The sequence below is a fragment of the Zootoca vivipara genome, chromosome 2, assembly GCF_963506605.1.
Source record: "Zootoca vivipara chromosome 2, rZooViv1.1, whole genome shotgun sequence".
Taxonomy (NCBI): Eukaryota; Metazoa; Chordata; class Lepidosauria; order Squamata; family Lacertidae; genus Zootoca; species Zootoca vivipara.
In genome coordinates this window covers 35,907,397-35,968,344 of record NC_083277.1, presented here as the reverse complement: position 1 = coordinate 35,968,344, position 60,948 = coordinate 35,907,397, and the positions used below count along the sequence as shown (strand labels likewise).

General features: G+C 43.9%; 1 protein-coding gene and 1 long non-coding RNA gene across 3 annotated transcripts; both read left to right on the top strand.

The window, feature by feature from the left end:
• The first annotated feature begins 10,176 nt into the window (after window positions 1-10,176).
• On the top strand, window positions 10,177-13,625 carry LOC132591624 (uncharacterized). The gene is made up of 3 exons (XR_009557061.1): window positions 10,177-10,524; window positions 10,988-11,110; window positions 13,254-13,625. It is a non-coding gene; the product is annotated as an uncharacterized LOC132591624 (long non-coding RNA).
• A 3,654-nt stretch (window positions 13,626-17,279) lies between these two features.
• Window positions 17,280-36,071, top strand: OXTR (oxytocin receptor). Of its 2 annotated transcripts, XM_035106578.2 has the most exons (3): window positions 17,280-17,636; window positions 18,002-19,290; window positions 31,609-36,071. In XM_035106578.2, the coding sequence occupies exons 2-3, from the start codon at window positions 18,372-18,374 to the stop codon at window positions 31,854-31,856; spliced, it is 1,167 nt and encodes a 388-aa protein (XP_034962469.1). In that variant the 5' UTR covers window positions 17,280-17,636; window positions 18,002-18,371; the 3' UTR covers window positions 31,857-36,071. The 2 variants fall into 2 exon arrangements, with proteins under 2 accessions (XP_034962469.1, XP_060127356.1); XM_060271373.1 differs by lacking the exon at window positions 17,280-17,636 and having other exon boundaries at window positions 17,851-19,290.
• Window positions 36,072-60,948: the final 24,877 nt, after the last annotated feature.

The following is a 60,948-nucleotide window of genomic DNA, read 5'->3' as shown; positions in this document are numbered from 1 at the left end:
TGGATTTGTGGCACTGCAGAGGGGTTATTTCGTACTTGTTGGTGCAGCATTTTGGTTTTTTGGATGTTGAGTGATAGGCCAAGCTTTTTGTAAGCTTCTGCAAAGATATTTAGGATGGTTTGGAGGTCATCCTCTGAGCGTGCACACACTACATTGTCATCAGCATACTGAAGCTCTATGATGGAAGTTACGGTAACCTTACTCTTTGCTTTCAGCCTGCTCAGATTGAAGAGCTTTCCATCTGTTTGATATATGATTTCTACTCCAGTGGGGAGTTTCCCTTCAACAAAGTGTAGGATCATGGCAATGAAAATAATGAACAGAGTTGGGGCAATAACACAATCCTGTTTAACACCTGATCCCACTGTGAATGGTTCACTTTGAGAGCCATTGTTATCTGCGATTGTTGCTATCATATTATCATGGAGGAGCTGAGTGATGTTTACAAATTTATCTGGGCAGCCAATTTTCAGAGGGATAGTCCACGGGGCATTACCATTTACAGTGTTGAAAGCCTTAGTCAGGTCAATAAACACGATATACAGGGGTTTGTTTTGCTCTCTGCATTTTTCTTGAAGCTGTCGAGCGATGAAAATCATGTCCACTGTCCCCCTAGATGGCCGAAAACCATTTTGGGATTCAGGAAGGGTCACCTCGAATATTGTTATGAGACGGTTTGCTAAGATCCTTGCAAGAATTTTGCCAGCCGCACCTAATAAAGAGATGCCTTGATAGTTTCCACAATCAGTTCTGTCACCTTTTTTTAAAGAGATTGAAAATTTTGGCATCCCTAAAGTCTGCTGGGATTTCTTCTCTTTCCAAGATTTTTTCAATGAGGTTGTGAAGTTGTTGTGTAAGTTCAATTCCGCCCACCTTGAAGATTTCGGCAGGTATCCCATCAGGTTCACTGGCTTTGTTGTTTTTCATTTGGTTAATAGCTGTACACAACTCTCCCAGATTTGGAGATACTGCAAGCTCATCTCTAACTTGTTTTTGCAGAATTTGTGGGAGAACCTCAGCAGCTACAGGGAAGTTGCGGTTAAGGAGATGTTGGTAATGTTCTTTCCAGTGCAGTGCAATAGCTTCTTTATCTTTTAGAAGTGTGATGCCGTCTGCTGAGCATAGGGGGCATACAGGTGAAACTTGAAAAATTAGAATATTGTTACATTTATTTCAGTAATACAACTTAAAAGATGAAACCAATATATGAGATAGATGCATGACATGCAAAGCAAGATATGTCAAGCCTTTATTTGTTGTAATTTTAATTATTTGTTGTTAGGCGGGTCAATTATAAATGGAATGTAATTAATGAAATGTAATAGCGATGTTTATTTTTGTATTATTGTAACTATTTGTTTTATTACTGTGGAATTTCCAAAAGAAAGCATTTGTAAAAATTAAAAGAAAAATATAATATAATAAGTTGCATTACTGAAATAAATGCACTTTTCGGCGATATTCTAATTTTCCGAGTTTCACCTGTATTTATTGGCCAATAGATGGTCTTTGTGGCTTAAAAAAACCCTCTGTGCATCATGAGTGTCGGCTAAGTGCTAGATCGCTTTAGCTTTTTTTAATCCACCAGGTGTTTTTTAGTTCTCTGGTTCTTCTTTGAACCTCAGCCTTAGTGTTGGCATAGGTTTTTTTCTTAGTGGCACAATTTCAATCTCTTTGCCAGATATGAAAGGCCTTCCTCACTGTCATTCTCATCAAACCAGTCCTGCTGTTTCTTGGTTTGGTATCCAACAGTTTGTTCACAGGCTGCAATAATGGATGTTTTTAGCTTGGTCCAGTGTTCCTCGATGTTATCAGGGAATTCTGAAAGCAGATGGTCCTTAATAGTTGTTTGGAAGCAATCCCGCTTAATGGGATCTTGAAGGGCGTGAGTGTTCATTTTGCCCCTTGGTTTCCTTCCTTGAAGCCTACATTGAGTATAGTGTGATAGTTAGAATGTTGAACTAGGACCTGGGAGTCCAACGTTCAAATCCCCACTTAGTCATGAAGCTCACTGGGTGATCTTGGGACAGACATCATCTATCAGGCTAACCTACGTCATAAGATTGTCGTGAAGAGAATATCAGTGCCTGAGTTTACTTGCTTTCTTCCCTCCTTGTCCCTTTTACTTTTGGATTGTGTCTTTTAGATTTTAAGCCTGTAGGAAGGGAATGGCTTCTTTTTATTGATCTTATATGAGCTGCTCTGGGAGCCCTTTGAGCTGAAAAGCAGGGCAAGAGTGAAATAACAAGCAAGTAAATAAAATAGCTTTGATCTCGTTCACATGCACACACTTAAATCATTTGATTTTTCTATTGTACACCTCTTGACTTACATGTGCAAATGTATGCATATCGAATAAGAAATACCAGGAGATTTTAGGTTCTTCCTTTCTGTTACACTCATTGCTAAGAGGCAGCAGAGCTGGCCATTAGAATAAGATATTCCATACATAATTTCTGTGTGAATGACTGCACTCTGTTCTTAATACAGGAACACTGCGAACCCAGGGAATAGGGGAAAAAAAATCAAACTGAATTTTCGTCTTTCATATTAAAAGTAACTGATAATGAGGCTTTGAAGTGTGGAATGGTACTTTAAAAAAAACCAACTCCACCCCCCCCCCAAACCAGCAAGCCAGAAGACCCAAAACTTTTCAAAACTTTGAGGTTCTGATGAGCTTTAAAGTTTTGGGTGTTCATGGACACGCGACTGCTGAGTTTAAGATACGCTGTGGGAAAATGTTTCTCACTGTAATTCAGGATTCCTACTTTTGATGATTAAATCAGAATGACTGATGACGTGGTAGGAGTTTGGTGGTGGGGTGTTCAGCAATGCAAAGGCTGCTTTCATGTTACATTTTCCTCGTGGTAAAGCAAGTGGTACTCTTCCTTTTTATCAGTGCTTGCTCTTCAGTTATTATTTTAATCCGGTGACAATACCACGGTCAGGATGTGTTCCTTGTAGGTCTGGAGATCTGAGTGTGTAGCAAAATGTAGCATTGCCAACATCTGCGGTGCATATGCCGTACTGTAGAAAGTTCATTGAGTAGCCTAGGATATACCCATTTCTGGAATATATCTCAGAGTTATAGTGTGCTGGTCAGTTTCAGATGATAAAAAAAGCATTTTTAACCAGGCCTGGCTGATTTGGCAGCTGCACAAGCAAGTAAGATCACAAGCAAGTGAGATTTCTCTCCAGGGCATCTGGGAAGCCCCATTCTCTGCCCAATAAGCACTGGACACCTTTACCCAGCGGTGCTGTGGCCCATAGATTGCAGCAAAATACTGGGCAAGGTTTTGCCCAGGATCTTCTTTGTGTGATGGACTCATGGGGGAAAAGCTGCCCCATGAGCCCTTGGTGATGAACGGAGGGGAAAACTTATATAAGGTTGATTCCCCTGGAGCTCACATTCATTTTGCTTTGAGAGCTTCCTGCCTGCCCACGCTCAGGTTAGAACATTCACTGAGCAATTTAGGGTCGCTGGTTGACAGGGCTGGGAAGGAATGTTTCTCTCTCAACCTGACTGGCACTTGGTTGGGTCCCCCCCCCCCCACGCTGCCTTTCCCTCAGTGAAATTGTGGCCTTTGTTAGGTGGAAGAATATTGTTTGGAAATAGCATTGGTCAGGATCAACATAGTAGAGTGGGGGCCCCATAAGGGGCCTGGGGGGGAAGGATTGACCACAGCAAACCCAAGCATGGGTTTGGTATTTGCCTGGTTGGAATCTGCACCCTGGTCCCCCAGTGAGAGCTTGCTTGCTTGGCTTTCATTATGGTAAGATTCAACATTGGCCGACTCCCGTCGTACAGGCTTTGAGGGATCCAAACCCAGCAGATCCATTACATCAAAATGGGGCTTGTGGGATGATGAACTGACCCTAGGACCCAATGCCATGCCAACCCTGGCCCTGCCTTCTGCTGTCAAGAAGAAGAAGAAGAAGAATTTGGATTTGATATCCCGCTTTATCACTACCCGAAGGAGTCTCAAAGCGGCTAACAACCTCCTTTCCCTTCCTCCCCCACAACAAACCCTCTGTGAGGTGGGTGGGGCTGAGAGACTTCAAAGAAGTGTAACTAGCCCAAGGTCACCCAGCAGCTGCATGTGGAGGAGCGAAGACGCAAACCCGGTTCCCCAGATTATGAGTCTACCACTGTTAACCACTACACCACACTGGCTCTCCAAATAAAGATTTGGCCTGATTTTATCCCAACATTGTTGTACAGTCTGGTTATTTTGCTGCTCTCACGAGTCACGTAATGCACCTGCCTGGGCAAATGACAGATAGTTTTATAGTACCTTGTTGTTGTTGTTTAGTCGTTTAGTCGTGTCCGACTCTTCGTGAGCTCATGGACCATAGCACACCAGGCACTCCTGTCTTCCACTGCCTTCCGCAGTTCGGTCAAACTCATGTTCGTAGCTTCGAGAACACTGTCCAACCATCTCGTCCTCTGTCGTCCCCTTCTTCTAGTGCCCTCAATCTTTCCCAATATCAGGGTCTTTTCCAGGGAGTCTTCTCTTCTCATGAGGTGGCCAAAGTATTGGAGCCTCAGCTTCACGATCTGTCCTTCCAGTGAGCGCTCAGGGCTGATTTCCTTCAGAATGGATAGGTTTGATCTTCTTGCAGTCCATGGGACTCTCAAGTGTCTCCTCCAGCACCATAATTCAAAAGCATCAATTCTTCGGCGTCAATTTATAGTACCTTAAAGACTAACAAATATAACAAAGTATTCAGTAAAGTGGGTGATAGGCTATGAAAGCTCATGCCATTGTAACTGGGGAATGTTTGTGATCTACCTTCTAGAGCTGATGCAAGGGTGATGGAAAAGCCATTTAAAAAGTGCTCCGTAAATCTGATAATTTCTCTTTGCACAAATTTCAATACTAATGACAGGAGCTTATTCTTTGCCTGGGGTTGGAATGCCCTTCCCAGATTTTGGAGTAGGAAAACTCCTTTGCTGTGAGGGACCTCTGCCTGCGGTGGCTTCTGCAGAGACATTATCTTTTTCTCCTTGGGGGTATCTGAAATGCAGAACATGCTGTCTTCTGCAACCACTTATGTTGCAGCTCCCTACAGTCAGTAATTAACTGGAAACCTTTTAGAAATCTTGAAATTAATATAACTGCCCAGTTACTGACATGCCTGGGGTGTGTATGAATGTCTTGCTGAGGTGTAGCTTGGCAGGCCTAACATGCAAGCCTCTTTGAGCCACACAGGAACATGTACGTGGGCAGACAAAATAGCATGTCTTTTGGGGGAGCGGGGGCTGTTAATGTGTGTGTGTGTGTGTGTGTGTGTGTGTGTGTGTGCACTTATCTGCAAGGCAGTTTAATGAATTAATCACAGAGAACAATCAATTAAAGCTTTAAGCCCCACAGCGTGTAGGCTTGAGAGGATGTTCTTTCCAAATAGCTTTTTACATGGCCACATTGTTTTGCAAAATTATCTACTGTGGAGATGGGCACTGTGGCTTTAAGTCTTCCAAGTGTTTGGCCCAGATTCAAACAAGGCCGGCTGAAAGAATTAGAGCCACTGGAGAACTTTCCACATTTCATTGTTTGTAGTACTGAGTAGTTTGTCAAATAGAAATACTGGTATTCTTCTCTCTTCAGTTTGCAAGCTGTGTCTAAAGAAAAGAAATAAAAAAGAAATCAGGCAATGCTCAGGAACATGTCTTGACAGGAACATCTTAGTAAAATCACAGTATTCGTAGCAGTGCTAAAGACTTGGCTCAGAAATCTGGACACAGGAAGCATGGCACATGGATTCACGAAATGAAGATAAAGGGTTTGTGATGGGCTGTGCTTGTGGATTAGGCCAAAGGCCCTACCAGATCAGCATCCTGTTCTCAAAGTGGCCAACCACATGCATATGGGAAGCTTGCAAGCAGGACCTGAGTGTGACAGCACCCTCCCCCTTTATGACCCCCAGCATCGAGTGGAGAAGACAACCCTTTCAGAATCTGTGAACCAGTTTTTGTGAAACTGGGCAGAACTTCAGGCAAATTCTGGAGAAAGAACACTGGGTCTTTTGAAAAATTGCATCAAAAAATGAATTGGCCCTGCGCATAGGTAAACAAATACTTGCACACGGGCCCACAATGGACCCGTAGTTTCTAGAACTTAGGGAGGGCGGGGAAGTAAAAACTGAGGGGAGGGAGACAACAATACACAGTGCCAATACATCCCATCAAACACGGCTCACTAATGAGGCCAGAAGTATTGAGAGAAGTGTTCAGTTGAAAGCAGTGCTTTTTTCTGGGGGGGACTCAGGGGTATGCATATCCTTAAACATTTTGTGAATCTAAGTTTAGCCTCATTGAGGGGCAGTATTTCAATATGAGTAGGAAAGTGAGAGTACCCCAAAATATTTTTAAAGGAAAAAAGCACTGGTTGAAAGCACCCATGTGACCAAATGTGCAGATCAGTGCAAGTCACGTGTGCATTGACAACCTGGTGCATATTCAGCCTTAGACTTGATCCAGACCAATGACTTTTAGCACTTACTAAGACTGGCTTTATGCAAGGATGGGACAATGTTGTGAAGGATAGGTCTGTCTATGGCTATTAGCAACGACTAAGGGAGCTGGTGGCGCTGTGGGCTAAACCACTGAGCCTCTTGGGCTTGCTGATCAGAAGGTTGGCAGTTCGAGTCTGCGCGACGTGGCGAGCTCCCGTTGCTCTGTCCCAGCTTCTGCCAACCTAGCAGTTTGAAAGCATATCAGTGCAAGTAGATAAATAGGTACCACTGCGGCAGGAAGGTACTGTAAATGGTGTTTCCGTGCGCCAGTAGTGGTTTAGTTATGTTGGCCACATGACCTGTAAAGCTGTCTGTGGACAAACACCAGCTCCTTTGGCCTGAAAGCGAGATGAGCTCCACAACCCCATAGTTGCCTTTGACTGGACTTAACCATTCAGGGGTCCTTTACCTTTTACCTTTATTAGCAACGGCAATTCCATTTTCAGTCCCCATATTCTTCTGAATGCCAGATGCTGAGGGCCAAACAACAGAAATCAGCTATGGCTTTCATGTCCAGCTTATAAACTTCCCGGAGGCATCTAGTTGGCCACAACTGGAAGCAGAATGCTGCACCAGATGGAACTTGAGTTTGATCCAGCAAGACAACTCTCATGTTCTTAACTTGAGACTACATGAGTCACAGAAGGCTGTGGGCTGAAGCCAAAAAATGCTGCCCCCCACATCCCTCCCCACTTTTGCATTTACGTTTACCCTTTGAGGAATCTTTTATAAAGCATTTATTGAGGACATTCACCATCTGGTTCTCTTTATATGTTTCCCAGGTTTTTGTTTTGTTTTTTAGTTTCATCAAATTCCAGCTAGTCAACTGATTGTGGTTTAGATTTTATATAACATGTTTTCATATTTTGCCTGCACTGCGAGGACTTGGCTATACTGTCCTGGCAAGCAGCATTGTAAGCTTTCATCTATCTGCAGGTAACAACAGCCATTTGTCTAGTTTAATGGCTTTTAAATCTTCTTCTTCTTCCTCTCTTTGAGATGTTTCGTCAATTAAAACCAACATTTATTGTGCCTACAGTGAAGTTAAGTGGATCCTAAGTGGAACATTGGCATGACTCTTAAGCAAGCCATTTGTTTATGTTTTCACAGGTGTACTAGCAGTTGGACTCTGAACTCATTGCTGGACTCTGAAGGCATCCTGAAATTTGGGTTAAATATTCTGATCCAGATTCTGATCCCAGAAACTCTGCTGGCCAAATCACCATACTTTTGACAAATTTGTGTGTGGCATGCATATCAGAACAGGGAGAGAATATACATGAGGCACATGCATTCTTCCAATGTTTAACTCCTTTCTGCCATCTCTGGGAAGTCTCATTAGAAAAGAGCAATCAACAAACTATTAGTAGTGCTAGAAAAATTCAACATAATGTAAAATGTATTTCAGTATACAATATTCTCCATGCATTACTCCATGCATTGCTATTAAAATGACCGTGATCAAAATGTTCCAATTTTTTGGGAAGTGTTTCTTACATATTGCCCTCCAGCATAGCTGAGTCAGTAGAGCATGAGACTCTTGATCTCAGGGTTGTGGTTTCAAGTTGCACACTGGGCAAAAGTTTCCTGCATTGCAGATGGTTGGACTAGATGGTTCTCATGGTGCCTCTGAACTCTGCAGTTTTGAGATTCTATAATTCTATGATCATGATTGGTGGATAGCTGTACAGTCAGATGGAGACATCAAATCCTGACATCTATTTGGGTTCCTGTACACTATTTGTTCTCCTTTCATCATCAGCATCTGGACATTTATGAATCATCATTCTGGCCATCACAATGCTACGCTTCCTGTATTTATGCATACTGTTGATCTTTAGAGTAGAGGCATCTTTCACCTCCTCTGAAGTGAGGTGTGCCAGTTCTCATCAAGGGGGATGCATGAGCTACCACTTCAAATATTATTTGCAACTACCAGAAGTCCGGCTCTCTTTCTTTTCCTGCATTCATTCATATAATTATATTGTAAGAATATTCATTCAGATAATTATATTGTAATGTAAGCATTCTATCTATTGTCCACAGGCATCCATGTACCAGGAGGAAGCTATCAAGGAAGAGCACAGCAGAAACATCCATTCCCATTGCTAATCCCTAGGCTGAATCATAAATAAACTGCTCCTGAAGCCACCCTGAAATTGACCTTAGTTTAGCCCAGGGGTCAGCAAACTTTTTCAGCAGGGGGCCAGTCCCTCAGACCTTGTGGAGGGGCTGGGCTATTTTTTGGGGGGGGGGGTATGTGTGGACAAATTCCTATGCCCCACAAATAACCCAGAGATGCATTTTAAATAAAAGGACACATTCTACTCATGTAAAAACACACTGATTCCCGGACTGCCCACGGGCCAGATTTAGAAGGCGATTGGGCTGGATCCGGCCCTTGGGCCTTAGCTTGCATACGCATGGTTTAGCCCATGATCTTCAACTTAAGCACAATTTATCAGCCTTTATAGAATTTGCTCCCACTAGTGTTGGCCACCAGCTTGGAAAACTTTGAAAGAGGGTTTGGCAAATTTGTGGAAGAGAAGGCTTTCTTCTTCTTCTTCTTCTCGTGGCTCCTGAGCCTGATGGCTAACCCTGTATTTGTTCTTATTTGCCTTGTGATTACACTCCCAATGTTTTTGGGACCCGGGTGGTGCTGTGGGTTAAGCCACAGAGCCTAGGGCTTGCCTATCAGAAAGTCGGCGGTTCAAATCCCTGTGACGGGGTGAGCTCCCGTTGCTCAGTCCCAGCTCCTGCCAACCTAGCAGTTCGAAAGCATGTCAAGGTGCAAATAGATAAAGCGGCTTTGTCATGCTGGCCACATGATCTGGAAGCTGTACGTTGGCTCCCTCGGCAAATAATGCAAGATGAGCACCACAACCCCAGAGTCGGTCACGACTGGACCTAATCGTCAGGGGTCCCTTTACCTTTACCCTCCTTTTCTTTCATGTTTCTCCCTTCTCCCAACTATCCAATCCACCTGGAGGCACTGTGCTGAGCTAAAGCTTTGGTGTCCTCTGTTCAGTGCCTGGATGAGGGACCACCTGAGAAACCAACGCATGCAATCTTATAAATAAATACTAAAATTAAATTTGCATGCCTATTTTTGCTTGTGGTGCTTTGGGCAGCACCATATCCACTGATGCTGCTTGTAAGGGATTAATAGTATTAGTAAAAATGAAGGTCACATTTTTTCCTATCTATCCGAGTTTAGAAGCCTTTGAAGGACCTACCAATTAAAAGTCTCACATTTTTTAAATTAGTTGTCTAAATGCCTGCTCTTTATAAATTGAGCCATACACACACACACACACCTAAATAAATCAGCAGGCAGCACTATGTCCTACAGGAGCAAAAGGCAGCTGTTTTCCTTTTTTGAAAGCAGAGCACTCGCTAGAAATCTCCTGCAAAGCAGTGCTACTGTGCCCTGCATGCGTAATTGAGTCTGCACTGAGGCTCCACTGCTTCATCTTGTGGGTGGCAAGCTATAAAGCTGGCAATGTTACATCTTTTGCTCCCTGAAGCCTTTCCTTCTAACAAAGGGGAGGGGAAGAGAGCTTTTTTTTTTACTTAGGTAGGTAGAAAGCAAATTAAAAGGGGTGGGAGTTTCCAGCAAAGCCAAGTTGGGGGGGGGGGGGGTAAAGTAGACCCATTTGCCATCAGACTGAACAGTGTAACTCCATGCATGACAACCTAAAGAGAGTCAGGCAGGTCATTCACTTCACACAAGAATGTGATGCTATAAGCAGGAAGGTGAGTGTTGCTAAACATAGAATTACGGGGCTAGAGTGATCTCGAGCCGTCTCATCCAGTCTCCTGCTCTAAATGTGCACTGCAGTGTAATGTACCTTGGGAGTGGAGAAAATAATACAAAATCTGTAGCAGAGGGCAGTCAGGCAAGGTCGAGAGCAGCTGGTTGGCTTCTAACTTTTACCTTTGGAAACAAGGAACTGTTTGGTAATTTGCAGGTTGCCTGTGGAAGCAATGGATCATGTGATGCCAAAGGTAAGATATGCAAATGAAATGCAAATGTCTGTGTTGGTACAGTTAGGGTTATTTGTATCAGTCTGTATGCAGATCAATGCCAATCGGTAGAAACTGACTCAAATTGCACACTTTATTCTGAACCTGTTGTTTGCCTCTTTTTTCTTTCCTTTTCTTTTTTGCATGATGGATGGGTTTTTATTCTACTAAGGAGTAGCATGGCAGAAGGAGTAGAGAAGTAAGTAAGTAAATAAAAAGGTAAAGGGACCCCTGACCATTAGGTCCAGTCGTGACCGACTCTGGGGTTGCGCGCTCATCTCACATTATTGGCCGAGGGAGCCGGCGTATAGCTTCCAGGTCATGTGGCCAGCATGACAAAGCCGCTTCTGGCAAACCAGAGCAGCACACAGAAACGTCGTTTACCTTCCCGCTGTAGCGGTTCCTATTTATCTACTTGCATTTTGACATGCTTTCGAACTGCTAGGTTGGCAGGAGCTGGGACCAAGCAACAGGAGCTCACCCCGTCACAGGGATTCGAACCGCCGACGTTCTGATCAGCAAGCCCTAGGCTCAGTGGTTTAACCACAGCGCCACCTGGGTCCCCCAGGTAAGTAAATAGAAGTAAGTAAATAGAAGTAAGTAAATAAGTTTTGCTGCTGGTGCACTGAATGGAGTATGTCGAGCATGGGCTGAATATGGGGAACATGCAGAGAGCCCCATCACAACTATGTTCGAAAGCACAAGTAACTTCATCTAGCAGATAGCTGTGAGCAGGGTTGCCATATGCCCGGAATTCCCAAGACATAGCCTGGGTTTGGCTGCCGGAAACTGTGTCTGCATGGAAATCGCTGAAATGCCCAGGAAAATCCAGACATATGGCAACCCATTTGGTAGTGTAGATTTTGACGTATTTCTTTAAAAATAGCTCAAAAACTTCTCTTTTTTTAGCAATTAATGGCCCTAGCTTGCTCATTAAGCTCAGTAGGTCTACTCTGCATAAAACATAGTTGAGTACCTGAGGAACCTCTTCATGCATTTCAGTAGAGAGAGAAAATTTGCAAAGATAAAACAACATGTTCAAAATAAGAAAATGTTGTGGGGCTCTTTGGGGACTATACCACTTGTTCAAACTGAGATCCTACCACTTCAGACTGCAGCTGTAGGACCATGTTTAAATTCTCTGCCATTGCCTCTTAAACTGCTTAAATACCTAAGCTCCACTTGAACTTAACAGGGTTTACTTTTGAGAGAGAGAGAAAAAACATGTACAGGATTGCACTCTTAGGAAACTAGCCTGTTATTGGAAAAATCTTTATCCTGTTTCCCAGAGCTAGCCCTGCTATTAGGCAGGGTGAAACCTCTGCTTCAGGCAGCAGAAGCCCCCAAGGAGGCATACCCTTAGGTACCCTGCCTGACCTGTCACCTCCGCTAGTGGTGGAGAAGTACCACCTCAACCAGTGCTGATTTGGTGCAAGATAGCATCCATTTGGGGAAGATCTCACCAAAAACCAGCACAATCTCTCCCAAAATTGGCATTAATGGTGGTGTCAGGGTGCTGTCAGCAGCTCCTGGCTGGTTGCCCAGAAAAATATAAAGACAAGAAAAAGTTTCTTATTTCAAACAGAGAGAGGCTATAGAACACTGCCTGTTGGATAATGGCATTGTCCCAAGTGAATCTCCACACACACCCGTCTCCCACTTCCTTATTGATCATTCTCATCATCTCCTCTACGGGTGCTGCTAAGTGCCCTCTGTCTTCGAGCTCTTTGCTCTCCTACTTTAAAGGCTTGCCGGGTTCTGGGAGATGGAGGGTCTGGAATGCTTTCTAGTGACAACATGCCAGCCAGCTGTTGCTCTGGCTCTCCCATGATTTCCCAACTTTCCCCCTCATCTGCCTCTGAGTTGCAACCTCCCTCAAACCCCTGTTGTAACTCTATACTGTCTTCCTCTTCCTCCTCCCTGGAAGGGTCAGGATGGGGAGGCAGTCTCCACCATTCCTCCTCTGCCCAGTCCCTGACAGCATGTGGGCAGACAGCATGTGTGTGAGTACACACACGCACGCACGCACACACACACACCCACACCCTCCAACATTCCTCAGATGAAAATAGGGACATTTTCACCTGAGGAATGTTGCCCCTTCAGCGCCTGTGTTTCTGTCACCCCTGCAGGAATTCTCACTCCCCACAGCTGACCCTCATTGACACCCCTTTTTGGGTCCCCCAGCCCCCCCCCAGAGCATTTCCTACCAGAGGTAGGGCGAGTGCCACTACCACTACAGCAACAAGACACAAAAACACACACCCTCCACTGTCCTGGGAAAAACCCTTAATCCTGATTTTATTTTATTTTGTTCTTTGTAAATTTTAGAAAGGGGCATAATTAGACAGGGACGCACACAGTTTTTTTTTGTTTTTGTTTTAAATCAAGACTTCTTGCTCTCTACTCCCCCTTTCTTCCCACCCATGGCAGCCCTGCCCTCTGCCTGCCCCTCAGAGCCAACACGTCACACAGGGCTGGGCCTCAGTGTGGGCAGCCTCTTTTCCTCCTCGCCCACTTTCCCAGCAGCCACTACAAGCTACTCAAGGGAAGAGGCCGGCAGCGGCAATGGGATGCTCTGTTACAGCGGCCACTGCCACTGTCATCGCTTGGGGCAAACGCTGGCTCATCCACCTAGAACGATATATTCTGATAATGCAGCATTGCTGTAGTTATGTAATTTACAGACCTTTTTTTTTTTTTTTTTAAAGCAAAGCTACCGGAGGAGGACCGGAGTGGAGAAATGGCAGCTGTGGTGATTTGGGTTCACCTTTAACCAAAACACAAAAGGTTTCATGGGAGGAGGCCTAATCTCTAGCCTTGTGTCTAGCTGACAGCTGGCAATGTTTCTTTGCTGTGCATGCTACCCACAGGTTTTGGGGTGACAATATCAAAGACATAGCTTTCTTCCCAAAGCCACATCTTGCTTCAGTCCCCTTCCTTGAAAAGAACCGTCTCAAACTGCTTATTTAAGACCCACTGGAGAAAAAGCTTTTTGTTGTACGTACGTTTAATCGGAGTAGGCAGTCCATGGAATGTGTGTGAGGCGTGATGAACAACATTTGGAGCAACAAATAAATGAACAGCAGAAATAATAAATGAATAAATGAAGTGACGTCTTGCATCCACTGTTGATTTAAATCAAGAAAATGAGTGCTAGTTGATTGTTGGTCAGTGTTTCATTAATATTCTGGTGAAGGAATTCTATTCTCTGAGGGAAAAAAGTGCTTATGCTACCGCTGTCCAAATGTAGAAGTATCATGGCCAGCATACAAATAGTTTGTGAAAGGTTTTGTGACACAAAAATGCCTTCACAATAGGGAAGATCAGGTGAAGCCTGTCCCTCATGAACAGAAACAGCCCATGAGGCAAGTTGCACGGCCATTTTGTCTAGGAGCCTCACTCCCTGAGGCTACTGCACACATTTGCAGCAAGGGATAGAGATGGTTCACAGGACTCCATACCTCCTTCAGTGCATGCATTGTGTGTGTGTGTAAAAGTGCACCTGAAGGCCCTAAATAATAGGGGATTTGAACAACAGAATCTGGTTGCTCACAGGAAACTGTGAGGATGCTTACAGAGCTCTTATACATTTCAAAAGCCCTTAAGATTGTTCCAAAAGTTTAAATGGATTCTGCTGAATCCATTTGGTCCAGCTTCCAAGTTAGTAAACAAATAAGTGTCTGCAAATACAAACTTTAAAAACTAGTAAGAACCTGGAGGGGAATTTCAGTGGGAACTCCTGCTTCACTTATCATGGGTACCAGCCTGAAGTCTCTACAAATCTCTACAAATATCACTCTGGACTGATTTCTTTGTCCTACCACCTCTTCCCCAATACATCACATAAAACCAGAGATGAAAATAAGAAGTGAAAGAGCAGGCATATGCAAAATTGCTTGCATAATTTATTCAGAGAGAAAAAATTAGGGGTTGGGGATTTTGCAGGGAAGTGAATATGTTTAGAATTCAAATTTCCTTTGAAGTTGTCGGTTTCCCCCCATCCCTCAACTGTCACAAAACACATGAGGGCATTTGGACTCTTCTAAACAGCCTTTAAACCCCTAAGAGGTAGATCCTGTCCCTTGTCTCTCTCTTGTCAGTAAATGCTGTAAATAGGAAAGCCATTTTTCATTAGCGCCTGACATTCTTTTATGTAGTCTGATTGTCAACACAAAAGGAGAATAATTAAACTGCAGCTCCAATCCAGCCTAACAGATGGGGCTCTCCCCCAAAGCTTTTACCACACAACTAAATTGTTACTTCAAGAAATCAACATCTAATCTATTCACTTCAAAGAGCACCCATATCCCCCACCCCCACTTTTCAAGCTCCTGGGATGAAACTATCTCCTTGTTAACAAAGAAATAGGGAAAAGGCAGGAGGTGCAGCTGAACCAAAACATGCATGCTTTTCAGTTAAATTGGAGGGGGGAGGATTCCTACCTAAATTTAACAATTACAGTGGTACTTCGGGTTACAGACGCTTCAGGTTACAGGCTCCGCTAACCCAGAAATAGTACCTCAGGTTAAGAACTTTGCTTCAGGATGAGAACAGAAATCGCTCAGCAGCGACGTGGCGGCAGCGGGAGAACTCAGGTTAAGAACAGTTCCAGGTTAAGAACGGACCTCTAGAACAAATTAAGTTCTTAACCTGAGGTACCACTGTACGGGTGGGAGAAGAGATACCCAGGGAAACTCAGGTGCATTTAGTGCAGAACAATACTGGGAAGATCCAGAGAGGTAAATTGGGAAATGGCTGTTGTGACTCAGAGGAATTCACACAGTGTACCCAAACATGCACCCGAGATTCCTCTCACAGCACAGCTGTACCTCTCGCCCCCCCCCCCCCGCAAAAAGCTAAAAAAGCAGGCTTCTTAAACTCCATGGAGTTTAAAAAAACCTTTAGGGGATTTAGTGTGACAGCTGTTTAAGCAAACACTGTCACCAGGACTAGATTGGAGCAAAGGTTGTGAGGCAGATCACTCAATTTTGTGAGCTTTCTGACAAAGCCAGAAAAGTGTCACTCAGAGACATCGATTCGTTCAGGCATCCTTCAAGGCCTGTCCTCATACCTCTCACAGTTCAAATAATTGTATCTTGCCTCTGAGGAGATAATGTGTGAAGTGCCACACCTCTTTATCCTGGCTCTTGACACTTGATATGTATATTTGTGTTGTTGTTTAGTCGTGTCCGACTCTTCGTGACCCCATGGACCAGAGCACGCCAGGCACTCCTGTCTTCATGTATATTTGTAGGTTCCACCTTTTTCTGTGAATGTAAGGTTTTTTTTGGTTTTTTTTAAAAAAAACTTTTAAAACTGTGTTTTATTTGCTCTAAACTGCCCTTTGACCATAGCTGCCAAGTTTTCCCTTTTCTCGCGAGGAAGCCTATTCAGCATAAGGGAAAATCCCTGTAAAAAAGGGATAACTTAGCAGCTATGCCTTTGACCAGTGCTATTTTTCTAGGAAAAGAGGTGCCAGAACTCACTCACCTCCCATGTTCTCTTATAGTGGCAATGGTGTCTACCTAAGATGTGTCAGAACTGAGTTCCGGTGAGTTCCGGCTGAAAAAAAGCCCTGGCTGGGACCTTAGGGTTAAAGACAGGTAATTAATAATAATAACAATAGTAAAAGGTAAAGTTAAAGTGACCCCTGACTGTTAGGTCCAGTCGTGACTGACTCTGGGGTTGCGCGCTCATCTCGCATTATTGGCCGAGGGAGCCGGCGTATAGCTTCCAGGTCATGTGGCCAGCATGACAAAGCCGCTTCTGGCGAACCAGAGCAGCACACAGAAACGCCGTTTACCTTCCCACTGGAGCGGTACCTATTTATCTACTTGCATTTTGGCGTGCTTTCGAACTGCTAGGTTGGCAGGAGCTGGGACCGAGCAACCGAGCAACGGGAGCTCACCCCGTCGCAGGGATTCGAACCGCTTACCTTCTGATCAGCAAGCCCTAGGCATGGTGGTTTAACCCACAGCGCCACCTGGGTCCCCAATAACAATAGTAGTAGTACCATAATCACTTCCAGGTCTTTGGAAATGTAAAGTGTGGCTTTTGTTTATGTGATGAAGTTGATCTTCACCTGGAAGCTGCAGTCACTTATCTTCTCCTCAGATCTTTGCTCACTGTTTTCACACAGTGGTCCAGGGAAGTGCAAGAGCTTTGCCTCAGGCCAATGGAATTTTTAACTCCTCCATTTTGGGTGGGTGAGCAGCATGTCACCTCACTATCATCTTTTAAAAACACCCTTCAGTTTTGACAGCAATTTGTCCTTTGCCAGTAGGCAGAGTACAGTAGTCACTTCCAACAGCTGAGCAGATGAGCTTCATGAAAGGGCAGGAAATGGTCAATTATTATTGTGGTTTGTTTGCTTGTTATTGCTCTCAGGGAGAGGTGCTTATGACTATTTCTGCCTCAAGCACCAAAACAGCCCAGCGAGTCTTGGATATTATAGGTGTCAATTGGTGGTGTACCCATTTGCTGTTCTGCCTCAGGCAGCAAAACATCTTGGGCTGGTCTTGCATGCAGCAAGGGCACAGTAGGGATTTGTGTGGAGGGGTGTTAGCAAAAGGTAGTTGTCCCCCCCCAAAAAAAAATCTGGACTCATAGAACAGACTTTGCTGTTCTTTGGGTTCTGGCTTTGCATTTTTTCCCATGCCTTAAGACACAGCTGTGTGTAACTGTGCACATCTAAAACTAATTTGGAAAGCGGTCCTTGCTGAGCGAAATCTCAATCCTGTCTCTCCTGAGCTTTTTACTCCTTCACTGCAAACGAGAGCGAAGCGGTGGCCTATTCCGCCACCTAATGGAAAAACAGAACTCCGCAGTGTTTAGACAGTAGCAGTATATTTTGCCCATGAATGACTCTGAAGGGCTGACTGCAGCCTCCGCTCCTCCTCCCTCCACTCTGTCCTCCTGGATTCATTTGAGAGCAAACTTGTGGAGCAGCTGGATGTGTCACAGGGATTAAACACTCACCTGAAATCCTTGGATCATCTCATCTGGAGAAGGGTACCTGGAAATAATACATTTTAAATGGAGAAAAGAACTCTACAGCCAATGAGTTTCTAAAAGAAAGGAATGAGTTAAAGGTAAGAAACAGGATTTCTTTGCAAATGGGAAAGTCATGTTTAGCAAGAACAGATAATATCTGCAAGTGTCTAGTTTTTATTTATTTAGTCGCTCCCTTGATCTGCATGTGCTGTTATGTTGGAATAAACACTGCAGCTCTGTGGGACTCTGTGAACCAATGAGCCAATGGCTCATTGTTGCGTTAAAGTAAACTGGAGCAATCCATTGAAACAAACTGAAACGGTCCTGAGACTGAATGAGTGCCTTAGTAATACAGCAGCATTCTGGGAAGGGTCCAGCACTGAGAGGATGGCAGGGATGCAGGGTGGTGGTTCTGATTTCTAGTAAAAATACATTTCCTTGCTTTTTTCTGTGACTGCTGTAGGAGCCCAGGAGGAAGAGGGTCGAGTAATTTTGAAGGTAGCAGGAAGACAGAGCTGGCTGCGTGGACCTTTTCAGCCCCGGACTTCCCCCAGGGCAGGTAAGCCTGCAGAGAGGGGAAAGCCACTCACAACTCCTCTTCATGTGCAAACACTAGCGAATGACCCAAAGGGAGCGAAGTGGAGATATATCTATATCTATGAAAGAAAAGACCAAATGGGAGCAAAGGGGCGTTGCAGAAAAAGGAAAGCTCAACTGAAAGGCCTGGTCCCAAGGAAGGGAGAGCTGTGAAGGGGACACTGCAGCTCACAGAGAGAGGCTCCCACACCCTCAGCTCAATCTAGCAAAAGGCACTGGATGGGAAGCAGCCAGCCATGGATACTCTCTGCTTGTTCGCAAGTGACCCGTGGATGTACAACTGCTCCTTGAGCAATTCCAGCGTGGAGAACCAGACGTCCCAAAGCAACAGAACTCACGTGAAGCGGAATGAGAACGTTGCCAAGGTGGAGGTGGCCGTGCTCTGCCTCATCTTCTTCCTTGCCCTGACTGGAAACCTGTGCGTGCTGGCGGCTATCCACACGACCCGCCACAAGCACTCCCGCATGTACTTCTTCATGAAGCACCTGAGCATCGCTGACCTGGTGGTGGCCGTCTTCCAGGTTTTGCCTCAGCTCATCTGGGACATCACCTTCAGGTTCATTGGGCCAGATTACCTCTGCAAGTTGATCAAATACCTGCAGGTGGTGGGGATGTTTGCATCCACTTACATGCTCTTGCTGATGTCCCTGGATCGGTGCTTGGCCATCTGCCAGCCTTTGAGGTCCTTACGTAGGAGGTCGGACCGAATGTCTGTCCTCCTCACTTGGATGGTGTGCCTTCTGTTTAGCATCCCGCAACTCCAAATATTTTCCATGCAGGATGTGGATAATGGGGTGTTCGATTGCTGGGCAAATTTCATCCAACCCTGGGGACCTAAAGCTTACATCACCTGGATAACCTTGACTGTGTACGTTATCCCTGTGGTCATGCTGACCATCTGCTATGGGCTGATCAGCTTCAAGATTTGGCAGAATGTGAAGCTAAAGACCCTTCACGAGACCAATGTGAACTTGACCTCTAGGAATCCCCATGGAGGCACCCTCTCCAGGGTCAGCAGTGTCAAACTCATTTCCAAAGCCAAGATCCGGACTGTCAAAATGACCTTCATTATAGTCTTAGCTTTCATTATGTGCTGGACTCCTTTTTTCATTGTGCAGATGTGGATTGCGTGGGACGAACATGCTCCAAAAGAAGGTACAGTCTGCTCTCCTCCTTTCCCTGTCTATACAAGCTGTGTGCAATGAGTGTAGAGAATTGCCACCCAATAATTTCTTTTTAAAAAATACAGAGGTCTCTCAATTGAGCTCAAACCGGCTGATCTGCAGCGCAATGTGAAATAAGATATGCAAGAGGTATTTCAGCAACAATAAATCAATAAAATAAATCGAGACATTGTTAAGATGGCATGGCAAGAAGACCAGCTTGCTTACTTGCCAGAGTGGTGATGGGGTGGAGAAGGTTGAGATGTAACCCTGGGAGACCTTGGCTATTATTTATGTGACCTTGGGTATGTTATATGGTATCTCTCTCTCTCACTGCCTTGCCTGCCCAAATGGGGGACTTCGATGTTTTGAAAATGGGGAGCAGGATAGTAAGGCAAGTGAAGAAAGAATGAGCAGCAGGAAGGAGAAGAATGCATTTATAGATCTCTAATATATTATGGGCTTCTTTATTTGTTTGCTATTTATTTAACAAGGGTAAATGGTTTCCATAAAACAATATGAAATGTTCATAAGAAAATACTGTTATTCATAAGAAAATACTGATGAATTCACAAACTCTGGGTTCACCCTGAAGTGAGACCAAATGATAAAAAGAATTTTGTGAATTGTCAGTGTTGTCAGTGAATTGGCCAGGTTGTCAGTGACCGGCGAGTTTAAAGCTGAATGGAGGGCTGACAATGAGGTGTCTCCCACGCTGTGAACTGAGATGACCAGGTGTGTCTTCTTGAGCAATGACAAAATTACAGCAATTGGGTTCCTTTACTGAAACTAGTGGTTGCTCCAGTTTCCTTTTGCTTGTAAAAGCTACCTCTCACCTGCCCACAAAGGTTGGCGTAAGTGATCTCTTAGCATATAGATAGGATGTCAGTTACTGAATGTCTGTGACCCTTCCTCTCCAAATCTTAATTTGCCCCTCTGTGTCGGGGAGGAACTTTATGTACACAAAGCCTGGAGGTTCCAGGTTGTTCTCTGAAAACCACTGCCAAAAGCCAATGAGCACATTAGTGAGGGGGTCAGTGGACCTCACCCCGGGGGCTTGGTTCAGGATTAGAGCTATGAGGGGAGTCTCTCATTGCAATAGGAAACACTCACCTCTCTCTAAATGGGTTAAAGCTACCTTTCAGAATTCTTAGCCATGATTTATCCACCAGCAGCACACAGAAATACAACAACAACACTCTGTAGTAAAGCTACTGAAGGGTATCAACTACCACACATGGGTGCTCAATGTTTGATCAAGTGGCAACTTGTGTGTGTGAATGATTAAACCCCACAGACAAAACTCACATGTTGCCTCACATCACTTCAAATGCTGATGCTCCCATGTAAAGGCATGGGTTCAAGAGTCCCAGTGATCATACAGTGGGTCGAAAGCATATTCTGCTGCACAACCCGAACCCCTTAATGTGACATCAAGAACTGCTCCAAAGTCAAATAAAAAGTCAATGTCAGTTAGGAATGAAGGGTTTGGAGTTACCTAGAGCACGTAGTCGGACATTTCCAACTACGTGCTCTAGGTAACTCCAAACCCTTCATTCCTAACTCCAAGGCATTATATGCACCACCACCTTAAAAAAAAACACCCACCTATTAAAACTCAGGGTGGGGAACAATTTCCTTGCAAGTGAATATAGGCAAATGATTTAACACTAAGATTTGCTGGGGATGATGAGAGCTAGGTAAGACTGGATGCTAGTTAGCTGTCCCTCTCTGTACTAAGAGACCTGTAAGGTATCTTCCAGTTCTGTTATTTTAAGTTTTCATAACTGATGTCACTTGGACAGCCGAAATATCCTGTACACCTAGCTCCTGTGGTCTAAACTTGGTTTCTTAAGCCCAGAATCCCTTCTGTGTCTAGTCCATTCCTCTCCCCCCCCCCATTTTCTTCTTTTTCTTTTCAACAACAAGCATCACCAGGATACCGCAAGTGAACGGAGGAGTCTTGCTTAACACTTTCTCCTCTAATCATTTCCCCATTCAAATCTTTTCCCCAGTTGATTTTTCCTCCCTTGCGGGGGAGAAGATACTTTTGCTACTTCTTATTTGAACTGAGAGCCAGTGCGCGGCGGGTGACTAGAATGCTGGGTTTGGGTGTGAAAAACCCAGATTCATCCCTTAGCCCATGAAGCTTACTGAGAAAGGGACACTTTTGCCAAGAGACTTTCTCTTCGCCCAAAGCCTATTTAGGAGAAGAGCGTGATATGAATGCAATGAAATAAATATCAGTGCCTATGTCTGAGTACCAAGTATTGAAGCAAGATATTCTCTAGCCTTTCTTTCCTGCTACATACTTCTAGAACTAGAATTCAGGAAACAAGCACCTTCTGCTTGTTGTTATGCTGGAAGCCAAAACCCAATTTTGGGGCAAGTACCCTTTGGTGAAAGAACCCCAGCAGCAGGGCTTTAACATTGCAAAAGATGCAGTGAAGAAAAGTTTGGAAACATAGTCTGTAAAACATTTTCACAGGGTCCTGAATCACTACCAAAAGACACTGCTTTCTCCAACTGGCACAAGCCACTGCCCAGCCAAGACACAGACAGTCCTGGAGCAGTTGTTCAACCCAAGTACTTGCATAATGCAGACTATGTTTGTTGGGTGGGGCTTCTGTGACAATTATAGCTCCTTCAGATCAGCAAGGTCTATCCCCACAGCATGCCTTGTCATGATTGGGGAGATCCGAGTCCTTACCTGTATGCCTGAGGAAACGAGCACCAGATTGCTACAACCTGTTAATACCTGTTAATACTTTCAGGGAACCAAATGCTTCTTGTAAATAGCAAGAAATGTTTCCAATATCTGGTCTGTTTCTTTCCAGCATCACAGGAAGACTGAAAGGTTTTTGTCAGGCTGTCTGAAATGATTATCATTAATTGTGCATACCCTGCTAAGTGAACCAGAGGGACCGTTGTCTTATTCTTTACCAAGAGCATTGTTTGAAAACTTTTTTCACTAGCAAAAGCAGAAATTGACAACCACAACTTTATCTGCAAAAGGTGACAGAGCATAAAAAGCATGGACTAGAGAGGAAACAGTAGGTGGCAACGAGGAGTGAGAATTGAGGAGTGCGGAGAAACCACTTATCTCTCACCAGAGATAACAGTAAAAAGAAAAGTGTGGAACAAATTCAATTGGGAAAAGGAGTGATAAAAGGAATTAAACACCCCCTGGTATTATATGTCACCTTTTGAGCAATGTTGCTTCCCCCACCCCCATGAAGTTTCCTTATCTCTGATAAGGTGTTTTGTTAGCCAAGAATTCTAACAGAGTCCTAAGCTAAACGTTTCCTTGAAATGCTTTACCAATTATTCCAAAAGTTAACAAGGGTCCAGGGCAAGGAAAATGGGGTCTCTTCATCTTGTGGTTGGCCTCATACAGGGAACAAATCAAGGGCAATGAACTGCTCACTTTTGTCATCCTTAAGGTCCATGAAGGACCAATGCCACTTTCAGAAGAGTTATTTCAAAACAATGAGCCGAGGCATCACTGTGTGCTTGCACAAAATATATTGGAATGAGCGGATGGCAACCTAGATACTTCGTTTGGTCCTGAGTGGCAGCCTGCTGTTCTAGCTGGTTCCCTCTAGAACTGAAAGAGGGGATAGGTTCATAAATCTGGGGCTGGTTCACGCATGCGCCAACTTGTTTACTCACCATCTGATGACTCGCAGCTGTAGGTCAAGGCAAGAGTTTGCTCCCGTGACAGTTTTATGAAGGATACTAGTGTTCAATCCTGATCTTTCCTAATCTGGTAACCATGCTTGTCTCCATTACACAGTTTAGTGAGAGCCAAGACACCCATGGAGAATTTTGCTGCTTAGAACCAGATGCTGACAGACACTTTATGATCTGTCATTTCATCTATAACCTAAAAGGAGAGAGACGTTAACAATATGTACTGCACTCGGGAGCCTTTGGAACTTTCACAAAACTTAATTGCTCATTAGGCTTTCCTGATGAGTATTCTTTAGCAGTTCCTATTCTGTTGAAAACTGATGATGAGTAAAAGCCACATTTGTGGCTTATTTTTAGGTGCTTTCCTAGAATCTGGACCACAAAAAATATAGATGGCTTGGTTGCATAGCTGCCAAGTTTTCACTTTTCTCGCGAGGAAGCCTATTCAGCATAAGGGAAAATCCCTGTAAAAAAGGGATAACTTGGCAGCTATGCTTGGTTGGTGCACTGGGGGGGGGACCCAAAAACTGAAGCAATGTAACAATAACAATAACAATAAAATACTTACATACAATTTCTAGGATCAACTGATACTACCTACAACTTTTGTGTGTTTTAGAGGATATAGAATTTACTCATTCAGGAAAAGTATCCAAGAAGATGATCACCTAAAGAATAACTTAGCTTTTAGGGGCTACATGCCCTGGACCAAACACTGGATACATAATACTACCAAATTCTATTGGCAATTTACCTAGTGAAACTGCCTAAAATTAGCTTTGGGGGACTATCTGCTCTTTACTTCGCTAAAGACACGTGTGCTTTGTTTAGTGTCGATCCAAGTGACTGCTGGCATTTGCATTTTCAAGGGGAAATGATTTAAAGTAGGGAAACAACCACTATTGTTTCTTTGTCCTGGTAGTCGTAGTTGCATCTTGAAATCTGTTTTGTGCCTAGCACGATCTAATATAATTAAGACACACAGAGTTATTTTTTTTTACAGACTACGGAGTCTGGGGATTTTACATCATGCCCAGCTTTCTCCCCCGTGCCCCCCACCCTCCCCATCTCTGCTTGCTTGCAGTTTTCTTAACTGTTAGTCTTCCATCCTGAAAAAGAGTTCCAGAAAACTTGAAAGCTTGCACACTGCTTTGTGACATTTGACTTGGTCCTGATAAAGGTATTACTCTACTATGGCTTTCGAATGTTCATCTAGAGATGTGTTGTGCTGTGATATTATGTGGTGGTGGTGGTTTGTTCCTTCAGTGCATCCAAACGACCCACCCACGTTGTGTGCAGAGTAAGCTGAGGTGACATGTTGTTGATGCTGTATTTTCCCTGTACTTGCAAATATCGTTCAAGCCATTAACTGGAATTCCAAAGGCTGTGTTTCTATTTATTTTTTTGCAAGAGGGGAGGATATTTCGACAGGCAATGGTTATAAGAATGTGTTTATTTGTGAATGGGTGGCATGGACAACCCCACTGCCCACTGTGTTCCTCTCCAGCGTGGATGCTGGATCGGGGCCCTGGTCAGCGGGGCTTGCTGTTGGAAAATGGCTGAGAGGTAAATCTATAGCCAGGGAAGACATGCCTCTTTCTCCTCCCAGATAGGACAGATAAATAACAACTGGGGAGAGATACAACTATTGCCGGTGAGGCTTTAGAGTTCCTTACAGCTGAGGAGAGGGCAGGGGAGAGGAACATCAATGAGCCTGACTAGAGTTCCAGGGAAGCAAAAAAACCCAGTAGAGTGAATGTGATCAATTCTGGCCATTGCCATTATATGAGAATAAGGGAGGTTTTCATGAGAAGTTCTGGCACCTCTTTTTCTAGAAAAATAGTACTGTGAACAACCCAGGGGTTGTGGCTATTTGTGCTCTGGAAGAGAGGGGTTGGGGGCATGGACCCTGCCATATGGAAGCCCAACACAGTCGATAGCTATTGTTTTGCTTTCTATTGCAAGTTTGCAAGCTGATCCGTTATAATTACCAGTACTTAATCCATATTACAAGAACATGAATGATTCAAGGGATTAGCCCAGAGAGGCAAAACGGTCAAGAAAAAAGATCCCCAAAATTGCCATCTGAACTGTGAAGTAAATCCCACAGATTTTCCAGTAAGTCACATGGCACACAGTGACATTTTCAACAGAGACAACAAGATTAGGATCACACAATAACTTTCATTACAGCGCTTGTCAGAGGCTAATATGCATTCAGTTGGAAAGGTGTATGCAAAGTGCAAAAGCTAACAATCCACCAAGCGAAGCACTCTGATTAACAGAGGCATGGCTGGGTCAGGTGTTTGGAATACAAAAACCCATTTGAGAGAGCAGCACGATGAAAAGTTTCCTAATGAGCAAAATGTTTATCTTCCAGTCTCCATATGTAGAGCTGTAAAGAGCTTTTCTGGGCAGAGTTGTTGTGCCCCTATATTAACAAATGTGCGTCAGAAGTCTTGATACCTTTTCACCCTGTGCTCTTTCAAACATAATAGCTTTTTGTCTAAACATTTTTAGATTGCCTTTTTTGTTTGTTTTTCACCATGTACAGTAATCTAAAAGACGCTGTAGCCTGCAATAACCTTTGACCCAACCTCACACATACATGTGGGTATCTGTATACATCACAGACACAATGTGGATAGCCAAGCTCATCCTGCTATCCAGAGAATGATTAGGACATGGTTAGACCCCAAGCTATGTCAAATTTTTAAAAAACAAATAAATAAATAAAAATGTAGTATCCCAACAGAAAGAACAATGAAAATAGAACCCTCAGGGTCCCTTCCAACTCTACAATTCTATGATTCTATGACATACCGTAATAAACATTTATATTTACATATGTACTGGTTCACATGCAAGGATGTAATTAAAAGCTAACAATCTAACTAAAACATGTATCTTTCAATAAGTCTATTTGCACATGAAGTACCTTTAAATGAAAAAAGCTTGTGGATATCTTAGCCTATATGAAAACTTAATGTACAGCCACACAGAAAAAATTGCACACACAGTTTAAAGGTAAAGGTAAAGGGACCCCTGACCATTAGGTCCAGTCACGGATGACTCTGGGGTTGCGGCGCTCATCTCGCTTTACTGGCCGAGGGAGCTTCCGGGTCATGTGGCAGCATGACCAAGCCGCTTCTGGTGAACCAGAACAGCACACAGAACACTGTTTACCTTCCCGCTGGAGCGGTACCTATTTATCTACTTGCACTTTGATGTGCTTTCGAACTGCTAGGTGGGCAGGAGCAGGGACCAAGCAACAGGAGCTCACCCCGTCACTGATCGGCAAGCCCAAGGCTCTGTGGTTTAACCCACAGCGCCACCCGCATCCACGCGCACACAGTTTATCAGTTACTTAATAGAAGAGACAACACAACTGTGTGTGGCCTGCTTTAGTCAAACCTTTGTTGTTACTAAAAACCACAGTTTTCCTCTGTATTCCTCCACCCCCACTTTGCTCAAACTTCTGCTGCTGTTAAAACAGCCACTCCCCCCCTTTCATTGTATTTCCTTTCTCACTGTACTGAAACTTTTCTGTTTTCCATTCGTCAGCTACCTCATGTGAGAGAGATAAAGAATGCAGAAGCCTCAAATATTACATAGTACTATACTCAAACCTCTGCCATTGTTTAAAACCCCCATTTTCCTCTCAGTTCATTCCTTCCCCTGCTTTATTGAAACATCAGCTGTTGTTTTAAACCACCACTTTCCCCCTCTCAGTGCTCATCCCTTCTTGCTCTAATGCCATGGCCACTGCTGTTGCGCAAGCTGCCTCCTCTTTTGCTCCCCCCCTCCTGCCCTGACTTCATGCAAATCCAGGATTGTGATGCAGCACAACAAATCTTTTAATTGGGGCTGCATAATGACAGTCTTGCACTTTATTTATATATAAAGACACCTAACCTACTACATTTACTATAAAACCTATGTAAACCTTTGTAAAAGGAGCTTGCCGGATATGAATCTTGCCTTGGACCCATAACATTGTGTTTGTCAGGATATTGTGCTATTTTTCTTAGTTACACAACTCATATTGGATAAATTAGATATTATTGCAAGTCTAATGAAAATGCATGAGCAGTCTCTGACCATTTGTAGTGGACCAAGCAACAAGGGGAATGAAAACCCTTCCTCTTATGGGTCACTGTTATATTAATATGCATCTATCTAAGTTAATTCCAGAATTGGGATGTTCCAATGTCAGACTCTTGCCATAGCCAGGCGTGCTCTGGTCCATGGGGTCACGAAGAGTCGGACACGACTAAACGACTAAGCAACAACAATGTCAGACTCATGTGACTAAGAAGAGGCAGGACTACCGGTATATATATGACTTTTAGTGAATGGAGTTGCCAGGGGCAGAAGAAATAAGCCTGTTTCTTTTCTCCCATGTGAAAGTAGAGATTGCATTCACACTCATTGGCAAAGATAAAGGACAGCACCTGAAGAAACCTGCCTTTCATCCATGCTGCTAGGTGACTCAATCTTCACTTAAAGGGGTTTTGTGTGTGTGTGTGTGTGTGTGTGTGTGTGTGTGTGTGTGTGTGAGAGAGAGAGAGAGAGAGAGAGAGAGAGAGAGAGAGAGAGAGAGAGAGGTGTACATGTGAATTGCATTGCACAGGCCCAGATACTCAGAGATCCCTGTAATATGCAAGTCCTCTGTTCACACGAACATATACTACCCATTGCATTTTGCTAGCAATAGCTAAAACCATTGTTTGCTTTATGATTTATTACACTTCAAAGGCAAGACCCCACATGAGCTCAACATACTGCTTTCTTGGCAGATACAGGGCAGCTGAATATGAATATGGGTCACTTTTAAAAACAAAACATTTTAAAGCAAGCAGGACCATGGCCCTGGCATGCCTAGCTGTTGTAAGGGTATGCCTGAGGCAATCAGTTAGGATATAAAACGGCAGCACTAGAAGGGTAAGCAAACACAACCCATCTGGCTTAGCCTCCTGTCCAAACAAGATGGCCATTTGCTTGGCAGCCTCTCACAGATCACCCTGCAGAATCCAAAGCACAGTGCTGCTACTGACAAAGATTCAGTTGGGGCAAATGAATGGGCAGCCTCCACTCCAGGGCATTGTGCCTGGAGTCAAAAGTGAGCAGAGTGCTTGCAGGCTTCCCGTAGGCATCTGCAGAGCTGGCCCAAGACATTTTGGCACCTGAGGTGAACCGCAAAATGGTGTCGCCTGCTACCCAGGAAGAGTGGGTGACTGAAGATCTACATTGGGAGCAAAGGAGGGAATCAAATCAACCTTACCTGACAGTTGAAGTGGGAATCAAAGGCCATCGCAGGGGGGGGAAAGGACCCACTCTGAATCAAGCCAGGCATGTGCAGACCCCAGGAGACCCCAGAGGCAGCCCTCACCATTTCCTCCCTGGCGGTGGGAGAAGAACAGCAGTGCCTCCTATTCACCAAGAGGCTACTGTAGAGGCAGCATTGGCAGGTCTGGCCTCTAGGGTCACACTGCAGCCATTGCTGCCACCATGGCACTTCCTTGGAAGCTGGATCCTGCTGCCAAATATAGTCATTATTACCCACACTTTAACCAAGCGTATGCATTTTAGTAAACAACATTTGGTTGGAGAACTGTATTGCAAAATTCAGATAAGTGCAAATTTTGACAGAAAGCTGCGCCTCGGTTTGCATATTGTTTCAGAAAGTGCAAATTGGGTTGACTTGTCTCACCTTGCTTCATGGGTTGGCTGGTCCTGGGCATCTGGTTGACCACCGTGAGAACAGGATGATGGACTAGATTGGTCATTGGACTGATCCAGCTGTTCAGTGTTGCAACTTATGCTGCCTTTTGATGTGTGTGTGTATTATATAAACAACATTCCCTGTGATTTTTAAATACTTTGTCATGTTGGGAATAGGTGGCTGTGGTGCACGATGGGCCTTCGTGTAATTATCTTGTGGTTCACAAGATAAAATTGCAATATAAAAAACACAAAATACAGAATCAAAATATAAACAGAAACAGCCAAACAACCTCCCCCAAACCCATAAAAACAGGTAAAAAGAGTTTTAATTTTGTAAAAAAGATTAAAAACACAATTTAAAAGCAGTTTAAAAGAACGTTGGGCAGCAGCAGCCCTAGGCCTGGTGAAGAGAGGTAGGAGCAGGGCCCTCAGACTCTCAGCAGTCTGAGAATTGACATTGATCTCAATGTCCCCAGTTATGCTTTTTGAGTAAGACTGGACTCTGCCAAATTAGACCTCACAGAAAGTGCAACTTATTCATGAGCTGCCAAAATGTCTGGTAATTTTAAAGAGTAGTTAACGAATGCGAAAGTTCCTCCAGCCTTTTCCATTTTTCCATCTAGCATGCAAAGGGAGTGATTCTAACAGGCCTTATTTCCTTGAACATTAAACCGTTGAAAGCAATCATATTGTAATTACTTTTCAGCAACACTTTTACAGCAGCACAAACAAAATAATAGGCCACAAATCCTATGAGACAGTACAAACACAGTTTGGGCTTTGTAGTAAAAGTTTATTATGATTAGTGCAGTCTCAAAACCTGACCTCCAATTTCCTGAAAGCAAAGAATAGGGCAATGATGGGGAGGCTTCATTTTACTTTGCACAGAATGCTCTCTTGGTGGCTCCTCAGTTATTAACAGTTATTTTCACTACTATAACTCACATTTTACCCTAGTATATGCATTTTTGTAAACATTATTTGGTTGGAGAACCGTATCACAAAATCCAGGTAACTGCGAATTTTGAAAGAAAGTTGTGCTTTTGTTCTCACATCATTTCAGGGAGTGCAAATTGGATTGACTTGCCTTAAATGCAAACTGAATTGAATTCCACCCCTCCACCCCACCCCTAGTTCAAAGCAAATCAGATTTTGGAGTTGCTTTTATAGTCCAACTGTTAGCATCTGAAAAAGATTTGAGCTTTCTGCTGAGTGAAACGGAGAAATCCATGCCTAAAAATTGTTAGGTTTCTATTCCTCTCACTGTGCAGGTCACATGCCCGTGCAAAGATTGTTGGAATCACAGGAGCGGATGTTTGCTGTATTCTGTTTTCGTTTGTATTTCTTCCTTCTTTGGGGTTCTCTCAGCCAGAGGAGACATGTTTTCTTTTGTTCTGCCTTACGCTTAATAAAGTAGCTTTTAGTACACAACCTCAGCCTGGCTCCGTCTGAGTTTTATCTCTGCTGGACTCTGAATATGTGCTCAGTGTCTCCAAGACATGAGTCGTAATAAATCGTTGGGAAGGGCTGTCAAAACTCCCTGTATGCTGCACGCTGATGGGAGAGGAGAGACGGGCCGGATTAATTCCCGCATTATGCCTGTGGATCGTTCCTGCCCCCGGCTGACCCTACAAAAATGACATGGTAACTGGCTGCTTTTTCTCTCAGTAGTAGCAATGGATTTTTCTACTTTCTAATTTTTGGAATCAGGCAGCATCTTTAGTGAGGGGGACTTAATAATAATAATAATAATAATAATAATAATAATAATAATAATAATAAATTTTTATTTATACCCCGCCCTCCCCAGTCAAAAACCGGGCTCAGGGCGGCTGAGACCAACAGAATTACAATAAAACATAAAAACAATTAATTAAAATACAGATTAAAATACAGTATTAAAATTTAAAGTGCAGCCTCATTTCAAGTAGGCCTCCACGCGACCTGGAACCACCTGCAATCAGGTCTCATGAAAACTTTGGTGTTCACAGCTTTAGGCATAGATGACATCTCCTTGAATCCCTTTGCCCTGTATGTGGAGATGCAGTGGGAGGGAGGACTCAGTGCACACAATGTAGGGGTTGGGGTGCAGCCTCACTTCCCCTTTGTGTGTTGATTTAACATGGAGCACCTGGGCAGGATTTTAGTGAGTGATAGTTTCTTGCTCTTTCAATGTATGTATGTATGTATGTATGTATGTATGTATGTATGTATGTATGTATGTATGTACAGTCATACCTCGGTTTAAGTACACTTCGGTTTGAGTACTTTCAGTTTAAGTACTCCGCGGACCTGTCTGGAACGGATTAATCCACTTTCCATTACTTTCAATGGGAAAGTTAGCTTCAGGTTAAGTACGGACTTCCAGAACCAATTACACTCATACTTCGGGTTAAGTTTGCTTCAGGTTGAGTACTCCACAGACCCGTATGGAACAGATTAATCCACTTTCCATTACTTTCAATGGGAAAGTTCACTTCAGGTTAAGTATGCTTCAGGTTAAGTACAGACTTCCGGAACCAATTGTGTACTTAAACCGAGGTACCACTGTATGTCAAAAAATTGCCATCTGAGTTGCATCTGCTGGTACTGCCAAATGGTAAGGTCGGTTTACCTCTTATCAATTTCTACACAGTTCTGGTCACTCACCCAGGATCATGTCATATTTTCTTGCTTTCCACCTCTGTTAATGTCATTGAAAGTACTGTAGGACATGCTGGGCTGAAGGAGGGCCAAAGCTGGGCATTTATAACACTTTCAAATTTGTTTCTGACCCTCCTGGCATGGTGGTGGGAATATGTGCCCTTCCCCCCCAGCAAATCGTGCTGTAGCTAAAACTTTACAGAATTGCCCACTGTTTGTTTACCTGTGGTGCCTTTCTCCCCTACAGAAGTGGCGTTCATCATCACCACCCTCCTAGCAAGTCTGAACAGCTGCTGTAACCCCTGGATCTACATGCTTTTCACAGGCCATCTTTTCCATGACCTCTTGCATCGCTTCCTCTGCTGCTCCTCTCGGTACTTAAAATCTCGGCAAGGATGTGACCTGAGCGTTAGCAAGAAAAGCAACTCCTCCACCTTCGTCCTGAGCCTCAAAAGCTCCAGTCAGAGGAGCTTCACTCAGCCGTCCACAGCGTGAGGAGGAGAACTGTGCCTCCAAGAACTGTGCCACAACGAGATGGGCAGACTGGCCTTAGCGTGTACATACTTAAAAATATGAAATAGAGGTATACAGGAGTGTTTGGATGTAAATACATATATACATATATATAATATATTACATAAAATATATTAAAATGTGTGTATGATGTGCAGGGTACTCATTATTTAAGGAGCAGGATAGCAGAAAGACAGCTATAGTCTAAGTAGTAGTTCACAGAACGGATAACTCAAGGTTCCAGTGCTGTGTTTTTAAAAGACACAATGGACTCCACAAGTCATTGAAGCCATAAGGCAACATCTGCCCACAGGTACAAAGTGGAGGACAGCTCCTATTTGAACACTATTAGAGCATGGATCAGATAGAAGTGGAGGCGTTTTAGGAGACAAACTACACTTGCAATAGAATAACTATCTCCCTGCCCCATATTAACTTTTCAGGCCAGGGAGTGAGATCAAATGTGGAAATGCCCACCACAAAATGAACTTTCAGATAGAGATGGGTTGAAATGCTCCATGCCATTTATTCATGCCCCCAAAGAGCAGTTTGGCCCATTGCATTTCAATGTTAATGTGCATCTTTTTTATTTATTTTTAAAAATTATCCATGCAGAATTAAGACCTTTTTTGATTTGGTGGTCTGAGCAAGCTCACCTTTATTATTATTATTATTATTATTATTATTATTATTATTATTATTTTAAAAAAATTAAAGACAAATAATTGCCACTTGGAGAAGCTTGAAACCAAATGACTACTGGAAGTGATAGGGGCATGATAACATCCCATTGCTCACAGAGACTTCTAAAAAAATAATAACTGCAGCAAAATAAAAACAAAATGACTATCCCCAGGATTTGTAGTGGAGACACATTTCACCAGCTGCCGGCACTGTCTCATAACTAAATGCCATTGGCATGCCGACAATCACAGACTGCAAGATATTGACTACCAAGATATCGAATATTATTTATTTTGCATTTATATATATATACCACTTAATGCCAAAAAGGGAGGGGGGAGCTTCTAAGCAGTTCACACAGTTTAAAAGCAAGTTATACAAACTGTTAAAATATAAATATTCATAATTAAAATACACAGTTAAGAACAGGACACTCAGGTTAAGAAATCAACATAAACTGATGCATCTTCAAAAGCTGTTAGAATGCCAATGCAGACGGGGCCTCTTACATTTAAGCAGAGAATTAATTCTTCAACACCAGTGCTACTAGTGAAAAAGCTTACCACCGCAATCCCACAAACTGATGGTCATCAGACTGTGACCAGGCTAACCAGGTTCCATTTTTTAAAAAAATCTTAATGCCCTTGCCAGGCAGTGGAAGGGAAATCTGGGTAAATCTGTTCCCGAGTTGTTGGGGATTTTATATGTAAATAGCCCTGGCTTGGTGGCTAACAGGCAGCCAGTGCAGGTTCTACAGTACAGGTATGATATGTATCTGGTGAGGGCCACCACTCACTGTGTGGATCATGGCCTTCTGCAGTAGCCACAGACTCCATACCAGCCATAAGAGAAGCCCTACACTGTGTACATTGCAATAGTCTAAACATGAGGTTTCCAATGCATGAATCACATTAGCCAAAGTATCTTTGCCCACCCAAGAAAAGATAACCAACACTGATTGGTAGGTGGTTTTTGCCCCCTGGGATTCCATGGACAACAATGGTTCCAAGAACTGTTTACCAGTTCTTTCAGAGTGAGTACAGCCTCATCTAGAACAGTCAAAGTCCTCAATTCTAGGAGCTGGGAGCTACACACCTGCAGTGTGATATAGTGGTTAAGAGCGGTAGACTTATAATCTGGGGAACCGGGTTCGCGTCCCTGCTCCTCCACATGCAGCTGCTGGGTGACCTTGGGCTAGTCACACTTCTCTGAAGTCTCTCAGCCCCACTCACCTCACAGAGTGTTTGTTGTGGGGGAGGAAGGAAAAGGAGAATGTTAGCCGCTTTGAGACTTTGAGACTCCTTTGGGTAGTGATAAAGTGGGATATCAAATCCAAGCTCTTCTTGTTCTTCTTCTTAACAGAGCTCAGGTTCAGTTTATTCACCCTCATCCAGCCCACCACTGCATACAGGCACTGGTTCAGCTGCTCCACTGCCTCTCCCGACTCAGATTTAATTGAACAATAGAGTTGGCCGGCACACTGATGGCACTGAGCCCAGTTCTCCTTATGACTGTTCCAAGCAGCTTCCTATAGATGTTAAATAGCTTTTTGGGATAACATAGTGCCTTGCAGCACCCCACAAATGAATTGCCAGGGTGATAGGCACATAGTGCCCCAATGCAATTCTTTGAGACCAGCCCTGTAAGTAGAAGCAAAACCACTACAGAACAGAGCCTCCAATCACAAACTCGCAGAGAAAGTTCATGAGGATACCATGGTCAGTGTGGTATCAAAAGCCACTGAGAGATCCTACAGAAGCCACAAACATGGTTGCACTTCCTCTGTCCCTCCCCCAGAGAAGGTAAAATATAACTGGATGCCCAAAACAGCATTCAGAGAATATTCAAAGAATATTTGAGCATCCATCAAAACTGCAAAGGAGGATTTTCCACCCAAACTGGATTCACTTCTAGAGATTCTCCACTTGCAGTCCTGTAGTATCCATATCACATGTTTCCACTGCTTGCATCCATTTAGTTCTGCCACTTTAAGGCAAAGAGTATTTTACATTATAATTCTAAGCCATCTACTCAGATATAAATCCCACTGTGTTTAATGGGGCTTGCTCCCTAGTTTTAGGATTGCATCTTTAGTGGCTGGGGATAAATCTGAGGATATCTTAATTGTTGTTTTTAATCTGCATTTCAGCAGCTTTTCATTTTTGCATTGTAAATGAGCCTAAAGGATGGGATAGGATAGACATTTTAAAATTAAATCATGTTAATAGCAACAAGCCTAATTATCTTGTCTGAAAGGAGAACCCCAGCAATGCTTCAAAACAGATGTGAACACTGGCGGGCTGGCTGGCTGGCTGGCTCCAAAGTACTGCAGCTTTGGGTTATCAAATCAGTAGGATTGATTCAGACATTTTTCTTTTAACCTTTTAACCTTTCTCTTGGTGAATGGAAATCTGTATGAATATTGCATAAGGTCTGAGCCTATAAGTGCTCATTCGCTTAACGAAATGCATTGGATAGATTGGCAAGAAATTCCCTGTCTTTTTCAGAGCTGCATCAATGTGAGAATACTACTACAATCAGTCAGGAAAATCATCGGTGTCATTCAGGAGTAATTCCACTGAATACCATTAATAGCAGTAACCATTTGCAGGCCTAGTCTTACATACTGATGCTTTTTTAAAAAAAATTATAAGTATCTTGAGAATCCTTATTAAATGTGGAAGTTGGTCCATGGATTTCAGTGGGAGATCTTAAAGCAATTCAAGATCTTAAACATTTGCAAAATTAAAGCTATGGGCTGGATACTGACAACCATGAGCAGCAAGCCACAGAAAGAAGCTAGCAGAAGGGGTCTTTTTCATTCATTCATTCATTCATTCATTCATTCATTCATTCATTCCTCTCTTCTGCTGCTGGCCTGAAAAGTGACTCCTGACATCTGGGGAACCTTTCTGAATGGCATGGGATGGAGCAAGAAAGAGGACTGGCCAAAATCAGGCATAGGCACCTGGAGTGGAGCTCCGCCCCATTCCATGCTGTTCAGGAAGGTCCTCCTACTGCTCCCTATAAGGGGGGGGGTGAGAAAGAAAAGGGGCAGTTTGTGGAGTTCCTTCCTGACAGCAGTTCTCAGGATCCATCTCAGGATCCATCCAACACATTGTTCTAAAAAGCTTTACTTAAGGTCGATGCTTGTTTCATTGTAGATAAATTTGATAAATATCATGTGGCTATAACTTCATTGCTGTGTAACTCATGCAAGTACTTTAAAGAGAAATAGATTTTATGTAAATATCTGGTTGTGTTCTTTAATTTGAAACATGGCAAATAAAAGAAATGGATGGAAACCCAAGAAAAAAACAAACTGCAAAGCATATGTAAATATAAAACCATAATGCACCAAGCATACATTATGCCATGCCTTATTAAACAAGCACTCATTTTTGTATTTATTGAAACAGTCATATGCTTATGGTCTTTTTATTTTCCCACGAAGATTTCCAAGGTAAAATGATAGTCCTTTGACTATGGTAGGGGCAGGGGAGAGCAGTGAAGAAATGGGATGGCGGGCAAATGGGGCAGGAGTTATTGGCTCAGTTGTTTTAGACTTTTTTAAAACGATAGGATCTCAATGTATTTAGTTCTGTTTTACAGAGCCTGGAAATCACCGTGGAAGCCAAGTTACAACCAACATTGAAAAATGTTGCTCATTTGACTTGAGATTGAGGCTGGACCAAATAACAAGAACCAAGTGACAGCAGTGACTCCTAACTCTGTGGCCTAAGGGTTGGTTGTAGGATTAAAGGCCCCCATTCCATAGTTCTACAAATGCTGCTGTTGCTGTGCACTCCTCTGTCATAGTTCCTCATAAAAGTCAATGGACACCAGAGAGGTTAAAACAATAAAGCTACTTACTGGACAGAGCTCAGAGGGTTAGAGCTTGAAAAAAGTGGAATTTGCTACCAAGGAGTGTGGCGGAGTCTCCTTCTTTGGAGGTCTTTAAGCAGAGGCTTGACAGGCATATGTCAAGAATGCTTTTCCTGCTTGACAGGGAGTTGGACTGGATGGCCCTTGTGGTCTCTTCCAACTCTATGATTCTAAAAGTAATGACAATGTAGTCCAGCACTGTCAGAGAAGGAAAGGAGATGGAGATGAATAGGAAGGATAACATAGGGAAGTTCTGACAGCCAGAGGAATACTCCATTTGCCTCCGTAAACTACCAGAATGCCTGGACCTTTCACCTGCTGTCATATATACTGTTACTGCTACTACAACTGTCATCAGTTTTAACAGCCACTTGGTTTAGATGCCAGGTTGCTGTCACAACCATAACTGCTCTTCATAACTTGTTCTCCTGGAAACACAGTGGTTTATGAGCTCCATTTTCAGGCCAACGGGCCTATTTTGCTTCCTCCAAGCAACCAGTCTCCTCACCGAATGGCTACTACCAATTAACTTAAGGGGGGGGGACAGGATTCCCACCCCCACCCCTACACCATTGTTCCTCCTTCCATGCCACAAACACAATCTCCAAACTAAACAAGAAGGCCCTTTATCAATGAATCTCCACAACTGGAAACACACTGAACAAAAAATATGGGCAAGCATAATTTAGGCCTGTGTAAGATGCGAAGAAGTTTTATGTGTGTGTTGAGGTTGGTGGTGTATGGTGTGTGTGAGGGGAGTATAAAGAGAAACATTTAGTCATGTGAGCCCTCAACTCCAGTGTATTGTCTATGTTTATCACCTCTGGAAAGACTAAGCATAGTCTAAAACTGGAAAATGTTCTCTCTCTTTTTTGCAAATGGGTCAAGTACTACAGGGCACAACTGAGTGTGTGTGTGATGAAGTTACTTTGCATTTAATTTTCATCTGCTTACCCTGTTGCCTCTCGGCATTTTTATCCCACAGCACCAGGTGTCTCCCGAAAAGTGTGCGTCGGCATCAAGCATAACCACAAATAGTAAACAGGGCCTCTGAAATTCAAAGTGTGCTCTCTCCACCCCCTGCTTATCTGAGGATGGAGTCCCAGATGTTGTTTATGCTCATTTTTCAGGATTCATGTTAATGAGCATGAAGATAGTTAGATGCATTTCCTTGCCAGTTGGTCGGAGCAGAATGATCACAGATTAATTAGCATTTAGCATGCTGCAACCATGGTTTATTCAGTGTTTAGTTACATTCTCAATACCTTCACTCCCAAGGCAGTTGTGTTGCCGTCCTCCTAGGTGAGGGGAAGGTGAGTGGAGTGGTTTTTAACAAACCTGCAGAGACCAGGTAAGCATACTTCCTACGTCATCTGACAAAGAGTTTGGGTTCTGCATTATTGGTCAGGTATCCGGAACAGTACGTTGCTTCCCATAGGGTAGCAATGGAGGGATAGAATGGGCAGATTTGTGACAGGTATAAGCCCTTTTCAGGTATTATTGCTCTAAAAGGAGAACATAACTGCAGGGATGCACATTCAGTCCTGCACAAATTCTCCAACCTCTGGAGCAATTAAATTAAACTTTGGCTGTGGTGAGCCTTGTGTATCAGTGGAAGCTCCATGTGCTATTTATTGAGAGCCCAGACTTCTCAAATTGCACACAGAGTCTCCACAATATTCCACACTAACATTTCCTCAATGTTGTAACTGTACCATTGGCAAGTAATGGCATAAAAATATACCGTCCTAAGATGCATTGGGCTCCTGTCCCATGGACCTGCCGCTTGGCTATTTGTAACCTGTGCGTTGCCAGCTTCTCTGGTCTTAAACAGTTAACATTAGGAAGCTGAATGGAAACAATGGGGAAGAAAAATACATAGGAGAAAACGAGCAAAACCACTTTCCATAACATGTTTCTTTTAGAAAGCAGCACATACTGAGATAAGGTACAGTGAGCAATTGAAATTGCATTCTTCTGCATGGAAATGGGCCATTTCCATTCAGCTTTGAGTAGTGCTTAGCTAGCGTTTTCATTTGCATCCAAGTCCTCATATCATCTTCCATTACATTTTTGTTTTAAATGAAAAGAAACCAAATAAAGCACTTGTGATAATAAAAAACTATTGAGAAGAAAGACGTTTTCAGCATCTAGTCCACGGACATCTTTTTCCAGGAAAGAGCAACTTTCCAACAAATGCTTTTGCTTCAAGAGCACCTCTGTATTTAATGGCCAGGGAGCACGTCAGGATATGGAGGGCAGCCAGCAAAGTGCCCCTCTTAAATTGCTGGACAGTCCAAACCTGATGGTGGCAGCTCTGCAGTCTACACTGGGCAGCCCAGACCCACAATGCCCCTGACACAGCATCACTGCAGGACATTGCGGGTAATTCTAGCAGTGGACAGCTTCCAGATCTGGCTTCCCAGTGTAAGGAGCCCGGGTCAAGTTTCAGTACTGGGACCTTACCAGGTGCCCATGGATTCTGGATGCTCATATCATTTATGGAACCTTTCTATAATGAGCTGTGGGGAATGGGAGAATTAAGGGGAGCTGAAAAACTGGATGAAGAAGGAGAGACAGATCCTCCTGCTTCTCTCTCACAAGACCACAACACCTGCCGATGGAAAATGAAAGGAGTCTTTTAATTCCTTTCATTATCCCCTGCATTGTGGTTACACACTCTAAGAGCAGGGAATGGCAACCCCTCTAGTTTCTGTTTAAGACATCTTTGGTCCACGGGGCATCTGGAAAATATAACATGTGAAGTGACACTTGAAAAGGGGACCTGTGGTTCTGGGAAGCTTCTCCTTCTCCAGCTTCAAAGAAGCCTGAATGATGTTGAATTTAAATATCATTATCTTAACTTGTGCACTTCCTAAATGGTCTAAGGCGGGGGTTGAAGGTGCCACTGTGTCCGCCAGTACCTCTGACAGCATCCACTAAACATCTCATTCAATATTCCTTGAAAAACCCACAATGTATGAGAAACTTTTCCCACTCACTTCCTGATGCCACATCCCTACCACCACCATTCTGTGTTATGTCACAACCTCGGCCATTTTGTAATTGGCACCCACAACTCTTTCTCAAAATTCCCCAAAAGGTGGACAACCCCTGGAACGAGGTGTTACTAAGCTGCTCTGTTGAACTTTCCCATGAAAGCATGGGAACAATTGCGGAATATGGATATGAAATTTACCGCATGTTATGGTTTAAGAGAAAATTATATGAAAATGATATATCGATAGTATCTAACACTGAGTAAATTGGCAAAAATGTATAAATCTAAATCAAAAAAGTGTTGGAAATGTATAGCCATAGAAGGTTCTTTTTATCATATGTGGTGGTCTTGTAGTAAGGTTAAAGCTTACTGGGAAATTATATATAATGAATTGAAATGAATTGAAATATATAATGAATTTAAAGGATGTTTAAAATAACCTTTGTAAAAAAAAACACATAGAAGCTTTTCCTTTGGGAATTATAGGGACAGAACTACCTAAACTGTATACAGTAGAAACTTATTCATGTATGCTACTACAGCGGCAAGAATGTTACTCGCCCCAAAATGGAAAGAAGCAGAAGTCCCAGCAAAAGAAGAATGGATACAAAAACATATGGAATAAGCAGAAATGGCAAAACTTACTGGAAGAATAAGAAATCAAGATAACAATTTTTTTAAATAAAAGAATGGAAATGGTTTATTGAATATTTACAGATAAATTGTAAACAGATAAGAACATTGGCAGGATTATTGTAATAACCTGCAGATTTTCAGAGTATACATTTAAAGTAGATTAAAAAATGAACCAATTAAGTTAATTTGGATATGCAGAAGATATGAAAAATAAATTTAAGGAACCGCAGGAAGAGGGGGAAGGAAGTCAAGTTTTGAAATGTTACAATGATTGTAAAATTAGTGAAATGTATAAACCTGAAAAGCATAAATATTTTTTTTAAAAAATGGACACTGCTGAACCTTTCTACCCTGGGTTATTCAAAATGCAGCACACAGATATCTATTGCTTCCACAAACACCTCATATGATGGGAATGAGAAAAGGAGAGGGAGCCTTGCATGCCAATTATTTACCTTGGAATCAAACTCCTGCAAAGCAGATTCAAGTACAAAGATCTCCTGCTATACTTGGATTACACATCCTGCCTAATACATTTTTTTCCCCAACCTGAGGTAAACACTGGCCTTGCTTTAAAACCCTCCACAGCCCAAGATAGGGTATTGAAAGGATTATCTGACTCCACATGTGCCTGCCTAGAAACTAAGATCCTCTAAGACAGGGGTCCCCAAACTACGGCCCCCGGGCCGGATGCGGCCCAATCGGCCTCCCAATCCGGCCCGCGACGACCCCCACCGCCCGCTGCCGCCGCCCGCTCTTACGGCGCACGGCGCGGCGACGATCTTAAAAATCGGCAAAAAATAGCCGAAAATCCTTTGTGCGCATGCGTATGGGCCGCTCCCGACCCAGAAGAGGTCATTTCCGATGCACTTCCGGGTCGGGGGAGGCCCATACGCATGCGCACAAGCGTTTTTTGGCGATTTTTCCCCCGACCGTGTGCGTGTGCGCATGCGCACGGGCGCGCACTCCCCCGCCCTCCGGCCCGCTGCGCGCGCACTCCCCTGCCCTCCGGCCCCCCGCACGGTCGGCGCGGCAGGCACCGGCCCGCTGCGCGGTAAGTCTGGGGACCCCTGCTCTAAGAGGGCATTCTCTGGATTCCGGTGCCACCTGAGGTGCGGTAGGTGGTTGCCAGCAACAGGGCCTTTTTATTGGTGGCGCCCCAGATTTAAATTGTTCTAAGGGCACAAACTAAACCTTCATCACCTGCAGGTGGATCTTTACAGAGTGGTGAGGAGACTCCTGCATCCTCAGCCTTGCCATGCACAACTACTGGGGTGAAAGATAGGGCCTGGGTTGGGTCTGATGCTGTGGCAAGATGGCAGCAAGGCATTGGATCCTGGACTGACTCAGCCCCACCCCTTCACCACCTCCAGAACACTCCATTTCGAAGCCATCCATTGGCTGGTGCTTGTAAGCATCCCGGTGACAGAGGACTCCTACCTGCATGTTCATTGTACAGCTTTTGCTCTATGCTGAAGATGCATCTCTGCACCCTGGCCTTTGACAGGTAAGGCATTTTGCTTTGGGCATCATTCTGTCAACAGTGGATGGCAGGAGGCCAGCTTAGCTGGGAGAGTTGTGTGGAGGAAGATGTATGCTCCGTCCCAGCCCACCACAAGGGGGAGTTGAATCGCTCTGTAATCCACAATAAGTCAAAAACATGACACTAAAATCAAATAACAGAATATAAAAATGGCAGAAATGAGATTAAAAGCCAGAGCAACAGAACAGAACAGGACAAATCAGCCCAGTGGGGTGGCAGACAAGGATCAATGAGGGCCTAGACAAGTCTCCCTCAGCAAGCGGTTCTAAGGACTGAGTTACTGCCACTGAAATATCATTGCCAGGAACATAATTAAAGGTAGCAGTGTCTGAGATGAAGGATAGGTTCTCATCTGTTTCCTATATTGTGGCCTTGTCACTTGGCTCCATAGAGTTTATGGACAGCATTGAACACTTTCATGCCCCTGGTATGCCCATTTATTTGTTTATTATTGCATTTATTATCCCTTCTTCTCCCCAAGGACCTCAAAGTGGCATACAAAGTTCTCTACACACTTCCAGCGTTATCCTCCCAGACACTCCAAGTGTCCCTATTTTAGAGAAGCCGTCCCGGTTTCTGATTTGATCCTGGAATATCCCACTTTTCCTTAGGATGTCTGTATTTTCATTGGAGAAATGTTGGAGGGTATGGAGTGATCCTATCCCTGAGCTGTTTGAATGCAATCCTGTATGTAGGGAAGTTTTGTTTTTTTAAAAAAAATGTTTAATGTTTTATTATGTTTTTGTATATGTTGGAAGCTGCCCAGAGTGGCTGGATCAACTCAGTAAGATGTGTAGGGTATAAACAGTAAAATTATCATTATGGAATTACCATTATTTTCATTGGATAAATGTTGGAGGGTATGTCATTTCCACCACTCCATTAGGTAGGCTGGGCTGAGAGGGAGGAACTGGCTCAAACTCATCCAGTGACCTTCGCAGACGAGTTGGGATTTGAATCCTGGTTTCCCTGGACCTTGCCAGTGTGGAGCCAGTGTGGTGTAGTGGTTAAGAGTGGTGGACTCATAATCTGGTGAACCGGGTTCGCATCCCTGCTCCTCCACATGCAGCTTCTGGGTGACCTTGGGCTAGTCACACTTCTCTGAAGTCTCTCAGCCTCACTCACCTCACAGCGTGTTTTTTGTGGGCGAGGAAGGGAAAGGAGAATGTTAGCCGCTTTGAGACTCCTTTAAGGGGAGTGATAAAGTGGGATATCAAATCCAAACTCTTCTTCTTCTTGCATGAAATGATATTTTAGCCCTGCTTATGTATCTCCATATGCTATCCTGGATTCCATTGCTTATTGCAGGCACAGGCAAACTCGGCCCTCTAGATGTTTTGAGACTACAATTCCCATCATCCCTGACCACTGGTCCTGTTAGCTAGGGATGATGGGAGTTGTAGTCCCAAAACATCTGGAGGGCCGAGTTTGCCTAGGCCTGGCTTATTGTGACACTGTGGTGTAATGGAAACCTGGGAATAGGCTTTAAAATACAGTCAGTAAAGAACATTAATCTATTTGGAGATATGTTTACCACCCTCCAATTATTGATGCACAGTAAATGGGAAGAATAACTGAAAGAAATTTCCGTTCCCTCTGAGCAAATGGCTCAATAAGCTGTAGTATGCCACCCAAATTATCAGAATCACCATATTCATACAAATGAGGCAGAATATAATGAGGGCTAATGCATTTTATTTACTATTGAACCCCTTTATCACATTCAGGTTGGAGAAACGTACCGTAATTAAAATCATTTTATTTATGTTTATCGTGATCCATGAATATTCTGTTCTAATCTTCTTAATGTTGTTTTCCTTTTTTGGGGGGGTAATTTTACGGGTGTTTTTTTAAAAAAATTGTCCCTCTATATGAAAATGGGGAACAGGAAAAGAACATTGCATATCTTGTGCATAATGAATGCAAATCTGCTGCTGCTGTAGTCCTGTGCAAAGTTTAGATAGTTTTCAATGAAGTAGAATATTTTACAGCCAAACAAAAAGCATTAGCCAAGTCAAGAGCTTCAACTTACTTCTTTGGCTGACACACAATGGCATCAAGTTTTTTTGGGGTGTGTGTGTGTGTGTTTCCTGGTGCAGTAAGACTGAGATGCTTGGGTGGGTGGAAAGCACCGAGAGAAAAAATGGGGGAAATGGTGGAGGAGATCAAACGCAAATTCTCTGTGGACAAAAGCCATTGGAAGCAGAATTAATTTTGTTTCTTTTATGAAGCAAATGCATTTAGGAGGCAGCTTCAAAGCTAAGTAATTAGGGTGAAATGTAATCATAAGAGAGACCTGCTTCTGCAGGGTCTGATACATTTGGAGATTATACATGAAAGGCAGGGAGACGGAACGTGTGACGACGTGCTCCATTTGGTTTCCGAAGGAAGTCGTTCTTGAGGACCTAAGATGAAGCAAAGACTGGGTGAAGAGAGATCACAAAGTTTTGGGAGAACCGATCTACTCAGGAGCAGCCCAAGATGACTTCTTTCTTGGCCTGAGGCGAAAGACAAGATGGAGCCGTCACCCCCAGAATGTACAGAATGTAACTGGATTGGCAGTGAGATCTTGACAAGTGGGACACCATCTTCCATCACAACTGAGGGAAGCAGCTTAGCTTCACCCAAGGACCACTTCGCATCTTCGCATCAAAATCATGTATTCTGTGTAGGAACTTGTGAGAAACCTGAGCACAGACTATCACATGAAGTGCTCATGCGCTGGGTGTATACGGGGTGGAAGGTTGAGGCCGGTTGTGGGTTTGCCACAACCATAAGTAACAGTGGGAGATCTCCCAGCTGGTTCTCCTGCTGGTTTTTAGTTTAATAACAGCTATTCGATTGGAACTGGGGTGGTGACTTTCGCCCAGGGCCAGCCTGAGACAAAGGACAAGATGGCACATACAGACACACACACACACACACACACGGATCCACATATAGAAGTCAGCTCGACTGGCAGTTACCCCTTCAGCATTGATGTTGGGACATCATTCCTCACTGTCAAGGATAGTTTGGCCCTTTGTGCACACAGAAGCATCACATGCTACATTCTGCATACTTAACCCACTCTGCTAAAAGTTGCACTTGAATCGCACTGTCAGAATCATAGGCTGAGCCTTGCTCAGGGACTATTGGAGGGCTAAAATCTAAGTCACATTGTCCTGTGGCTGTGGCAAGTTAGTACATGGCCATGTGGTGAAATGCTGAAAAACGGGCAAGTGCCGATGCTGTGAAGGAAGGAATGACGTGACCACTTCATTATTCATACCAACTCTGCAGTAAACCCACATGGAGGGCAAAAGGACCGTGGCAAATAGCCTCGCTAATATTCATCGTGCTATCCTCCCTCTAGCACTGCTTAATAATTGCTTCCTAGATGTATTCCATCCAGGGACGCAGGTGGCGCTGTGGGTTAAACCACAGAGCCTAGGGCTTGCTGATCAGAAGGTTGGCAGTTCGAATCCCTGCGATGGGGTGAGGTCCCATGGTCCCATGCTCGGTCCCAGCTCCTGCCAACCTAGCAGTTCGAAAGCACGTCAAAGTGCAAGTAGATAAATAGGGACCTCTACAGCGGGAAGGTAAACGGCGTTTCCGTGTGCTGCTCTGGTTCGCCAGAAGCGGCTTTGTCATGCTGGCCACATGACCTGGAAGCTGTACGCCAGCTCCCTCAGCCAATAATGCGAGATGAGCGCGCAACCCCAGAGTCGGTCACGACTGGACCTAATGGTCAGGGGTCCCTTTACCTTTACCTAGATGTATCCCAGTTCAATTTGTCTTCGAGCCAATCTACCCTTCTAGGATTGTGCTGCTTCAGAACGAAGTGCAAGGGCTGAATGTTTAAATGTTCATTCGTGGAAAAGAACTCCCCGCTATCAGAAAATAGGATGTTGGGAAGGTGGTAATCCTAGCACACTTTTCGCACATAAGCTAGATTTTCACATGCGAAAGATTACAATTCAGGAGGTTATTCAATCACGCTATCTGCCATTTTATCTGTAAGCTGCCTTGAGTCCCTGTCAGGGAAAAAGGCCGGTATAAATAATTATGTAGCAATAATCACAATTGTAATCTACTATTCGTATTCTGAATAGGTACAGTCTTGGAGGACTGTACCACATCCCTGCCCCCCACCCCACCTGCATTTTGGAGTTTGTAGGCAGACCTTTATTTGCAAGTTGATTCACAATTGCAGGGTTTCATATGCATATATTGGATCCGAACTCTTTTCGGTGTAACTTTGTGGAAGACAAGAAAGTTGCTCCACATAAATAATTGCTGTTCTCAAGGTTAACCATTTTCAAGCATTCTCATGGGCTACATTAAATCGTTGCTCTTTTCACAGGCAGAAGCCATCAAATGAATCACTTAACCTGGAAATGGTCCTGGACTCGAGCAGCTCTGTTGATTTTTATTGGTACTTGATGGAGAATACTGTGGTGTCAGTGGTCTGAGCGCTGACTTACAGCTTAATTACAGCCCAGGTAACTGAAAGTATTTCAATTAAAATGGATGGCCATCTCTTTAATAAAAAGGACTCAGTTGGATTTCCAGTTTTAGTTTTTTCATGACTAGAAGTCTTTAAATATGGGTAAGGGGCTCTCCATTGATTTCCTTCTGGCCAAATCATGAACTTCTTCTCCATCCACTTCCTCTTTGATCTGGGTGCTGATTCTCTCCAGGCTTCTAGGATATTACCTTCTCCTGCTTTCCACAATGAGCTGGTGTAGAAATGCCTTACGTAATGGGGACCCTGTTAAACAGCCTATTTCAAAGAGAAGAAGAACATGAGTGCTCAGCCAACAATGTGTTAATTACAGTTCACATCCCAATTACAAAACAGAAAAGCAAATTAACTGTGGACCACTGGGTTCGAAGTGCGTCACAAATCTTGGTGACGATGAAGAAACGTTTCTTACAAAAGACACTGGGAAAATAAAGAATCTCTCTCTTTTTTAAAATATATTTTATTGATTTTACATAATACAAAAAAGAAAAACATACACATACATATCATTTTTTCCTTCTCCTCCTGCCCTCCCCCCAAGAGCCCTCTCCTCCCACAAGAGAATCCCCTGAGAAGTGAGCAGCCGAAGATGGTTCCTTTTATAGTTGGCTTTCTCCCCCCCTCCCTCCTCCCCCCAGAGTCTCCCCCTGCCACTGAGAAACTCCAGGATACCAAGGAGAGAGTCAGGCAGGTATCCACCCACCTATTGATCCAACTATACGTATCAAAAAAAACACACCCACACCAAAAAAGAACAATAAAAATAAAAACAAAACAAATAACATCCAAAAATTTAAACCTTATCTATTTTCCTAAACATTGTCCCTTGGGCTTCCCCAAACCTCCCCCTTTTTGATTTTCATTTGCCAAATCCACCTTTACAGTTCTCATTTTTTACGTTTTTTAATCTCATTTAATTTATACTAATTAGCCATTTACTCAGCTTGTCTATAAATTTTTATATTTATATATCTCCTTCCATTCCCCCCTTCCCCCACACCCCAGAACTCTCCCTGCCACTGAGAGCCTCCAGGGCGCGAAAGACAAGAATCTCATGGGCGAATGGAAGCCTTTCCTGATGTAATACAGTAATTCAAACACAGAAGTCAGTAAAGGGATACTAAGTATTGCAAAGTGTAGATTCCTGTTTTTCCACACAGACCACTTGAAAATTGCTGATAGTCTTGGCAGACCCCTTGATGATTTTCTGCCTGTTTCAGCAATTGTACTGTGATGTGCTAGATGATTTTTAAATGACATTTTTATTGCTTTTTTAATTTCTCACAATGTGTTTTATTGTGCTAGTATTTGTATTTGTTTGGGAGTTTTTGTGACTTAGTGTTACAAGGACATACTCTTTGTGTTCTGCAAACAATTCCTTTGCTGCTCTCTTCCCCTAGCCTGTAGACCTTTGCCCAAGCCCCTACATCCTTATTTTTCATTGACTTTTTCCACTGTAGCATCCAAGCTGCTCCCCACTACACCTTACCCACTCACTCACCGACCCCTCACAGCTTCCCAGGTTTTGCAACTAGAATAAATTTTAAAAATAAAGTGGGACGAACCCAACATTGTGGTAAGGTGGTCTTTTCATCAGGACAAGCATTTGAGGTTGCTAGACAGAACATCCCCTCATCCTTCCCCCCATGTACTGCTATGGGGGTTCCCTGACACCCCCCACAATCCATTTTGGGGGAATGTGGGGAGAAAGCCCTATTGTGCAGACTGAAGTCCTTGCATGGAGCTTTATTGATGGGACTCTTTTTTCCCTTTCTCTGTCTGAGAGCGAAATCCTGAATTGGCTTCAAAAGTTGATGGAACAAAATCCATTTCCCCCTCCTCTGTCTTCCACGATTGCTTTACCTGTCATTTCCACTTTGTGGAAGGAACAGATATAGATTTTTTTCCCCCAGGGCATTCTACCCTCCAAGTCTAGACCAAGCTTGCAAGTTGCAGCCATTTGGGCTGGCTTTCAAGGAACGGATGGGGGAAATTTGAAATGGCAAAACCACGTCAGGGCCCATGGAGTGTGCCCCACCCCACCCCACCATGCAGGGCAGTTGCCTCACATGCTTTGCTTTGTGCTCTTTCAGCACTGTGACATTTTAGTTCTCGCACATCACTATCCCCAGGGTCTTTGCTCAGGATCCAATTTTCACACTCTGTAAGTGTGGCATAATTACAATAGACTCAACAGATGACAACGCAATCAGAATATCAATGTGACATATTGCCTCCTTTCACTGTACCTCCTCCCATACCGAAGTCAAACCACTCTCCTTATAATTGTACATAGAGGTAGGGTGAATCATCAAAGAAGCGCTTCAGTTTAAAGTGTTGTAAATTTAAACAGGGAAAACAGGTAGAGAAAAATGGGACTCCACATCGCCATCTGGTGGCACAATGTTATATCACATATACAACGCATATAAATCGCTTTTTCTTTACCAGTCTAGCTGAACCTATAGAGAGAGATTATGAAGCCCTCCTTCTAGCTATCTCGACAAAAGAGGCTATGCTAGAGCTATATACTGTGAGTTTTGCTGAATTCCAGTGGAATTTATTTCTATCAACTATGGCAGCTACAAAAGCCATGTTCTATTAATATACAGTGCAGCAGAGATTGCACAGAAAACGTATCTTTATAACATCTTCGGTTACATTCCTCTCTAGTCTGTTTCTTTTAGGTGAAAATCCTCCATTCTCTTCTTTACAAATCTTGTTTGCTCCTCTGATGTAGCTTTTCCTACCAATGAAGCTTTAAAAATCTCTGGTATTTCATAGCTTAGGGGATTCTAGAACTTTTCAGAGCAAAACCTTGCTTGTCACAGGTCTCCCTTGCTTGCTGCCGCCTCCTGGCTGTTACTTCCACTGGGTGGTGGCGAGGTAAAAATGTTTGTACGTGGGAGAATTCAAGCCGGGGGGGGGGGTCTGCTTGTGTGGAACACACAGCATGAGTTCTCTGCGTTGGGTGGGTGGTGATGTGGCTTGAGCTGCACAGGGGAGCTCCCTTCACGGGTAGATGACATGAGGAGGTCACTGTGGGCTCTGCCTCAGTTGGAGGGTTTGCGATCTTTCAACGGATGTTGTTCGGACCTGCCATTTTAATGCCATTTTAGCATTTTTACAGTTCCATGTCCCTTGCCCTTCGTGGTCCGAGTGTACAATGGATACAGTGGCCATTCAGCTGCCATTGGAGTGTGGGTATCTCCAGTTCTGGCATAATGTCAGTACACGATTGCCCTCTTAAATGTCATTTAACCTGCAGCTGAGGGAGGGGTGTGTGGGAGAAAATTCATTTTGGGGGTTCAATAGGGAGACTCAAACCAGGTTTCCAGTTAGTCAGACTTTTAATTCAGCAGTATATTTTAGGGCAGAGTCCTGTGAGAGCATATCCATGTACTCCCCTGGCATAGGGGAGAAGGTGTCTATTTATTCTCTAGACCAGTGTTTCCCAACCTTGTGCCTCCAGATGTTTTGGGACTACAACTCCCATCATCCCTAGCTAGCAAGACCAGTGGTCAGGAATGATGGGAATTGTAGTCCGAAAACATCTGGAGGCACAAGGTTGGGAAACACTGCTCTAGACAACCACCTTCTGCAACCCTAGCCTCTCACCATCTTTTCCTTCAACCACTATCCTTGTACTTGAAGAGGCCTCTCCAGACCTTATCTGGAGTTGTTGGTTTTTTTAAAAAAAAACTCTAACAGTCAGTCAGGTCAAGCAAAAACTGGTTTTTACTCTTGCACACGGCACTTGAGTAGGCCTCACTGATCATGGATTTCTCAGAATTTCTCCCTTGAGGGCTGGCTAAGAAAGGAAGGAAGAATCTGACGTAGAGATCAGAGACACTGCATGCCGAGATCAGATATAAAGACACTGCATGCCGAAGCAATGCCTTTCATAGCATCCACTCTGCGCCCTGCAATTGGTAGGGTGGGTATTTTCTTGACATCCGACTGAGAGTCCTGGCCTGCTGGACAGTGACCCTGCCCTGCATCCCCCACTTGACTCTGGGATACCGGCCCCCACCAAGGAATACAGAGAGTAGAGACTCTGATGAGTTTGCACTGCTAAGTAAAACCCAGGCGAGACCAGTCATTGTTTAAAGTATTCTCAGGCTGTGTGCTTTCTGATTAGTTTTTAGTGATCATTATCTATAGTAATTGTTGTTCCTTTTATACTTCGGAAAGATGCCTAGGATCAAATTTATGTGATGAAGGGTGGTGGGGAAATGACAGAAGTAAATAAAAATGTGAGGCTGAAGGAAAATTAGGTTATTTGAAGGCAAGGGCAGAATCCATAAATAGGTCCAGAAAACAGCAGAGCAGATTTCTAAAGGGCTGGTAAGCACTCGGAGAGCTAAGTTTCTTGATTGTTTTCACTAGCCCTTTCCTGTAAAGGAAAACTTAGGCAAAGGTAAAACATAATTGAAGGAAGTTCCAAATCAGTAGGCCTGCACTTATTTCACAGTAGTCTTTAGAAATCGAGCAACAGTGGCATTCTACCTAATTAAACACCAAATAAAGATTATTTTGTCCCAGTTGTTCTCCCTCCTGCTTGACCATGGTTGGTTTTTGAACATTGAGGAGGTGGGGAGCAACAACTTCAAATGGAATCATTGGCACCCTTTTGAGAGGCAACAATTTATACGCTGAGCAATAGTTTCCAACAAGCATTCAGCTTGCCCCATGGGAATTTAATCAAGTGAATTTATAGTTATGATTTCTTTGGGTGGAGGAACACAATGGTTCATTTGGTTCCCATGGTCGTGAAAGTACAAGGGCAGTTCCCTGGGGAAAGGTGAGCTAAATAAATCAAAGATCTGGTAAATTTTGATATAATGGCGGGGAAGAGAGAAAAATGAGAGAAAAAGCTGTTGCCTGGAGCTGCTGTGTTCACATGCTGTTTTGGGGTGTCTTTGGCTGTGTATTTTTTTCACTCAAGGGAACCATTTGCTGATGTGAACAACTTAATGTGTAAGATTGTAACTCACAGACTGGTTTGGAGAATCCCTGAGATGTCCAGAGCTAATACCTAGCTTGCACTGTGAAGTTTCCCCAGCCAACAGCTTTTTTGAGTTAGTGACACGTTCATTAGATTGTTTGGGACGAACAGATAAGCTCCTATGAGTCAAATTATGGTCTGGTGGACTGTGTGAACTATTTCTCAGTTGGTAGGCTAAAGATTATCTCTTTATCCTGCAAAGAAAATCAAGTTGGCTGGGCAGTAGATAGAGGACATAATATAGAGATGTCAACGTGGGAAAAACTGTGGAACGCAGGCTTGAAATTTATAGCATGTTATACAATTAAACAAAACTATATGAAAATGCTATACAGATGGTATCTGACTTGTAGTAAATTAGCAAAAATGTATAAATCGGAAGCAGGTACTTAGAATCATAGAATCATAGAGTTGGAAGAGACCACAAGGGCCATTCACTCCAACCCCCTGCCGAGCAGGAAACACCAGCAAAGCATTCTTGACATATGCCTGTCAAGCCTCTGCTTAAAGACCAAGATGTTAGGGTTAAAAGCAAAATCAGCAGAAACTGGTTGAGAAACTTACACATAGAGACCAAGACTTAAACAAATGCTTGGTTTAATGGAGAAAGTAAAAATAACAAAAATTAAATTAAGCTTGCACAAAATACCCGCACAACCAAACCACCCACCAAGAGCACACTGGGAAAACGCCCAGCACAGAGGCAACACACAACACCCCTGATATACCCTGCATCATCAGCTTCACAGCAACACCTGTCAAGCTGCTCCACAGCTGCAGAGCCCCAGTCATTAAATCTTTCCTGACTCTTAAAGGTACAGTGAAACAATAATGACACTTTTACACAATCATTCAACACTCCAAAGAAGGAGACTCCACCACACTCCTTGGTAGCAAATTCCACTGCCGAACAGCTCTTACTGTCAGGAAGTTCTTCCTAATGTTTAGGTGGAATCTTCTTTCTTGTAGTTTGAATCCATTGCTCCGTGTCCACTTTTCTGGAGCAGCAGAAAACAACCTTTCTCCCTCCTCTATATGGAAGTGTAAAGAGAAGGAAGGTACCTTTTCCCATATGTAGTGGTCATGTAAGATAATAAAAGCATTTTGGGAAATTATTTATAATGAATTGAAAAAAAATATTTGAAGATAACATTTGTTAAGAAACCAGAAGCTTTTCTTTTAGGAACATTGGGTTCAGAGGTACCAAGAGAACAAAGAAAACTGTTTTTGTATGCTACTATGGCGGCCAGAATGATGTATGCCCCGAGACGGAAAGAAGAATAAGTTCCAACTAAAGAAGACTGGCAATTAAAATTAATTGAATACACAGAAATTGTGAAACTTACTGGATGAATAAGAAATCAAGAAGAAGGACTCTTTAATATAGTATGGGGGAATTTTGTAAAGGGCCATTGTAAGATTAGGATATTACGACATTAGCAGGACTGACATAAAATCAAGAAGTGAGGAAAATTTTAAGGGAGTGTAAATGGGAATTAAAGAAATAGGTAAGAAGTGGGTGTGGAGTGATAAAGGAAATGATATAAGTAACTACAGAAAGGGGGGGGGAGGTCGACTTGAATTCTGATGGACTGTAAAATTTTATTCTTGTTTTAGTTTTTTGTAAAATGGGAAATAAAATTTGATTTCTCAAAATAAAATAAAGTCATGAAAATTTGTTAGCATTTCAGTACACATCTCTCTTAATGCACATATTTTATGTACAACTTTTCCAAAACATATTTTGGCAAGCAGAGGGTGATGACAGGTGGGTGTCCCCCCCCCCCAATAAATCCTGGCTATTCCCATGGGAGAAGACTACCTGAGGCTGCACTCCTATTTAACTTAATGGGCCTTACTTCTGAGTAGACCCACATAGGGTTTTGCTGGGAGTCATTCAGTCAGCTGTATTTGTAACTTGGAATTTGATTTAGAAGGCTGACAGTGCAATCCTAGATAGATGATAGATAGATAAATAGATAGATAGATAGATAGATAGATAGATAGATGATAGATAGATAGATGATAGATAGATAGATGATAGATAGATAGATAATAATGATAGATTGGATAGATAGATGATAGATAGATGATAGATAGATAGATAGATAGATGATAGATAGATAGATAGATAGATAGATAGATAGATAGATAGATAGATAGATAGAAGCCCCATTGAATTCAATTTGGCTTACTCCCAGATAACGGGAACATCATTAGTTTTATCTTAGTAACATTGTATAAACAGTGGCCAACACTGAAAAATCCACTAGAATAGATACAGTGTGTTGTGCTTCCTGAGAAAAACTAGGAACCTAGGAAAGAGCAGCACCTACTTCCTCTCATCTGACCAGAGGCCATTAATTGAGTGAGCAACGACTGTAAAAAATGTTATTTGAATACAGCTGAAGTTGCGTTATGAAGCAGTTTGTTTGATGCTGTTAAGTCAGGAGTGGAGAACCTTTGGCCCTCCAGATGTTGCTGAACTACAACTTTTATCAGTTCTAGCCACCATGGCCAATAGCAAGGGTTGATGTGAGCTGTAGTTTTTAAAAAATCTGAATGGCCAAAGTTTCCCCACACCTGCTCCAAGCAATCTCACAGAACTGTTAAACCATGAAACTGTCTCCCTCGCAAGTTGGCGAACTCTTTATTGTCGGAGGTTTTTAAGCAGAGGTAGGATGGCCATCTGTCCTGGATGCTTTAGCTGAGAGTCCTGCATTGCAGGGGGCTGGACTAGATGGCTCTTGGGGTACCTTCCAACTCTACAATTCTATGATTCTATGAAACAACAGTGTCACAAAAGGAGTGCAACGGGTTCATGAAACGTGACTGTTACGAAGCTCAATGTCTGTTTCAATCAAACAAGCAAGGCTATTGATGTGTAAATTGGACATGCAACCACCTGCTGCTTCCCCAGTGATGTTTGGTGATGAACCAAGTTACCAACCCCTGGTTTGGCATCTCCCCACCTGTGGAAATTGCTTTGGAGCACATAGCATACAACTGCTATCTGTATGCAACTCATTAATTAATTACTTAGCTACCATCTATTGCCTTGAGGACAACCGGCAAAAGACGCAGGCGTTTTATTTGTTAGCAACACATTTTCAAAACGTGGGCCCGTCCAGGTAATGCAACCTTTTATTTGCAGAGTTTCAGCAGAGATATTCTGCCGCAATGACCCTGTCTATAACGCACTTCCTGAATTTAATTGTTTTCTTTATAACACTTTCTGCAATAAAAAGCATGGCAAATACACGTGTGCTTCCTGTTAATATTTGCACTAGACCATGGTAAGGGAGAGATAATATGGTGTCCAGTGGACACACAGCCCAGGAAGGCAAATAGTGGATAATTCATTCTTTATTGACAAAAGCCCACTTATAACAGCTCCTAAGCTGCACCAGATACACATGCGCCCATGCTCCTAGTGTCTACATAGTCGTTGCTGTGCTCCCCTCTTCAAGCCCCTCCTGGTTCTAGGAGACAATGGGGCAGAGGATAGCAGGAATTTGACCAGTCCGCCCCTCACCGGAACAGTCTCGTCTGCCACTTCTGACACATCCTGTGCCCCCACTTCCATCATTTGACTGCTCAGACCCTTCCTCTCCCCCCTGCCCTGGCCCTTGCCTTGTGGGTGGCTCCAAACCCCATAAATCTCTGGCCTGCTCTCCTGAATCAGTCTCCACCCCCCTTCTTGCCTCTGTCACACACTCAACAGACCCCTGCCAGTTCCTTGCATGTATCAGACTCGTGCATGACCACCAAACAGCAAGGCAAATATGTACTTGGTAAATTCACATTATTGGTAATACCCCCCTCTCCATTTTTCTTGACCAGTGCCGGATTTACGTATAAGCTAAACAAGCTATAGCTTAAGGCCCCACTCTTGGCCCCCCCCCAAAAAAAACTAAAGAAAAAAAACTGGACGTACACTTCCAAATTATTAGATTAAAAACAAATAAAATAAAGCCTACATACAGCAACAGTGCTTTGTTTTGTGTTGTGTAGCGTATATTCAACACATAAAACAGCGACAATTTGTTGTTGACAAAGGACAGCTGGACATATTTTTTTTTTAAACATAATTTTTATTGATTTTACAAATTACAAAAGACGGTACATACATGAACACCTTTTCCACCTTCTTCCCACCCCCCCTCCATGGGTCCTCCCCTGCCACAGAAGTATCCCACGTAGGTGAACAGTCAGAAATGGTCCATTTTATGATTGGATTTCTGTCCTCCTCCCCCTCCCCTGCCCCCAAAGCCCCCCCCTGCCACCAGGGAGCTCCAGTAAACCAGGGCAGTACGCAGGAGGTCATCCATCCAACCATCTATTGTCATACCAAAAAAAAGAATAAAAAAAGAGAAAAGAGAAAAAAGAGAAGAAAAAAGTGACAAAAAAGAAAAAAGACAATACAAAACAAAACAAAAAAAATCTTTCTTCCATTCATAATTGTTAAACCATATTTTGTGGGCTTCCCCACCCTCCCCCCTTCCCCGGTTTTCCTCCCTTTTTTATCATCTTCAACAGTTTCTTATTTTATAAAATACACCTTTTATACCTTATACTACTTTTAAATTAGCTATTATCATTTTCACCTAATGTCCAATCACTGAAAAATCAAACTCCCATTTTTTCTTCCCGTGCCTAATTTTTACCCCCTCTATAAGCTTCCATATTTTCACCTTTTTCCAAAATCAATTCACTTTTAAAACTATAACTATTCCCAATCTAACCTTACATCCCCGATTACCGGCTCCACCCCCCCCAATCCAGCAAGTTCCGTAGTCAGCAGTCCAGTTATAATCCTGTTAATCCATCCTTATAATCACAACTTCACTTTCCCTTCACCCCACCCCCTGTTTACAGCCTTTTGCCATCCAGGCCTCCATACAAGACCCCTGAGCTTCTTCTCTTCTCTGCTTATTTTTTCCCTCTTCCCTGTGGGCATTCTGGAGTTCCAGTAAATCCAATCGTGCCCCCCTCGAAGGGGAGGCACTCCATCCGACTTTTTGTAGAGTAAAATCATCATTTTTTTCCTGGTGGGCTTCATTTTGTGTTATATTATCACAGTCCTCATCTTCATCTTTTCCTTCCAAATCACAGTCCCCATCATTGTCATTCTCACACTCGTCTTCTTCAGTTTCAATAGCTTCATCCTCTAAGAAGTCATATTCTGCCATCACCATCTGGAATTGTTGCTGTAACTCTTGCTGTTGTGTCTCCTCTTGACATAGTTCTATTCTTACTTCCCACATTAAGGTCAAAACAGTCCGCTGGAACTCAGGGGAATACCTTTTTGTTGACATAGTTCAATCCTGTCAAGGTCAAAACTTATCACATGGGGTGGAATATGGTCACAGTTTATTTTCTCGACTCCATTTTAACAAGCTGGCTGCATTCTTCAAGTCTTATTAAAAATAAAGTTCGAACTCGCATTTCAAAAGCATATAAACCAAAAAGGAATTTCCAAACAGTCCAGAAATAAAGATAGAAATAAAATTTGACTTATAAATCCTGATCAGCTCACTGGGTTGTCTGGGCTGCCGGCTCCCGAGGAAAAGAAAGGTCTTTCTTGGTCTTAACCTCTTTCTGCAGGGCACTCACAACCACAGTCTCTCTCCCCTTTTACCCTGCATTTAGGGGAGATTCTCTTTGATGCCTTTGAGGGATCCTTTTAAGTTGAGATCTTCTATTTACGGCTTCGGGTTTCTATTTACTGTCTCTTATGTTGCCGTGGGGGGGGGGTGGCTTCCTCTTTCCCCCCCTCTCTCCCAGGTCCAAATTGTTTTATAATCCAAATCGTGAGGTTACTTACAGTCTTATTTCCAATCGTTTTATTTTCAGAAGAATCCAGCGCTCTCCGCCTTCGGCTTGAAGCTTCTCACCGCTAGGGTAACGTTACCGCTCAAAATGGCCCCCGCGACTTCTACCCTCCTCGCTCCGGAGCTCTTATTAGAGCTTGCCGGAGAGTTGGGGAGTCCGGATTGGGGCTCTGCCGAGCAAAATTCGCCCCCGGGACGCCCTTCCCGAGGTTCTAAGGGGCGCAGCGTCGCTCTCGCTGCCCTCCCCACTCCTAGCAGAGACGGGCCGTCTCGGAGACGAGACGGGACCCCGCCGATCGGCGCTGGCGCTGAACCGGAAGCCAGGACAGCTGGACATATAAAGGGCCCCATTACCATCAGTAGCTTAGGGCCTCATCAAAACTAAATCCAGCCCTGTTCTTGATGTTATTCAGTGTGATCTTCCATGAAGAGCTTTCTTGTTCCCTGGCACTCAGGAAATATTTTGAGTTTCTCTTACCTCTGTAAAGATGAGCCTATCTAAATCAGGCTACCTTTAAAATCTGAAAAAACTCCTGAATGGATGGCATTGAGCAATTTGTTTGACACATTTGACAGACAAAGGTTGGCTAGTTTTTCAGCCATCATTCAATAAGACCATGTTCTTACAACCCCAGATTTGCAGTATGGGAATGGGGAGAATTGGGGAGGTAACTCTGTTAAGGAAACCACAGAACTACTAAGTTGGTGTCTTCCTGAAGACTCGATTTTGTGTGGAGACCCTTTAACCAGGCCTAGAAATAAATTCAGACAGGCTCATATTTTTTGTTTGGTTTTTGGCAGAATTTAGGCCACAGCTTTATTGATTACAAATCAAGTGAGTGGTTGCATAGGCTCTGGTTCGACTACCTACCTGCAGCCCTGCAGGCAGCGCTGGCTCTGGGCACCAACCATAAGTCAGCCTTGGGTGAACACCTGGAACAGAGGCAGGCAGAGGTGTCTGCCATGCCTCCTCCCAGATGAGCCCTGAACTCTGGCTCAGGGCACAATCCCGCATGGGGAAGACCAACCATGAGTCCTTGGATTCCTTCTTAAAAGAATACCCAATGCATAGGGATGGCTAGGCATCCTGCCACCCCTGTCCACAAGAACCAGAGCCTATCTGCAACCTGACATTTGCTACACGGCAGGCGAAACCCAAATGGCACCAGCCAATCAGCCAAGTGGGTAAAATTCCTGCCTTGCCCCTGTCCCAACGACAGGCGGCACACGACGGCATAGCAAGGTCAAGCGCAAGCCCTAAATATAGGGAGAGGTGGGTGGGTGTTCTGATGCAAAGCGCCCAAAAGAGGAAGCTCAGGGCACGTGCATCAGTTTAAGTAGTGGTCCCTCAAACACGTGCCCTCTGTTTAGGCAGGACCCGATTTTTACCACACTTTGCAATTTATAAATGATGTTCCGATAGAGCAGGGGTCCCCAGACTTACCGAGCGGCGGGCCGGTGCCCGCCGCGCCGACCGCGCGGTGGGCCGGACTGCAGGGGAGTGCGCGCGCAGCGGGCCGGAGGGCGGGGGAGTGCGCGCCCGTGCGCATGCGCACACGCATACGGGCGGAAAAAAAATAGGCGAAAATCGCTTGTGCGCATGCGTATGGGCCTCCCCCGACCCGGAAGTGCACCAGAAATAACCTCTTCCGGGTCGGGAGAGGCCCGTACGCATGCGCACAAAGGATTTTCGGCGATTTTTTGCCGATTTTTCAGATCGCCGCTGCGCCGCGCGCCGTGAGAGCGGGCGGCGGCAGCGGGCGGCGGGGGTCGTTGCGGGCCGGATTGGAAGGCCGATTGGGCCGCATCCGGCCCGGGGGCCGTAGTTTGGGGACCCCTGCGATAGAGCCACATTCCAAATATTATTTTCCCATGCGTGGTGGAGTTGCACAATTGTATTCTCTTTTTGGGAAAAGGTGTTCTGCGTTACAGTGGTACCTCGACTTACGAATAACTCTACTTACGAAAAATTAGACTTACAAATAAAAAAATTGGCGTGCGCTTATGAATTTTTTCGACATCCGAAGGCTGAATCGGGCCATCGCCACTGCCACCACCAGCCTCCTGCTGGCCTCCCGACCTGTCAATCCGGCCGACCTCCCGCCACCCCCCAGCTGCCGATCTGGCCATAGGGCCGGATTTGGCCCATCACCCCCACCGCCGCAGACCTCCCGTCACCCCCCCAGCTGCCGATCCGGTCATAGGGCCGGATCGAGCCCTCCCCACCGCCGCTCCCCAGCTGCCAATAGGGCCCTTGCCACCGCAGCCGCCGGCCTCCTGCTGCCCCCCAGCTGCTGATCCGGCCATAGGGCTGAATCGGGCCCATCGCTGCCGGCCTCCCGTCGCCCCCCCCCCCCAGCAGCCTATCCAGCCATAGGGACGGATTGGGCCCTCGCAGCCTTTAAAGTGCCTTTTTTTCAGGCCCCAGAACGAATTAATCCATTCCCAATGCATTCCTATGGGAAACATCATTTCGACTTACGAATGTTTCTACTTATGAATGTGCATTTGGAACGGATTAAACGGATTAAATTCGTAAGTAGAGGTTCCACTGTATTTCCAAAATCACACAGCAATCCCTTCCACCCAATTCAGCTGTTGCCTTGTTATCCTTAGACTCACATTTAAACAATAACCTTAAAGGCAGAGACTTAGTATTTTCTCTATTATCAGTATCAATTTTTTGTCCTGAGACCAACCAGTTTTGCTTGCACTGTATTCTCCAACTCATAGTCTCCTTTACCAAGGTTGCAAACTGACACACATTTAAAATCCGGAGGAAGCTCTGCCGAACTCAGTGGCACTTTTTCTGTGGGCTGCATATCTGATTGGATTCAGGATGCCTATCTAATCAGCCACACTAGCTACGACTTGAAAAGATTTATGTCTCTGCCACATGATGAGACGTCATTGATGCTTTTGAATTATGGTGCTGGAGGAGACTCTTGAGAGTCCCATGAACTGCAAGAAGATCAAACCTATCCATTCTGAAGGAAATCAGCCCTGAGTGCTCACTGGAAGGACAGATTGTGAAGCTGAGGCTCCAATACTTTGGCCACCTCATGAGAAGAGAAGACTCCCTGGAAAAGACCCTGATGTTGGGAAAGATTGAGGGCACAAGGAGAAGGGGACGACAGAGGACGAGATGGCTGGACAGTGTTCTTGAAGCTACAAACATGAGTTTGACCAAACTGCAGGAGGCAGTGGAAGACAGGAGTGCCCGGCATGCTCTGGTCCATGGGGTCATGAAGAGTTGGACACGACTAAATGACTAAACAACAACAACAACAACAACAACAACAACAACAACCCTCTTAAATAAGGTTTACTTCACATCGTTACAGGTACTTGTGACATGGTGAATTGAGCTGCATGAGTAAAGTTACACCCTTTTAAGATTTAATTAATCTGGAAAAACTACCACCACATGGTTCCACAAATGCTGATCTGAACTCAGTGACACAGAGTGGGTTGTATTCATTATAGTGCTAAGGAGAAGGTACCTTCTGCGTAAGGATTTCTCATTGAGTAATGAAATATTCTCCTTCTCACTCCCCGCCTCCTAAATATATTCTGGGGCTCCCCCCTCCACAGAACAGATATGGGGACAGCACAGGGGAGGAGGGGAAAATCCTGTTCTGCTAGCACAAATATCTTGCTGAATGACTGCAGTTTCCATGCCAACAACCCACTACTACACGTGCCTGCGTGGGCTCAGCGTGACTTATTTCCTCGTAAGGGTGTTGTTGTTGTTTAGTCGTGTCCGACTCTTCATGACCCCATGGACCATAGCACGCCAGGCACTCCTGTCTTGCACTGCCTCCCGCAGTTTGGTCAAACTCATGTTCGTAGCTTCGAGAACACTGTCCAACCATCTTGTCCTCTGTCGTCCCCTTCTCCTAGTGCCCTCAATCTTTCCCAACATCAGGGTCTTTTCCAAGGATTCTTCTCTTCTCATGAGGTGGCCAAAGTATTG

Bases quoted from the DNA above. Each gene is read 5' to 3' on its own strand.
- OXTR (XM_035106578.2), top strand. From the start codon at position 18,372: ATGGATACTCTCTGCTTGTTCGCAAGTGACCCGTGGATGTACAACTGC. The intron at 19,291-31,608 runs GTACAGTCTGCT...TCTCCCCTACAG, and splicing joins CGAACATGCTCCAAAAGAAG to AAGTGGCGTTCATCATCACC.